The following is a 63,332-nucleotide window of genomic DNA, read 5'->3' on the forward strand; positions in this document are numbered from 1 at the left end:
ATAAGATTGGACACCGCTGGTGTAGAGTAACTTTGCAGGTTCTTCTTGTGTCCGTGTTGGTGTCTTACTGATTCCGCAGTCTATCATGATGGACAGTGATCTGGTCTTTCTATATCACCACTAGACCTAGAACGACTGTGTGCTTTCCATCCAGGCTATTTTCCCACCTCACACCCAGGATTCCTGCTTCACGACCACCAGCACTGTGACCACAATAAAGCAGTCAGTGGAAAATAGATGAATGAATAGAGTGCAATTTCTTTCTTCGTTACAAATAACTGTCATTAAATAAGTAAATAAATAACTGATTATTATTATCACAGTCTGCGTTATCACAGTCTGCGTATGGGATGCAAGAACGGCAGTGGCGTTGCACCGGAGACAGGGGGCGCGTGGAGCCGAACGACTGGCAGAGCGCACGCGCCTAGGTGATAAAGTGACTCACCGGGAGGGAGACAGAGGGACGCACCGGCGCGAGCGTCCGTGTTCTCGGTGGAACGACAACAAAAATAATATTTAAACACGTTTATCTTTCTCATTAGACTATTGTGCATTGATTTGTTTGGAAGCAGCTTTGCGCCTCGCTGGTCGTGTAGCTTTGTCCTTCATGGTGATTAATGTTGATATGCTGACGGTGTCCATGCGGATGATGCTGCTGAAGGTGAGAAAACGGATGAGATCAAACGCCATCGACGGAACCGTAACGCTATCTGCAATAACGACAGCACGTCACGACGCTTTATTCAGCCCGTTTGTCCTCAATGATTCGGTGCAACCAGCTGGACCCGTGACCGTAACGTGTCCCAACGCCTGCAGACTAAATATGATGAACTAAGCGTTATTTCTCGCGCTCTTTGTTCGGTAACGGCGTGAATATCATCACAGCAATTGTAATAATTCTTACTCGTCACCGTCAGTTGAAAAAAAACCCCAAAAGAAGAAAAGAGTCGCGTTAAATCCGAGCCATGTGTGTGTTGTGATCAGAGCAACAGCTCGGAGAATGGAGCCGTTCCTGCAGCTCGCGCCGCACTCGCTGGCCATCGTGCTGTCACGGCGCGCGCCTGCGGATACGCGCGGAGTGACGGAGAGCGCAGAGCCGCCGCGCCACCACACTGGCTACGAGGTGTTCGCCGAGTTCAAGGCGCTCAACACCGAGCACTTCTGGAACAAGATGGTAGCTGACGCCATCGCGGAGACATTTTTTCTCGGCTGGTTGGACGAGCACGTGCTGCTCATCCAGGGTAAAGAGGAGCACCTGGAGGCGCTGCGCGAGGCCTGGACACGGAGGTCCCTCAAAGCGCCGCGCGGCTTCGACATCAAATACCTCGGTAATCAATAATAAACGTCCCGCGCACCGACAGACATGCAACGCGTTTTTATGACACGTTGCCGGGAAATAACATGACTGTGGTGTGTGTGTGTGTGTGTGTGTGGAGAGAGAGATTTAGAGAGAGAGAACATTAGGCCGCATCGTGCAGCCTTTAGAGTCGTATTCTGTCAACCATTTTGTTTATTGTGTAACGCAGCAATTTCTAAGTGTTTCTCAAAGCCACAAATCCGTTTCCGACAAAATTCAGTTGTTGCAAGGGGGCGTGGTCATTAAGCGTGCTGTTGCTAAGGGGCGTGGTCATTAAGCGTGCTGTTGTCGGGGGCGTGGTCATGCTGGTGTAGGGAGCGTGGGTATTAAGGATGCTGGTTTGTAGGGGGCGTGGTTATTAAGGATGCTGTTCTCGGGGGCGTGGTCATGCTGGTGTCAGGGGGCGTGGCCCGCAGTTAGCAGCGATTACATCCCCTTGTTTAATTAACTATAGCTCCTTAATGAGATATAGATAAGGATTAGATTGATAAGGAGGAGATTTAATTTGAAGGCTGAACAGTAACAGCTAAGATGGTCATTATTTTCCAGATCCGTAATGCACCAGGGGGGCACGGTGGCTTAGTGGTTAGCACATTCGCCTCACACCTCCAGGGTTGGGGTTCGATTCCCACCTCCGCCTTGTGTGTGTGGAGTTTGCATGTTCTCCCCGTGCCTCGGGGGTTTCCTCCGGGTACTCCGGTTTCCTCCCCCGGTCCAAAGACATGCATGGTAGGTTGATTGGCATCTCTGGAAAATTGTCCGTAGTGTGTGATTGTGTGAGTGAATGAGTGTGTGTGTGTGTGCCCTGTGATGGGTTGGCACTCCGTCCAGGGTGTATCCTGCCTTGATGCCCAATAACGCCTGAGATAGGCACAGGCTCCCCGTGACCAAACCCTGTGGTTTCTGAGTTTCTTTGACTTCCCCTTGTGTGTGTTTAGGTTTTTTTAGGTTCTCGGGTTTCCTCCAACATTTAGAATGCCTTTTAAATTGAAACCACCACTGAGATTAAAGGAGTGTATGAATGTGTGTGTGTGAGACCCTGTAATGTAACAGACCATCCACAGCACCTTAGTGCAAATACACAAAGATTTAGAGTATTTCTGCACACCGTAATTGTGATTGTACAAGCAGAGGATTTGCTCAACAGTTTTAAAATGCCAGGGGCCTTCTGAGCTGATAGCATTGTCAGTAAACCCAGAGAGTCTTTTAATGATGTATTGTCATTTTTAAGCCAGTTTGTATGCCTCAGCTTTACAGTCACAGACTCAAACACACACAGCAAACTTTTTTATATCACAGGGTATTTAATTACCATTGTTTCTGAATAATAGACGAACAGCGATTTGATTTAGGTTGAGTCTGTTTAAGTTGGGCTTAGGTCCAGATGCTTATCTTTTTAATAACGATTCTTGGACACTTCTCGTGAAAGATCGAGATACGATTGAGGCAGCTGAAACCCTTATGAAGTGGTTTACCTTTCCAGACTCTGTGAATCCTGAGCACTCTTTTACTAAGTGCACTTTAAATAATGCTGTTCTTTTCATCAACACATCGATATGCTAGTTACGTCTGTGAGCAACACAAGTAAAACAGCATTTCATTGCAGACTGACTGTAAATAGAATATAGACTATCTGTCTATCTATCTCTGTCTGTCTGTCTCTATCTATCTATCTATCTATCTATCTATCTATCTATCTATCTATCCAACATGACCCGTGTGTGTGTGTGTGTGTGTGTGCATGTATATGTATGTGTATATATATATATATATATATATATATATATATATATATATATATATGTATGTATGTATATATATGTATGTATGTGTATATATATGTATGTATATATATATATATATATATATATATATATATATATATATATATATATATATATATATATATATATATATATATATATTTGACTATCTATCTATTTATCTATATCTAATTCCTGGATGTTTGCATTTTAAGTCATTTAGTTGTTTTCTGAACATAAGGACATTTTTGCTATGATTCTAGAAAAGGAAATCGGAAATAATTGATTCATTTCCCCAAATCATGTTTCCCCAATCGACCATTTTAAAGAACATGTATATTAATCCAATTCTTATATTTAATGCTGTAGAAGAGCATAAAAGTTTTGTGTATTTATCAACTGTTTCTGAATGATTGCCGTATCTTGATTTACTGCTTTATTTCACATTTGTACTGAAATGAAAAGAAACCCATGACATTAACAGCTGGTTAAATAATTAGTCACGGCAGTGTTATTGGTGAGAGCGACTCCAGACAAAAAAAAATAAAAAATCAGTCTTGTTGAAGTATGTGTAATGCGTGACTGGCACGCTTTGATGGGAACGGCGTGTTCAGCCGTGTCTCGCTCGTCTCATACGTTTAGTCAGTGTTTGTTTAGTGATTTAATATTCAGGGCCAAATACTAGACATTTGTTTAGGATCGGTTACACTGGATAGTTCTCACTAAAAGCAAGCATTTGTTGACAATTTAAAGCTTCTTTCTCATGTCGTCACCAATCGTTTCACCACGCATGTAGTCTATACTCAATGGCCATAATGAATAAGAGTGAATAGTGGTGCTGTTTTATCCTCAACCGTGTTTTTGAATCCAGTTGCAATCAAAAAAGAATCACTTTTTTGTGTGTGTGTGTAGCCCTACTTCTTCCTCAGGATGTCAGACATTAAAAATAAATAAATAAATAAATAAATAAATAAGCCTTCATCCTTTCTCCTTAGTAGTCTGTGATTGCAGTTGGACAGTTTTATAGTTTTATTACATTATTATTACATAAATGCACTTATAATGGTGTACCTAATAAAGCCACTTATTTATTTCAGTTTCATTTTATTATTATTATGGTGCTTTAAAAAAGTGGACATTTTCAGTTTTATCCCTAATGAGCACAACTGAGGTGACGGCGGGAAGGGAAAAACTCCCCCAGCCTCAGAAGTCACCCGATGAATCAACAAAATTGGTTTGAAAGCATGTGTAACAGAAAACAAGAGCATGCTGGGAGTTATTTTCCACTTCAATACAAACTTTTACACAGCGAAGGTGCTTTTAAAACCAAGCAGTTGTGCTACACCGTGTCTTCGGCTATATTACTGAGCAAAATCTGATGTTGGTCTCGTATTACAGATCGTTTTGTGGACGTGACTCGACGTTTTTGTTTTAAAGTGCTAGCCTAACATCCTAGCTTTTATTCTTAGCAGTGATCCTTTCATCCTTTATCCACACCAATCAGAGCAGAAATCTGGTATATGTGTGTTGTACAGTTTATAGCCTGATGGTCTTAAGCTCCATGCATTGTCTCAGATCAGCCATTACATTAGCACAAGCTGCTAGTGGACACGATGCTACAGCAGAAGCATTACTGGGACATTTGTTAAAATCTTAGCAGGTTTCGGTATGTGCTGTTACTAAAGGCTGTTTTCTTTCTCGTCTCGTCTTTCCTTTCCATCTCTGACATTCTGAAGCAGGAGGGAAAGCCATATCAGTGTCTTTGTGTTTGTCTTGTCTTGCGGAACGAGAGCGGCCCATTTTGCCGCGAGGACGTCTCCCAGAGCTTCCTCCCTTCCTCCCTCCCTCCCTCGCTTCATCCGTCTCTCCCTTAATGGACGGGACCATTCACTGCGTGTTTGTTTTTCTTACCGTGAAATTCCTCATTTTACACAATTAACGTCGGCTCGTTATAAGGCTGCAAAGTGAGACGTTTCCTGGTCCATTGTGTCCTCGTCAAATGATAAACCTGTTCCTGGCGTAGTGACTGTCGAGGCCTCAAATCCGACACTGATGGATCTTTAGAGACGGAAAGACTGAGAGGGATTTAGTATTTTGAGGTAACAAAAAAAAAAAAAAAGTCAAAACTTCATCAAAAAATGTTGAGGCGTTTTAAAGAGGATTAAGAGGATTGATTGAAAGCTGGGCCTTTTTTTTCTTTTTCTAAAAGATGTTCTCTAACATTAAAAAGTGTAACAAGCTGCAAAGTATTTTTAGCCAAGTGAGGATTAGGCCAGTATAAATAGGCCATTATTCTGGTCTACATGCCTCTGCAACACAAGATACCATAGAGAGTGTGTGTGTGTGTGTGTGTGTGGAGACAGACCTATTTGTACCCTGAGGTGTGTGTCATCATCTCTTGCATATTTGCAGGAGGGCTGTGTTTCAGGTGTGTGTGTGTGTGTCTGTACAGGTCAAAGCAGAAGAAAAGTGAAATGCTTCACGGAGCTCTGCACATAAATCTTCCTCTCGTTACACATTTTTTTCCACTGATCCCACACAAACTCTACAAAACAGATCACAGATTAAAAAAACAAAACAAAAAACTGAATTTTTCTAAACCAAAAATGACGAGACGTTTAGCCTGCGCGCTAAACCGACTTTAACTCGACACCTGCACTTAAGGGCATGTCCCTTCCTGACTTACCACTTCCTCCCTGTTCTCGCTCCATCCCTCATCACGCAGAGGCATCTGTGGTATGATGTAATTGCAATCGTAAAAGCCTCATCAGTTACTGCTTCATAGCGTTGCTTTTTGTTAATGGTGAAGTGCTTACAGGTGTGTTTCAGACACAGATGCTGTTATCCATGTTGGGCAGATGGCTTCTTGTTAGTCAGTGGTGAATCATATTTAATGAGAAACTTGAAAACGTCTTTGTTTTTGATGCCATGCTGATGTCTGGGCTTACTTACTATTATCCCTTCCTATCATCATTCAGACTTCTGCTCCAGAACTATAACTGCTCATTCATTTTGCTCTTGCCGTGTCATGTGACCGAAACCAAAGCATGAATAATGTTCTTTTTTCATCTTGCTCTGTACTTTTACAGTTCACATACTGCCTCGTCTCTAGTGATACCTCAGGCTGACTTGCGGCACATAAAACATCAGCGCAGTAAGGGAGTTAGAGAAAATATAAATCACATCAGACCTTACCGCACTGGCTCATTCCTGAACTTCTCATTTACTATGTAGAACCAATCCAGACTAGCCCACTCACTACAACTAAGCCTAACAATCTCAAGGCTGCATCCCAATCCAAAGGTTGTGGGTTCGAGTCTCGGGCCGGCCGCGACTGAGGTGCCTTTGAGCAAGGCACCGAACCCCCCCAACTGCTCCCTGGGCGCCGCAGCATAAATGGCTGCCCACTGTTTCGGGTGTGTGTTCACGGTGTGTGTGTTCACTGCTGTGTGTGTGCACTTTGGATGGGTTAAACGCAGAGAACAAATTCTGAGTATGGGTCACAAACCTAGCCGTATATCATGTCACTTTCACTTTTTTTCAAATGACTACACTATATACACTTGCACCATGTACTCTAGAGTCTAATGTATAAATGTTAGCAGGGTTATTTATTATCTCAAACAAAACCTTTTTTTTATGGCGATTGAGAATGATGTTGATGAAAGATGTGTTGCTGTGGATTTTTTTCCCCAAAAGGTCCTGCACTGAAACATTTGATTTAAAATGTTGTGTCTCTGGGAGCCAGAGATTCTGTAGCCTTTATGATTCTGAAGCAAAGTGTGTGAAGAATATTGGTCTTTATTTGGAAAGTTTTCTTTCTTTGCTTGGTTTACTTTTCGGAACGCATCTGAAGATGGCACCAGCGTGTGGTGGTGTAAAGAAAGAGCTCTCGCTACTGGTGTAGACCTGTAGTTACTCAGTCAGGTCTGATTTGGTGCTCTTTAACTCTAATGATGACACTGATGGGCTCTGTGTTTGTATCTTAAGGTTATTTTCACTAGGATTTGTTTTATTTTTAAGAAACAATTCTAGCAATATTAAAATCCCAATTCAAATGACAAAATTAAGGTAATTCAACATAAATAAAATTATTTATTTATTGCCAAGTTTACCTAATGGGCTGGTGATTTTATATATTTATTTGATTATATAGTTGATTTTTCTTGTATTATTTAATCATAATATAAAATCACTCGATTTTATATCTATTTTTATATGTACATTAGGGATGTATTTATTTATTTTAGTTAGTTATTTTTTGTTACTGTAGAATTTAGCATTTAAAGAGATTAAGACTATTTTAAGTAATAAACACTTGACTTAATGTTCTTTTGTTTAAAAAGACAGATCGTGCAGTGGCTTTGGATTTAAAATGATCTTGTCATTAAATCTATTTCTATTTTTGGCTGTTATGGATATTCATGGCGTCGATGCCAGGCAAAAGATCTGTGATTAATGTTTGTTTTAGCCGTTCTCATGCAGTCGTTGATCGCTAATGCTGAGGTGTTTTGTAGCAGGGAAAAACATCTATAATGGAGACTGTAGACTTACATTTTTTGCCAAGATGGGGTTATAGTACTAACAGACTAACCCCTTGATATGCAGTGGTGTATTCAGGTGTTTGCTGCTCATCTCTTTTTCCTCCACTAGAGTGCAGAGTTGCACAGGAGTGAAGGATTGTGTTTTTTTTTTTGTTGTTTTTTTTTTTTTTTTTGTGGTCCATTCAGACCACGTGCAGTTCCTCGACTCTTAAGTCATCTTGCCTTAAAGATGTAAAAAATTGTATTGTCAAGCATTAATCTTAAATTCTTCTCAAGATTATTAATGCAGCTAAACCATAACATTCACATATTGTAGCTCTTATAATGTCAAACAAGAAAATCTGTTAAATTTCCCTGTCTTGCATGAAGTGCATGCTTTTGTACTGATGTCCAGATACATGGCGTATTTTATGTGGTATGTTATTTACATTAGTGTTTTTAATAACTGCAATATTTAAACTGACATTTGCGTCTGCAGTGTTATTTTCTGTGCAGACAAGCAGCAAAATTAAATTCATGTTAAGTTCTTTTGCTTGATATTTATATCAGGATTATATCATATATGTCCAGCCAATTGAAAACAAAAATATCAATCTTCTCATTTTAAACCAAAGTTAATCAGCAAGACTGAAAAGAGACAACAATAAAGCAAGACTGGGTATCTTTTTCATTCGTTCATCTTCTACCGCTTATCCGAACTACCTCGGGTCACAGGGAGCCTGTGCCTGTCTCAGGCGTCATTGGGCATCAAGGCAGGATACACCCGGGACGGAGTGCCAACCCACTGCAGGGCACACACACTCATTCACACACTAGGGACAATTTTCCAGAGATGCCAATCAACCTACCATGCATGTCTTTGGACCGGGGGAGGAAACCGGAGTACCCGGAGGAAACCCCCGAGGCACGGGGAGAACATGCAAACTCCACACACACAAGGTGGAGGCGGGAATCGAACCCCGACCCTGGAGGTGTGAGTCGAGCGTGCTAACCACTAAGCCACCGTGCCCCCGGGTATCTTTCAACAATCTCAAAACATCAGATTTAATGAAACAGGCATAAAACTGTCAACTAGCTCAGATTGTTTAATTAACCAAGATGGGCTCATGAACACACTCCGTCGTGCAGCACTACAGGAATGTTAATTCGGCCAGGTTTTATGTTTATTAAGCTTGTCAAGTGGTGATGTTGAGTTAATAACACTAAAGGAGCTCCCTTAGGGGAATAGATCTGTTGTGATGGGATAACTGTCGCTGGGCATGTGGAGGCAAAATAGATTTCATTAAGATGTCAGTTGTGTTCTAGTGGTTTTTGAAATTGAATGCTTTCCTCTGTTTTCCACTTTAAAACCTGAGATGCTCATTATCTTCATAAGGTGGATGTCTTAAGTGTGAATTTCATCATTATTATCAGTTATCACCTGTCACTTTTCTCCATCCTTTAGACAAGCACTGTCCTGTTTTGTGGTTCAATGTAACCGTGACATTTTATATTCCAAGCTGAGCAACTTGTACACGGGAGACCGGGGACAAGTGACCATGGAATATGCCCCAGAAAATGAGTGTTATAGGAAAGGATTTAAATATGTGAAGAATATTCCTTTTCATTGTGCAACCATCAAGCACTGCTTTTTTTCAGCGTTTTAAGTTTTACAAACAGCTGCTTAGAAAAAAAAAACATGTCAGGAATCTTGAAATGCTGGATCTGTAATGGATATCTTTCTAAACCGTGTTGGTGTTTTCTAGTTGTTGGATGTGTTTATGCTAGATATCTGAACTGAAAAGAAGGTAGGAGTGGGTTTTATGTTTGAATTTTATTTTTTATCCTGCAAAGCTTGTTGCTACCCGGCTAAGTAGGCTAGCTAGTAGAACTTCTGAGTATTCGTTAAAAACATTAGCTACTTAGAATTTCTGCAAACTAGCTAAATAACTGCTTCACAGGATGTGTTATGACATGGCTTGTAAAATGTAATTGATTATTATAATTTTTTTTTTTTTTGGTCTGGAAATTCCTTACAGATCAGGATCGGTGTGCGATTTAGGTGTTGAAGAGAGGGGTATTCGGTATCAGCGACCGAAAACAAATGTAAAATAAATCTACTGCTGTATTTTACCGGGTAACTATTAATGTAAAACAATTTTAAAACAAAACGGTTTTTGTCATTTGACAAATGATCACAGAATCCCATTATGGCGATTGTGGTCCTAAAAAAACCTTTTGATCTACTGTAGTACGATATCCAGAACATTTAGCAAAGTACCAGTAGCTACTGGTCCACCTAGCAGACTTTCACATTTTCCTCAGAGTGTAATCCTCTCAGCACTAGTGAATAATCTCTTGTCTGTTAAATGCCATAAAAACTAATTTAACAGCGAGTATGACCCAATTCTCAGGTGATGTTATAACCATGAATCTTCCTGATGCTGAGTCACTCTTTGTTCTGATTATATGAATACGTATATACTGTATATGTAATTTCTATATATACACAGAATGAATTCTGGTTAAACACAGAAGCATGGCTGTTGGGGTAAGTGTAATTTGATGATAGTTTCTGTGGCCACATGTCATGTGAGGGCCCCAAATGATCGTTGTATAGGGTCAGATACTGGTCAATCCATGTCCCTGTCCTCGTCTACTGTCCCAATCTTATGGAAGTGATTGAAAGAAAAACCCCCCAAAAAACGGTGGCAGAAATGAGGCTCCTTATACTAAAAGTAAAAGAGTAGTAACAGGGAGAGCCTTGAATTAGGCCTACTGTTTCTCCTATTTAATGAAAGTGGTGAAAAATTATACTCCCTGGTCAATTCTTCTAGAGCTGGAACCCAGAATGTCTCACTGGACAGAGAGCAACTGGAAAGATAATAGCTTACAGTTGGTTTTGCAGCATCTGGGGATCCCCAGGAGGACCTGCGACATGGAGCTTTAGATAGACAAGCCTGGGTTGACCTTCCCAGCCTGTTGCCACCAAAGCCCCACCAGAAATAGTGGAGCACACAACAGCTCCAGAGAAATTGGACAGTTTGGCTAAAAGTTCTTCAATAACTGTAGCTTGATTGTTGATGTAAAGTGGTCATTTTCCTATTGTTATGTATTTTCTAGCTTAAGAGAATGGTATTCTTGGCAGCAGTTTAACGCAGCATGTAATTCTATTTCATGGTATGTTACGGTGGAAGGTTGAGCACTGAGAAGTCATGAAGAATACCTTGTGATCTGACAAAATGGGATGGAATAGTTCAAACAGTGTGAAGCGTGGCCAGTGACTGTTTTCTATAAAAACTCTGTGGCTGGACGTAACCATGTGGTGTAAAAGTAGGAAAGTTATTCTGATTGTTTTTATAATGCTCTGTAAACAGACTGCTTTAGGCTCTCTAGACAGCTAGTGAGAATACCGAGATGCTGGGTGTTTTGCTCTTGGTCCATGAACCTGTGTTCAGGGTTTGTCTGAATTTAGGTTACTGAGCATTTTGACTTATTTAGATTAAATAATAATAATTTCTTGCTGATGCCCTGCGATGGGTTGGCACTCCGTCCAGGGTGTATCCTGCCTTGATGCCCGATGACGCCTGAGATAGGCACAGGCTCCCCGTGACCCGAGGTAGTTCGGATAAGCGGTAGAAAATGAGTGAATGAGAATTTCTTGCTGACTGAGGCCTAACAAGAAAGCTTTCTGGTGGATGAAAGAGACATCAATCATTAAGGGAACATCAGTAAGTGGATGAAGAAGTGAGGGACCGAGAGAACTGTGAGTCTGCTGCTTGATGCTTCACGAAGGCTTGTTGGTACACCATGTTTATGGACATAGTGTCAGATTGAATAAAGAAATTGTATACAATTTCAAACCAAAACCCTGTGAAGGATTGGAAAACTCTATGACTACTACAGGAACAGCTGAGTTTACTAAGTGACATCATGCTCTGCGGTTACACAGTGTATGTCAGTGGTTGTGCTTGTTTAGTATCAGCAATCAAGGCCTTGTTACAGAAAGTAAAGTATAAGGAATACAAGAAGATTGTGCTCTCTTTGTATTCTTACCTTCTGAAGCTGGAGTCCAGATTGGTCTTGTATTGAAATGGCAAGTAACAGTAATATTTTTAAATTCACTTTTGACAGAAATTAAGATTTGCAGGTGGACCGCAAAAAAAAAAAGAATGCGAGTACTTCATAGAAGGTGGTACATTGGGTGGTCTTACTCCCTCACAGTTCCAGAGTCAGCTTTTCAATCCTGAGGTCTGATATTTACTGATTGTGTGGAGTTTATCCTCATGTTCTCACCTCCCAAAAACAAACCAGGAACTAGTTTTAAGCAAAGAAGACCTAGCATTGAGCAAACCAAGAACAAGCACTAACTGATCCAAGAACTAGCACTAAACAAACCGAGACCTAACACTAAGGTCAGAAATCAAAACTAGTGCTAAGCAAAGCAAAAACCAAAAATGTTATATTTGAAATTGTTCCAGGTTTGAATGTGTTCACACGCTTCCTGGTGTAGTTCCAATTCAGGCCCAGTGTTCAAGGCTTAGACTTTGGATGCATTAGAATGTTGGTTCAGATTACCAAAGAGAATAAACTGAATGAATAATATTCAACCCTCTTCCAAGTTTCTGGGAATACTACTCTAGTGCTTGAATCTCATATGTGGCTGTTCATTAAAAGTGTTTTCCTCCACCACCTAATAATAAACACCAAACACTCTGTTTAATAATCTCCAACATTTAATCAATTTTAAGACTAATTTAGTCACCGAAAACCTGGTTCATGCCTTCACACCCTCACTTATGTTATGCTTTCATTGACATATATGCTAAAGAGGCTTCTTCTGCATTAGGATGAAAATAATTCCATTCTAACTGGAATTTAATAAACGATGTGATCTCAGTGACTGAAGTCCTGCTAAGTGACTTTAAAACGATGACAAAACGATGACAAGAAACTCAAAGTTTCCTGAGCTTTTAGGATACCCACTGGAGTGTGAAGAAACTTGGGGTTGCCTATTAAAGTGTATTAGTACACTATGCTTATGAACAAGACAAAAGATAGAGACTCTACAGGAACAGCTCCACGTTTACGAACTGAGGTCATGGTACATTCACTGTATTTGTTAGTAAATGGGGTTGATGAGTATTTTTGTTATTTGAAAGCATCTGTTGCAATTGAATCCAGCTGAGAGGATAAACATTGCTGCCTGGAGCTCACTGGGTTGCAAAGGCTCACTGTGGAACTTTAAAACAGCATTCGTTTGCCGTCTTGACACATTTAACCCTGAGAATTTCATAGTGGCTGTTAAAAAAGATCTATATGTATGACCTATTTTCATTACTGATCTAGCTCAGAGTTTTTGCTCTGTCAATCTGTGGCATGAGATATAAGGAATACATAAAGGAGTTGTGCAGAGTAAAAGGTCCTTCTCAAGAGTCCAGCAATGTCCCCGTTTCAGTTTTGCAGAGATTTGATTGCAGCCTGGGGGGCACGGTGGCTTAGTGGTTAGCACGTTCGCCTCACACCTCCAGGGTTGGGGGTTCGATTCCCGTCTCCGCTTTGTGTGTGTGGAGTTTGCATGTTCTCCCCGTGCCTCGGGGGTTTCCTCCGGGTACTCCGGTTTCCTCCCCCGGTCCAAAGACATGCATGGTAGGTTGATTGGCATCTCTGGAAAATTGTCTGTAGTGTGTGATTGCGTGAGTGAATGAGAGTGTGTGTGTGTGCCCTGCGATGGGTTGGCACTCCGTCCAGGGTGTATCCTGCTTTGATGCGGATAAGCGGTAGAAAATGAGTGAGTGAGAGTGATTGCAGTCTTGTGGTCGTTAGTAAAATCGTAACTACTGCGCCACTACTGCTTGAGCCTGGTGCTTTCTGCTTAGAATGGCTTAATCCAATCCCAAAGGCATTCATTCATTCATTTTCTACCGCTTATCCGAACTACCTCGGGTCACGGGGAGCCTGTGCTCTCAGGTGTCATTGAGCATCAAGGCAGGATACACCCTGGACGGAGTGCCAACCCATCACAGGGCACACACACACACACTCTCATTCACTCACGCAATCACACACTACGGACAATTTTCCAGAGATGCCAATCAACCTACCATGCATGTCTTTGGACCGGGGGAGGAAACCGGAGTACCCGGAGGAAACCCCCGAGGCACGGGGAGAACATGCAAACTCCACACACACAAGGCGGAGGCGGGAATCGAACCCCCAACCCTGGAGGTGTGAGGCGAACGTGCTAACCACTAAGCCACCGTGCCCCCCATCCCAAAGGCATATCGAATTATAATCTAGAAGAGCTAAGAAACTAAATGCAGCTGGTCTATAAAAATGTAAAGTTTCAGGAATCTTTGGGGATTTGCATTCAGTCAATTTGTGGCCATCAGGATTATATCTGGTTGGAGATATAATACACATAAAATGAAAAGTCTGATAGCTGTTTACATGCAAATCAGTTCCATAAATGTGTTCCAGTATTGTCCAGAATTTTTGTTACTCTAAGTAAGACGATCGCTGCATCACCTTCTGGAAAGGATTTGGTCATTAAAGAACACCATGGGAGTTGGAAGTGATACATTTAATTTGCATTGATTAGTGCATGTGTAAATTCATGTGGATCAATCAAAGTATATCAGATGTATTAAATATGGTTATTGTTGCCTTTTGTGAAAGTCTGTTGGACCAAAATGTTGATGAATTTGACAGAAGTCTACGAGTGATTTAAATTAGACAGCGTGATGGTCTGTTTGGAGAAAACTTAAAAAATCCCTTTTTTAGGAAAATGGAAAACACATACAGCCTCTATAGGAACAACTCCAAGTTTACAAACTTGAGGTTCATACTGATTCATACTGACTCTGCGTTCTTCTCTCAAAATGTGTATATGCTAGTGGTTGGAGTTGTTTAGTAGTATTGTTGGCCAAAAGCATCTGCTGCCTGGAGCTATAAATCAGCTAAGAAGCATTTCATTTGGGAGGTTTTCATATTAGCACACACAGTCAAGCTGGTCATGTGGAAAATCCATTTTTGACCTACTTCCCTTATTGATCGTGATTGATTCACGTGCCCATTCGATCAGTGGCATGCAAACTGTGATTTGTTACACCGCTGCACACACCGGAAAACATCAAGTTTACAGCATGAAGCATAAAACCTAAAGTAATTCAATGCATTTGACAAGGCTCTACCAGGAATCTGTCTGGATTTATTTACAGTGAGAACAAATTAATTCATGAGGTTTTAATGAAATCAATGTGTCTCCGGGGAAACGGAACTTAGCATAACATTCCCATGCCAGCGTTCTTGGCTTAATGTATATTTTGGCAGTCATGGAGCCGAACTTGGTGATAGGGTTGCGTCTTGTGGGTGGGCTTCTACAAATACAGTCAACATATTCTGCTGGAGTAAGAAATTACATGTAAAGCTAAAAAATTAGGTCTGAAACTTGAAGCTTGGACTAACACACGAAAATGGTCACAGTGGCTTCATTGCCAAAGGCCAGCAACACCTTGGGATATGATGTGTGGTCTCAGCTCACTGGACCAAAAATGGTTTTCAGTATAATGTATAGTGCTTAATATAATGTGAAAGTCTTTGGCCTTTTTGTACTGTTAATGCTCTCATTTCTTTCTCAGTCAGCGCCTGAATTTGGCTCTAGTTAAACAAGTTTTTTTAATACATTTTTTTAAATAAATTATTTAAGGTTAATTTTTTTTTAATACTCTGTGTGACTCGACTCTCGGGTCCTTGCTGTACTCTGCTGTATAGACACACAGCTTTTCACGTCATGGGGTGTTGGTAAAATACTAGTTATGAATACATACAATGTGGTATTAACCTCTTAGAATGAAAGTGAGCAGACCATATATAAGTGAAGATCATTTTGCAATGGGAAGAAAACTTTTAGAAAAATTATGCATATTGACAACAAATCAGTAAATGACCAGTTTACATTTACTTATTTTGCTGCTGTTTTTATTCACAGCAAAGGTTTCACAGCTCCTTAAAATGTATTTTTGTGGTGTGGAAATCATGGCTAGTATTCTATAGAGTGCAACTGTAAGTTAGTTAATTGCAATGTCCGTAAGAGGCCTCGGATGGAAATTGGTTGGTTCAGTAAATTTATGTTCAACTGTATGACAGACCAAGTGATGGGCTAAGCAAATCAAAACCTAGCATTGAGCAAACCAAGAAGTACCACTGAACAGACCAATAACTAGAACTGAGCAAACCAAGATCTATTGTAGAGCAAACCAAAAGCTAGTTGTTAAGCAAGCAAATGTTAAGCAAGCCAAGAACAAACTCAAATTGAACAAAAAACTTAGCAAAGACCTAGCTCTCTGCAAAACAAAAACTAACATTAAAAACAAGCCAAGAACTAGCTCTGAGCAAACCAAAAACTTACTATAATCAATTAAAAAACTAGATCTTTTTTCCTTCTCTACCGCTTATCCGAACTACCTCGGGTCACGGGGAGCCTGTGCCTATCTCAGGCGTCATCGGGCATCAAGGCAGGATACACCCTGGACGGAGTGTCAAGCCATCACAGGGCACACACACACACACTCTCATTCACTCACAGACTACGGACAATTTTTCCAGAGATGCCAATCAACCTACCATGCATGTCTTTGGACCGGGGGAGGAAACCGGAGTACCCGGAGGAAACCCCCGAGGCACAGGGAGAACATGCAAACTCCACACACACAAGGCGGAGGCCGGAATTAAACCCCCAACCCTGGAGGTGTGAGGCGAACGTGCTAACCACTAAGCCACCGTGCCCCCAAAAACTAGATCTAAGCAAACCAAAAATGAGATATAAGCAAAGAAAGGCATAGTAATGTTAGTAATAGTAATTAGTTACTAGTAATGATAGTAATTCTGTCACTTTCCTAATGAAGACCTGAGTTTCTCTGCATGATATTTCCCAGATCACTGGTCACTTCAAAGGAAAGTTTTAAAATGAGTTGCTGAATCCTGAGAATTTGCACATGTGTATAGCACATTTTTGTGATGAGGGGAAAATAAAGCAGGAATGTGTTGTTTTAAATTGGTAGTGACTGAGTTTTGTTTTCTTTTAAAGTCACACCGTTCAGTCACAGTAATGTGTTTCCAAATTACAAACAGCTGAGCGGAGAGTGCCCACTTCCAATCTGTCCGCACCTGACTTACAGCAGAGTGGGGACTCTTAAATCTGCCCACGGTGGGAGCACAGCTACGCAGGCCGGGGATAAATTACTCACGTATTATATTGCTCAAATCGTGACATGTTTCCTTTCCCGGGAAGCATGCCAGTACCCATGGCTCAGCTCTGAGGGAAGGGAAGGACTCTATGAAGACACTAGAGATAGCAAGCTAGCCACAACCCTAGCTGAGGAAGCCTTTTTTATGCATCATTACATGCTGTGTGGGCTGATGGGATGAATTTGAATGCACTAGATAGATGTTTTGATTAATGCCGTGCTTTTATAATATTGTGACCCACAATGCTGTCAGTGCCATGTTCATTTCAAAATCATTATCAGCAAATAAAGCTCTCAAAGAGTCTTAACACACTTTTTACCACCAGCTAAGCACTGTATTTGCAGCACACTGGGTTGTTTTGCAGTTCGGGCCAAGACCACAAATTCAAAGCCAGAGTCTTATAGTGATTGCAGGAGCAAAGCTTGACAAAGATACAGCCACCATTCCTCAGGCATGAGTAATAGATATACTGCTTTATAGTCGTTCCTCGGTGTCTTTGAGGAACAGAGGGGTGTCCTGCCTAATTGCTTGGGTTTCAGTCCTCTCCATATGATGGATTAGGTTTGAAATGCTTGCGCAGAGCTCTCTAATGAAGCGTTGGAGAGCACGGCTCCGTCGTGAGCAGCAGGCGACTGCAAGTGAAACTTGTCTCTCTGGTACACACGACCTAGTTGCATAAATTCAGCTGAAGAGTTCGAAGAGAGTTCAGCAACATGCCAGCCATTGATCTCTTAATGTCACTTTTTTTTTAAGTTTTCAGGTGAAATATGTCTGTGCAGTTTAGATGTGATGAAATCGACAAGACATGCAGCCAAACAGACATACGTTTATACACGGGCAAGGAACAGAGGGACCTTTGTGAAAATGGCCTCATTGTAACCTTCGATTGAGTTTGATGTTATTCTCTGCGGTCATTTTTTTTTTTGTAGTAATGAACAGTTGTTGGAAATGTTGTTTATTTTGTGATCCATTGGGTACGTTATTAGATCTGTTTTTATCATTTGACTTTTCAAGCACCTACTTACACCTTGCACTGTTTTAAGGCAAGACCCTACAGGTCTATTTTACAATCACTCCTCGCCTGTTGATTACTTATATTCTTATGAAGAATTTGAATGTGACAAATGGCATGTTGTTTAATATTATTATATTGCAATGTTGTATATTAAATACACAAAACAAATCTGTATTTTGTCTTGTTTGCCACTCTTTTTTACACTAAATTTATTTAAAGTTTTTTTTACATTTTTTTAATTTCTTAAATACCACCACGTTATTTCCAAACTTCAACTGTCCAGTTCAGCTCTATCTTCAGATTCCTGTTTTGGCTGATGAATGAGATGTATAGTTCTGCCTTAGGTTTCCACACTTTGTGCGTTCTGAGATGCTTTTCAGCTCACCATGGTTGGTTATTTGTGTTACTGTAGGCTTCCTTCTGCCAGACCCAGTCTGCATATATATTTTTACTGCATATATATTATTTTATCCATCAAAACCCCCACAATTCTGTGTAAAATCTAGGGATGAGCGAGTACAGCATTATCTGTATCTGTATCCGTATCTGCTAACCATATGAATTATCTGTATCTGTATCCGTACTCGGAGTGGGTGGGGCCTAACCCGGAATTAGGCGGGGCTGTTGTCTTGAAAGGGGCGGGGGTTTAACCGGTAATAATTAATTTGTAATATTTATAACACTAGCTTACTACCTTTATGTTTTTATGTAATACATCAAAAACGTGTCAGACACTCAGTGTCTGATTACTGGTTAGAGACAGCTGAAGGTTTTAAAAAAGAAAAAAAATCTCCGACAGGCAGAGACGCAAAGCGAGTCGCATTCTACCAACCAAGCACCACGTCTGAACGAACCCACGTTTACCAGAACTCTACTGGTTAGTAAGTACGTATTATTAACGTTACCACCCGAAGTAAAAAGCTGAAGAAACCTTAAACATTAACGGAAAAGACCCGCGAACCCGAGTGACTGAGGGAGAGACAGAGAGCTGTTCTGTGTGTGACTGTGAGTGAGCAGAGCGAGACACAGCAACACAATACATCTGTATGTGTGTAGGGGAGGGGCGCTGTGACTAGCCTATCACTGTAGGGGAGGGGCGCTGTGACTAGCCTATCACTGTAGGGGAGGGGCGCTGTGACTAGCCTATCACTGTAGGGGAGGGGCGCTGTGACTAGCCTATCACTGTAGGGGAGGGGCGCTGTGACTAGCCTATCACTGTAGGGGAGGGGCGCTGTGACTAGCCTATCACTGTAGGGGAGGGGCGCTGTGACTAGCCTATCACTGTAGGGGAGGGGCGCTGTGACTAGCCTATCACAGAACGCTAACACAATCAGCTACCCAATGATGATTTTCATTCAATCCGTGCACAGATATTGACTCGTATTACTCGTATTATACTCGCACTCGGCAGAAGTCCTTTATCCGTACTGGATACTCGTTTCAGCCGAGTATCCGGCTCATCTCTAGTAAACTCTACCAAGCCCTTGTACCACCAATAACCGTACCACAGTTGTGATACTTTTGTAGTAAATGTAGGGTTATAAGGTTTAGAAAGGAAATTGATATGTATGTCATAATGACATGTAGCTTCAGGAACACTACAGATTGATCATTTTCATTTTATAACTACATTGTAAGACATGTGGAAAACCTGTTTAAGGGGTAAGAGAAAAGCAAAAGCTGTTGTCATTTCCCCCAAGATGACTGCATTTGGGGAAATGGCATCGAGCCAGATGCAGACCGTTCAGTCGATTCCTGCATTCCATTATCCAAGGAGGATTTGAACTTTATGCCTCGAGAATGAAAACAACAGTGTTGTAATGTCTAAGTGGTGGGTCTACACCTTGACTTAGTGTATCAAGTGTATCATATGGAAATTAGATTAAAGATAATGTGTGGGGTTTTTTTTTGTTTTGCGTGGTTGTGATGGGGTTGAATTGCATGCATGGTATTGTTATAAGCTGATTTGTTTCAGAAACAATGGACTGTACCATGCACTTTGCTGAAACCACCAGATTAGAAGCATTGTTATTTACCATGAACATTCTGTATATATTTTCTGCCTTAACTCACTGCTCCATTTGCGAAGTACGACAAATTGTAATTATTTCCCTTTTTACTAATGACTAATTCCGTTAAGATTTTTTTAACGTAATAATACATTGTGTGTCTTCTATACATGTTTATTGCATGAATGTTCAAAACCATCTGACACACCATTAATCTGTTGGCTCTTCAGACTTGTGAAATGAGTTGTAACTGTTAAACCCTGGAGTTCATGCAGGTATGAGATCAAGTCATGCATGGCTCTTAGGCATGGTTTAGGCTTTGACTGAGGCTTTGGTTGTGATGTGTGTTTGTTTGCTTAAGAACTATTACTGTGTGCTGTTTGCAGAAAGTGGGCTACAGCAGAAAGAGGCTAGATATCTGACCTCATTGGCAATGTTAATTGGCATATTATTAAACACAGTGGGCATGTGGTGTCTTACATACAATATACTGTACCTTCTTTCCTATCCATTCTAGAGCTGAAATGACATGTTTGGATTTGGTACTTTAACAAATCATTTTGTTTCCACACTCAGCCATAAAGTTCATTTTTAAAGCCTGTACATTAAAGCAGAAGAAAGAAGTTTGTAAATTTTTTTATATATAATTTTACAGTTATAACAATTTGCTTTGCTTGTATAATTAGTTTATTTGCTTCCAGGGACAAAAACGATAGAGTAACAACAATTCTGAAACCTGCTTGTTGAACCTTTTGAGTTCTGTGAGCAATCACTAAAAATATGACTCCATGTAGAGCTTTAAAGATTCCTTTGTTTTGTCTCTTTGGGCAAGTTTCTAACATTTTTATGTTATAGAACTGTACGAAAACACTATTTTCCCAAAAATAGTTTCCAAATACAACCCCATAAAAATCATTCAACGTTATTCCTATTACTATGGTTTCACCAAGACCTTTGTTCAGACTCTAAATACAGTTATATAGGCTGAAAATCTAGAGACCCTAAAGGGTTTGCGTGTTTGTCGCTTTGGAGGAGTGTCTTATGTAGAACCCAGAAGCTGGTTGATTCTCTTTAAGGAGCCAGGATCTGTTGAGGAACCCATTGTTTCTAAGGGTGTATGTTTAAATGATGGCTACGGAATTCTTCATAAATCATCATGGGTTTTGTACATGATGCATGGCCTATAAGGATATTCAGAACTCATCATTGAAGAATCATTTTGAGGTGATTGGATCCTTTTCAAGCAGCAGAGAAATGTATTTTTATTATTATAGATGTTTGGGGTTTTTTCAAGAACCTTTGAGGAACCTCTTTTTCATGGCAGGTTTGATTTAAACACGAATATTACTTATTGATTATTGATTGATATTCAATTATTAATGAATATTAATATTGATTTCTAATGAATTTGTTCCACAACCATATCGCAGGAGTTTCTGTTACTTGTTCACATGCAGGCATTTTTACAAAATTTTCCGCTAAAAGGTTTTTAAGTTAGCTTCGATTTAAAGAAAAAACAAAAAAAGAAGAAGCTCTGTTCTCTCTCAGGTTTGACAGGCTAATTCCTAGACTAACACTGACAATGAGGTCATATATTGGTTCATTCAGTAACAAAGTTTGATTCTTGTTTTCGAGAGATTTTGGAGAGTTTCTCAGGGAGTTCTGGAGGTTCTGGGATACAGTAGGCCATATAAGTTTGATGCATTTTTTTGGCATGTGCAGCTCAATAGCATTAATGAGTTGTGGGGGATGAAGGGGGGGAGTGTGGTCTAAAGTACAGCATGCTGTGGTGAGAGTAAGGTTGGACTGGGTGATTGTGGTGATAGAGAGATGGAAAATGGGGGAAGGGTTGATAATTCAGAACACGTTTTCTTACAGCCTGGAGGAGGTCTGGGGTCTACATAGGATGTGTGTTATGAGTTTCCCTGATTGAGGAGAAGAAAAAAAACAGTCTGCAAATGTGTAGTTTAATCCAAGAGAGTGACCAGGCCCTGTCTAAACATGGAGGGCTTAAGATTCATGAGACGTTTGAGTGGTGGAATGAACAAGTCTTCAAAACATATAAGATACAATGGCTAGATGAAAATGACCTGCATGTCAAACATACTTTCCCTTTGCGCAAAACACAGAAGATGATTCTATTTTATTGAAGTTCTGTGTGTAGTAGTAGTACAATCAGTTGATCAGTGGGCATAAGAAGTTCAGAGAGGTCTTGACCAGCTTTCAAGAGGTGTGACTAACTGCAGTCCAACTAAAATGACCTTACAACTAACCCAACACTAATGCGGTTCCCTTACAACAACATCTGACATGAAACACTTGCATTCTTGGGTCTAATGTCCTATCAGTGTTAGGTTGCCACCCACTGTTGTCAATGTACACTGGCTTGCATGTCCCTTTTCTGCATTCCTTACATCGCTTTGGGCCCTGACATTACCCACACAGAAACATGAGGCATAACAAGGGGATGTTCCTGAATAGGAGCATAAAAGAAATACATAGTGCAGCATTTCTGGGGATTCCCATTCCCATGCAATACAAGCCAGGAATAAGAGAAATGTGCCTTTTGAGCACATGGAATATAAACTTCTGCTGGTTGCAAGGCATGAAATGTCAGAAGGGATATTGAAGGATGTTCTAGTCATGCTATTGAACTGACAAACATCACCATTCCAGCCAAAACCTTTATAGGTCATAGAAGATGAACCACCTAATGGGCATAGTGAGAGCTGTGGCCATAGCTATATTGCCAGGGTACAATCAAGAACAGAATGATAAATTATACTCAGAAGTTAATTACCATGTTTACACATTCTTGTTTAATTTCATTTTTTAATTAGTCAATTTTTGAAAAAAAAAAAAAAAAAGAAAGCCAGTTCAGGTTTGGGTTCCACTGGTCAAGACTCAACACAGCACAGAAGTGCCAGGGAAGCTTAAGGTGAGTGGCATTGAGCTAGTGCAGGTTTTTCTCTTCCAGGGTTGTGTATGGATCAATTACAAGGCACCGTAATGCAACACCTACCATCTGGGAAGCTTCAGATCTTACACTTCACTAAACTCATATGCAGGACCAATTCTTGGTCAACATTAATTTGGATGGCTAATTTGCAGCAGCTTTCTAGTTTTTTCTTCACATCTTTATTTTTTCAGAGATAGACAAGATATCTGTAGTGTTAATTTGCGAGGAAAGTGTCACTTTAAATTCTGGAGACAGTCCGTGTCCTATGACTGTATGTGGTCTGTTGCCTTTTTGAGGTTGCTTTTGATATGGCGCTAAAGACCATTCTAGATACTGCTGGATTGCGACTGCCGATTGGACCGAAGATCGCGAGGCTGTAGAAGGTGTGGTTTAATATAGAATAATGACCTTTGACACATGGCTTACTGGAAAACCTTTAGTTCATTTAGACCCAGCCAATTGCTCAGAATAAGCAAAGTACTCCACATGATTAATGGAAAGCTGCAGGAAGAGAGAGGGAAAGTTTCTGGTCCAGTAGAGTTACTTAATAACCACAGATTTATATAGCAGTCCATTTTAGAAAACCTCACACAGACTTCTTATGAAAAATACAACCATAAAATAGTAATTCATCACAAAATACTGCCATTTTCAATCCGCTGCATACAGTCCATGTTTCTCATTTATCTCAATCTAAACTTTACATTTGTTTATGGCTCATCAGGATATGTCTGTCCTCTGGAAAAGATGGGATATTCTCAGGAGAATTACCAGGTTAACCGTAGCTTTTGTGTAACCAAATAAATATCGTCTTCTACAGATCTTTTTTTTCCTGCCAGTGTGTTCTGATATCTTGGTGAATTCTTGACTAAATAATTCAGTGTGGGTTTGGATGTGTGTGGCTGAAGAGGGGAGAGCAGTATTTTCCCCTTCCCCCCTCTTGCTCTCCGTCTCTCTCTAAGCCGATAGGCTGCTGTCAGAGAGTGATTGGCTGTGAGGGCTCCAGCAGCTGCGCGAATGCGCTCCACTCTGGAGAGACTAGGAGGGAGGGAGCGAAAAAAAGCCAAAGAGAGAGAAAGCAAGCGTCCTATATGCTGTGCTCTTTACTCTCTGCACCCAGTACCGCCATTCCCTCTTTCATTTTGAGTTTGGATCTCTTTAATTACATTCCAGAGGATTTCGGTGTGCAGCAGCTGGCTTTTGGACCAAAGGAAGCTGCCAGGAATTGTGGACAAGCCCTTAAAAAGGATACACAGAATCAGAAGAAAAGAACAAAAGGGGAACCTAGCAGTGGATGGCACGGAATCTTGATTTGTTCTCTTTTTTTTTTTCATAGCATCAGAGAACGTTTATTTTCTTCATGCTCTCCTCCCTGTTTTTGAAACTGTCAAGCTGTCAGTAGCTGCACACTGACAGACCATGTGTGCGTAAATAAAGCTCTGTGCTCTTATAGGCTGGGCATCAAGCCAGCAGTGGGACCCTGAAGGTGCAGCACTTTGAGAAGCACTGCCTGACTAGATCAACAAGTCTGACATGAGGCAGCTCATCTGAAAGGCATCCCACATAAAAAGCTACAAAACAAAACAGTGGTGCGTGTGCTGGAGATATTTGGAATGAGTGTGGCACCGAAACAGATGAGACGGCCTGGAGAACGAGAAGACAGGAGAGCATGTGTGGTCGTATGTACTGCGTTCGAATTGTTTTCTCCCGGCTGTGCCTCCAACTTCGTCCATGTTTTGAAAGCCGCACGTGCACGTTACCGTGTTTATCTTTGTGTCTTCTGGTGTAGCCTTTCCTGCAGGAATGTAACATATCAGATCGATCTAAAGTGTAACTGAAGAGATTCAGCGTTCCTCTCGGACCGCAAGAAGACATCATGCCGACACTTTGCTAAATTTTGATGTGATGACTGTGATTGGTTATAATGGCTGAAGGAACATTATTGTTGAAATGAAAGCTGCTGCTACTTGCCTCCGCAGAAGCACCTTGGTTTTTTTTTTAAGTCTAATTTAGTGGAATCCTTTGTGTTGGTCGTCCTCCGCTACTGGAGCATAACTTTGCTGAATTAAGCTATTGTTTAAACTGAGAGTTCTGTCCTGCTGCAGACATTCAGCTCCTTCTGCACCCCCTGCAACCCCAAAACCAAGCAAGACCACCCCCTCCATCCCTCCCTCTCTTCCTCCCTGGTCCCTTCATCTCTCCCTACTTATCCTCCTAGACACCACCTCTTTTATCCTTATGGTCGTGAAGCTGAAGTGTGTGTATGTGTCTGTAAATCTGTGCATGCCTCTCCAAGCATGTGAAGCTGTATCTCTAAGCCTGGATTAGAAATCTAGAGGGTAGCGAGCAGCTGGTTATGTCTTTTCCGAATTAATGCCTGACCAGGACAATTTGTTCTTGAGCATCGTTCAGATTTTCAGCAGTTTGCTTGAACCACTCTGTATGTGGCACCCGAGGGAAAGGAGAGATCTTAAGCACCACTTCTTTTGAGACTAGCCATGTTGGGAGTGTGAGGCTCGGGAGTCAGGAGGAGGGGGTGAGCGGTCATGAAGAAAACACGCAGCACCACTCTACGCAGGGCCTGGCCTAGTTCAGACTTCTCTGACAGGGCCTCGGAACGCACCCGGTCCCGCAGCGAGAAGGACTACCGACTCTATAAGCACTACCCTAAGCCCTTCATTACCCACTTAGTTTCCCATTCGCCCCGGATATACATGCCTACAGGTGGGTCTGCTTATCATCTTATACGATGCACATTGCTTCCTCTTCCAGGGAATGAATCAACCCTCATGATGTTCAAGATACAGTATGTATCAGGCTGAGGCATTGCTGACTTAATCCAAATAATATATATGTTCCTCATACTGTCTTTCTTTGAATTCTTTCATAAACCATGGATCAGTAACTACTACAACACTAGAACTGTTCTTATGTGTAGAGTGTTATCTGTTGATTTGGTATTTTTAGATTTAGATTTTTGCCTTTCAAGGCCATATGAGATACAGGTCACCTACTTTAGGAGTGTGTATTCCTTCTGTCAGTTGCAACATCTGCTGGTAAGGTGTTGTAATTGATGAAAGCTATTTAAATGTTTGCTGTATGACACAAAGCAAACAATGTTCGTAAATTGATCCAAGTTATCACTTGCTCATAAGTTTTAATGGTGTTCAATCTGCACTAGATATACGATGATGCAACGTGTTGTCAGGAGGTTTTCTGTTGGACATTAGGACATAAAGGGTAGTTCATTTAAACGCAGTTCCTTTGGTGAACAGGTTTTCTAAATAAAAGATGACTGCTGCAATTAAGAACCATTCAGTTTAAATGGACTGCTCTCTGGTTGAACCTTGTGGCCTTGTCTTAACCAGAAAACCTTTCTTATTTCCAATACCTGCTGGCCTTAATTTAACCCCCTCAGACACAACCCTGATCTTTGTACTGTTGTTTTATGCACAAGCCAGATGAGCAGTCTGGAAATAAAAAAAAAAAAAGGTTCTGGCAGGTGGAGAACTGAATATTATTTGATGTCTTTGTCTGTTAATAAGAACTTTAGGAAAGGATGAGGGTTAAAATTGAGTCTGTGCTTGATTTGCATGATGCAGGGGGTATCAATGAAGTTGACAACCCACCGCTTGGGCCAACTTGAAGCTAAAACTTGGAGCCCAGAATATCCTGTGGTGTCCGCTCTCCAATGTACCACACGCTGACGCCCGGAAATTCATTTGTTTCTTCCAACTTGTGCTCAGTGTCAGCAGCAAGTGCATTGTGGCTCAGTATTTGGCAACCAGAGTGCTAGATGTCCAGCTCAAATATATGCATGGCAACATGAGAGCTGCTAGAGATCAGTTTGTTTAAGCATAGGGAAGGAGTGCTGAAGGGTTTTCAGCATCAGAGAGCACATTCAGTACAGAGAAAACTACTGAATGAATGCACAACCAGAGCTGCCAAGTTCACATTGTTTCAACAACTCTTCGTGTTTCCTAGCAACATTGAGGGTGAAAGGTTAAATTATGTGGCTATTATGGAAAATGAGTATGATTTGGTTTACAAAAGCCTAGCATGAGAGTAAATGACGGGGAAAACAGACCTGGTCCTGTTCCTGATGGACTGTTAATTTATAACGCTGTATACTTGCTTAACAACCCATAACTTCCTTACGAGCATTCAAAGTGAAAGGCTTGTGACTTGAAGCCAGTTTTGTTCTAGGACAAGTATTTATAAATGCATAAATACATGATGTTTTCATATAACTTCTAAACGAGATGAAATATTAGTGGCCAACTCAAGGAGAAACAAAGTTGTTATTCTTATATAGCTATTCAAATAAAACCATGCAAACATTTAATTCTTGCTCATGGCATGACTTCAGCATATTAAATCTGTCAGAATTTGTTCACATGGTTCTGTGGTGATGTTGCTGGTTTGGTAAGCATATGGATTGTGATTTTTGCTTTGCTTCATGCCAAGAGGTTTCTGGCTCTAGTTGTATTAAGCAGTGACCACACAATCAGCAGCATTGTTGCGAGATCAGTAGTGCAAGCTCTGGGGTAGCACACAAGCTGTGACTAGGCTAAGCTCCATCATGTTCTTTGCCTTATCACTGTAATTATTCCATGTTTTTTTTTCACAGCTTTTTCTTTTTATGTTTTCTCCTTGTGCAGACAAGTGTCTAAGAAAAAGTGATTTTGGATGATAGGATCCCCAAACGGCACGGTGGCTTAGTGGTTAGCACGTTCGCCTCACACCTCCAGGGTTGGGGGTTCGATTCCCGCCTCCGCCTTGTGTGTGTGGAGTTTGCATGTTGTCCCCGTGCCTCGGGGGTTTCCTCCGGGTACTCTGGTTTCCTCCCCTGGTCCAAAGACATGCATGGTAGGTTGATTGGCATCTCTGGAAAATCGTCCGTAGTGTGTGATTGCGTAAGTGAATGAGAGTGTGTGTGCCCTGCGATGGGTTGGCACTCCGTCCAGGGTGTATCCTGCCTTGATGCCCGATGACGCCTGAGAGGCACAGGCTCCCCGTGACCCGAGGTAGTTCGGATAAGCGGTAGAAAATGAGTGAGCGTGAGTGAGGATCCCTAAATGGGTTTGACAATCTACCCTGACAGGTTTCTTCTTCATGTCATCTTTGGGAATTTTTTCTTGCCTTTGTGGTAGTGTTAATTTCGTCAGACGAGACGAGACGAAATATGTTCGTCAACAACCTTTTTTTTTCATGACTAAGACGAGACGATGACAAGACTGCACCACTGTCCAAAAACGCTGACTAAGACTAAATGAACATGCATTGTTGTTGACAAAAAAAGACGAGACGAAAATGTTTTGTATAAAATAAAAACTAAGATAAAATCTCTCTTCATTTTCGTCTACAATTGTCTACAACGAGTTTGCGGCTTCGCGCTGTTTAGTGTGTGTGTAGAAACAATTTGTCCACACGCCGCTCAAAAAAAATAAAAAATAAAATAAATCCTGAGCCCAAGTCCACCCCTGGTCTAGTCAGGCTTTTTGTGTTAAATTATATTTCCTGTCGCTGCGCAGGCTCTTTTATTGTACATGACAGCTTATGTCCCGATGACCGGTCTTTGCATTACGATTAAAAGCAGTATCAATAAAGTAAAAAATGTGATGTGCAGTCAAGTTCGAGTGAAACATATGTGAAACACTTTTTTTACTGAAATGTTTATCAGTAATAATCTCAGTAATAATGTGTTATTTTAAAAAAGACTACAATTTTTTTGACTAAAACTAGACTAAAATTAAAACGTTCAGTCGACTAAAACTTGACTAAGATACCTTGAGTTGTCTTTTGACTAAAACTCGACTGAAACTTGACTAACAAAAAAAGATATGTGAATAACTAAATATGACTAAAACTAACAAGGACATTTGGCACAAGACTAAGACTAAGACTAAATTAAAAACAGGTGACGAAATTAACACTACTTTGTGGCTTACTCATCAGGGATCTAAATCTCTATACTGATTTCTGTAAACCTGTTTTGTGTCAGTGTCTATTGTTCAAACTATTCAAATTGAATTTCAGGAGTTTACTTTTGCAGAACTTGAGTCTCCTCAGAAGTCTTTCAGAGGAGATTTTAGAGCTGCAAATCTTTTGGATCTTGAGCTTGGAATTAAACGTTGCCGGATGGCAGGTTTGTGTGATCAGAGCTAAGTTAAGATCTCTCAAAAATAGTCTGGGTTTTGACAACAGTATTCAAAGTAATGTTAATCTACAGTGATCTTCATGCTAGGATGGTTTTAGCAAAGCAGGCCTCAGCCAGTTAGGAAGTGCTGGATTCCAGATTAATGCGAAGAGTATTTGGGTTTCCATCCTAGTTGATATCTTGCAGCTTGATGAAATACAGCTTTAGAATCTCTGTGTAATTATTTTGACTAACTTCTTTTGGCTCCGGCTCTTAGCGATGTTGTGGTGTACATTTCAACATTCACAAGCCTGAGTCTCCACTGTGCTATTCTAGCGAACAAAGAGTGTTCCAGTCTGAATGTATAACAGTTTCACTTGTTTTCATTTTCTGGTCATCGAGTTTTTGAGCTTGGGTTATCTTACCTGGCTATCACTCAAGCTAAAATTTATACAAAGAGGCATTTTTGGAGAAGGTCCCACATCCATTAGGAAGATTGACTGTGTCTGTGTGAGTGAGAGAATGAGAGAGAATGTATAAGTTGAGAACGCATTATTAATTCATGGCAGTAAGGAGGATGTCTGTGGTTGTGGTTGTGCAGACAGCCAGAGAAAGGTTCGTGAAGAAGGCCAGAGAAAGTTGAAGAAGGCCTGGTATGATCACAGCCATTTCAGGAAAATTTCTTTCGGTCTGAAACTTTTGAGAGTCTTTTAAAAGTCTTTTAAGCATAACCCTATAAGGAGATCCCATGTTTTCAAGGATGTGAGGAGTCGCATGCACAAATCAGGTCTCTCTCTGACACAGAAGCCGGACATCTTCATAAAATGCTTGATTTGAACAGTAATATATGGGCCATTCATTTATTTTGTGAATATATAATTGTTGTTAGTGTTTGTCTTTTTTTTTTTTTTTTACTTATCATTAATCATGTATTAAAGAGACTCATCCTTCATCTTTGCGGTTTCAGTAATGCACAGTAGAAGTGCTTTGTGAATTGAAGGGCAATCCCGAGCATTAGTAGCAGCCTGTCTGGGCCTGAAGTATTGGAGCATTTGGCTTTTCCCAGGCATTACAAAAAAAAACGTTCTTTATCTGTCCACGCACCTGTGCAAATAATCGTATATGACTGAAAGCATCAGGTGAGCGGAATGTGTTCATTCATGTGCTCAGGGGAAAAAAATAATCATGAAAGCTTTGCATATTCCAGATCTATCAAAACATTTTTACATTTTAGGACAAGACGATACACAAGACTGACAGCTTGTGTCGATTTTTTTACCCCATTACTGTCTGCTCCATGTCAAACAAGCTTAAGACTGCATCTGACAGTCATAACAATGTTCTGAATGGTGAAAAGGTCTGTTTCTCTGGTTTCAGTCATCAGTGTTTCGTCTGCTGATGACAGTGTGTTAGCTTAGCACGCAGTAAAATCATCAGTGCTGAATTGAACCCTTATAGAGTTACGCTTGAAGTAATTTAACCTCATGGTGGTGATGCTGTGTAGAGAGCTTGGCGTCAACCGCTAAACACGTTTTCACAGCTGAATCCTCACAGCGAGGATTTGGCTGGAATTCAGGGGAACCCGTCTTCGAACCTGTCTGATTGGTTGGCCTTGACTGAACCCTTGACTCATCATTTGTGATGTTTAAATGTCCATTTGAATTTTGGATCACATACGACATTTTTCTGGGTCTTGTTCTTTTTCTTGTCACATTTTTTTCTAATTTCTTTTTCTCTCACCAGGTATAAATAAATAGAAAAGGAATTTTAGACCATTTTTATGATAACCACTGATAACATTTAGCTAGATCACAGCAACCACACATTAATTTAGTACTACTCATTCCAAACAGGATTTTAGCCATGAAAATTTTGTTTTATGGGATAGAGCAATCGTCTGAAAATACATTAAAGGTTTTATCAGTGTAAACAGGACACTTTTAAAGGTCGGATATGTTTTTCCAAGGGAAATCTATTCTGTTTCTTTTCATTAAACTCTAGATTGACCTTCCAAACAAATTCCCTCATGGCATAAATTCATAGTACAATAATGTGATCACCATCTGTGACAGAATATCTGGTTAAAAGCTGCTGGAAACCCATGACTTGTGTTCATTTAGAGTCTAAATATCTTGAGTTTATTCTATTTTGATACAGGCACCTGAAAAATATAACAAAAATCTTCCACATGTTCAAAGCTGGAGAAAGATGTCTTGTCTAAAAAGATGTATTTTGAGACTTTTGAGATGTATTATGAGCTGAGGGAAGCATACTTTCACTGACAGGTCCAGGGTTAAATCCTAAATGAACTGTTGATTACTGACTGTTTGGAGTTTCCCCAGATGGGTTTCATCCAGGTTTTTAGGTTTCCCACTTTTTAAAGACATATCAGTAGGTTGATTGAACAAGATAAATTTAGATTTAAGATGATGAAGGGGGCATATATGGGGAAGTGTTAGCTCAAAGGTATACGTGTTGGACTACTGATCAGAAGGTCATGAGTTTGAATCGCAGGGCCATCAGGTTGCCACTCCTGGAGTCCCCGATCAAGGCCCTTAACCCAGCTGCTCAGCTGGTAATTGTCGTAAATGTAAATGTCACACATGCAAAAGTGTGGTTAGAGGCGCTTGTGTCTACAGCCAACTCAAAGAACTTCTGATATTCAGAATAACTGCACTCTTGCTCGAGAGATATTAGTTTAATACAACAGAAGAAGAAATTACTACAGGCATGTAGCATTTTGTAAATGAGAAACGTTCTAGTTATTTTTGCTCCGCTATCAAAAATGGATCCCAAAAAAGCCACACCCACTTTTTAGCACAGCAGATAGCACGCTAGCTAGCTCACAGTATTTTGTATATTTCTGTTGAGGGGGCTTCTATTGTTGATGGTGTTTCTTCTGACAAGCTATCATACGTTAAGTCAGAAAATAATATTTGCCAATTTTGTCAGTTTATGTCACTAATGCAACTGGAGTAAATGTTTCAGATTGTGACATTTTATTTGTCCTGGCAATACAGATGCAGATGTGTGATGCACACATTAAAACGTACCTTTTACAATTACAAGAAATATAGGCACTCTTGGAACACAGCACATGCAATTACTATGCGTACTATAGTGGACCGGAACTGTTGTATATTATTAAGTTTTGTGATTTTTAAATCCCTGGACTTCCAGAGAGCCGCTATTCACCCCTTGAGTAAACATCCTTAACCTCATCTGTATGCTTACATTGTATCGAGCGTCTCATCTATAAATCTCTTCAGATAAAAGCTTCTGCCAAACGAATAAATGTAAACGTACCCTTCAGGATTGTAAACCACCAGAATGAGTCTCCCTACCATGACCCGTCTTCACGTCCTCCTATCGACCGTAAATCATAATAAAAATGTATTGTATTGCTGTCAACATTTTACGACCCTCCTTCAATCTGCCATACTTCTCTCGGTCTTCCAGAATCCCTCTATAAACACTGATGCGTTCAGTGACAGCTTCACGGCCTGTCTTAGCCATACGCCTTCTGGCGCTCGCTTTGTCTCTGAGGTGAAACTCGCAGGCATAGTTTTACTTCTGTGGCCGTTCTTCTTTTAAGCACAACTTGGCTCATAAACATCTAATCTTTAGGGATAGGAATAGTGCCATAAAAAAGCTTTTTAATGCAGTCATGATTGTAATCACCTTTTTTTTTAATTATTTTTTTTTATATGGATTGTTCGTCGCTTTCCCCGCATTGTTTACGTCTAAATTCTGATTCTTCTTTGATTCTTCTCTGGTGTTCTAGCACATTGTGAATGTGTTTAATAACTTTATATGTATATTTGGCATGATTAATGGCAGGGCTATTTTCATATACCAGTGATTCATGAGTGCCTGCAGTTCGTCATTCCACTTCTTTATAAAATGCTGCATTACAGGTTACGGTCCTCTAGCGATGGGAAACTTCTGTGAACTGGTACAGCTTGAGATTTACATAATGACTCATTTGCAAGCCTCTTAATCATTTTCGGTATCTGAATATTTGTTGTAGTTGGCTTTGAACTTTTTGCAGGATGAAAAATTGTATGCAGATTTGCAGAGAAGCCTGAAAGACTCAGCAGAGTCTCTTTGTGCTATCCAGGATAATTATGTTTTGGCTCAGATCCCACCATGCTTTTGGAGGAATATCAAAGTGTAGCGACTGCACATGCATGAAATATTCTCATGCTTAAATGAAATTAGGTTTCTCTTTATTTGCTGTTTTGCCTCAAGCTTGGCACAAACAGGCAAGGTGCACAAACCTCTTGCTGTTCAGTTTGCTTTAACATCGTTATTGACATTAAAGTGTTTCTTACATTTTACTTATTGTTAGGAATTCAGACCTTAACAAGTAGATGATGCCACATCATACTATATGACCTCACTCTACTTTAATACAGACACGTGTATCCCTGATTATCCATCCAGTTATTTAGTCAGTTAATGTTCATATAAAACCTTTAAGTATACTAAAACTGCACTCTTGTCTACTTTGACTGTGACGTGGTTGTCATCAGAAATGGGATAAAACAACAAAAAACCTCTAAATTATTTCAAAACTTCCAGTGCAATGTATAAAACTTATAAGTAAAAATATGCCATCATAAAATATATATATAATAAAAAATCCTCAATTTCCCTCCTATGTTTTCCTCTTTGAATCTCTTACAACAAGAAACAACAATGATATAGGCAGGAATATTTTTTTGTTCAGGAAAGTCATACATTATTTTAAATAAAAATGTATTTTTCATTTAAATAGTCAGAATTTTAGGAGAAAAATAAGTATTTTGTATATAGCACGTTCTATGTAGGATTTATCTAGGAAAAAAAAGAATACTACTGGGTTTGTACAAGACACCTTATGGATATTGGTGATTTGATTATTATTTGAAGGACACTGTGATCAGAATAATCGATCAAGAGATCCCTTGGTCTTTGTCGAGGATGCTGAATTTTATAAGCTAATAGAGTATATATTGTTCTTACAGTGTCTAGTAGATGCTAATGTCCAACATGGTTGCAGCTTATGTTCAGGTTCAGGAGCTCCTGGCTATAGATATTTCAACCTCCACATGATCACTACAAAAAAATATTATTTTTAGTATTGAATTATAAGAATCAGTATTGAAAATTTCCAGTGAACATTGTATAAAGCTTCTGCATTAGCATTGTTTAGCTTTCCATGCTTACTGTTGGGCTGCTTAGCCAGTTTCATTTTATTATGAATTTCATAAAGATATTTGTTATCTGTTTAAAAGACTTTGATATGTTTTGGTTGGTTGGAGGTGTGTCTGTGGACAGAAGTGTTCATCCTAGTTTTTCTTTTCAACATGTGATTAAAAAACTAAAACATAGATGCTAGTAAGCTGGAGCATGCTAACACTGATTTAAAAAAAATTACTGGATGCTTTAATTTTAGGTTAATTATAGTAAAAATGACACACAATAAGCAAGCACATGAGAATTAGACTTTGTTCCGTCATTATTCAGCTCTTTGTAAAATCGCAAGTAATACCTTTAAAGTTTCAATTTAGCAATTCTCATTGTTTAACATTTTATCATAGCTAGCTGTTCATATGTGAGGTGATTTTCTATTGGCCCACATCAGACTGCCTGTCTCTAGGTTCGACTTTTTAAACAAACATCGCTGCTTATTTTTCACATCTTGCTATCCTTCTGTGCCTGTTCACTCTAAGTCCTTCCTTTTGTATCTCACGATGAATAGCACTAGCTGGGTGATGGGTACTGAAAGTGTCCTTGTGAACGCAGCCTTATTTATTTATTTAACGTTGCTTTTATTCTGTCACACACACTGTCTCGTGTCTTCTTTTGACACCGCAGCCCTCATGCGCTCAGAGCAGTGCATGCTGGGAATGAAATGAACTCGTTAACCTATGGCTGGCCCTCAGCTTCCTGATGCAACATTATTCACTGTGTAGAAACACACACACACACACACACACACACACACACACAGACACACAGACTGTGCATTACAACTCTGCTCAGATTAACCCAAAATGCCCTCTCTATTCTTTCTAGCTTTTCTTCTCAGCTCTCTGTGTCTCGCTGCAACCCTGGGAGAATATTTATGACTACAAAACAGAAGCCATGAATGTAAATTATTTTTAAGCCAGTAATTAATTTACCAGTTTAACAACATTTTTTTTCCCATGAAGACTCTCTTAGCGCACTGAGCCACACTGCACAGATGTGGGTGGTGTTTATTTGTGCTATTTTTATCCTTTAGCACCTAATAAGTGACGATGAGGACACACTGTGTCTAAGCTTAGGTTACTTTTCCATTGCTAACTCTAGTTACCATGTAAAAAAATAGAAATACTGCATGAGTGTGTGTAATGTATTTGTATTGGACAGCAGTGGTGCTATGTTATATGCCAATGATGCATATTTTTAAAAAATCTATACCATATCAATGATCATTGTTTTTTAGAAATAGAAGTAGAAATGAAATAGTAGAATAGGTCACAAAATTAACAAAATCAAGGAATCACGGTCATAATTTGCATGGTCACAATTAATAATTTGGTGATTTCACACAAATGATAATATGACAAAATGAGTAATATCAAGGAATTAGCAATACTTAGCATGATCTCACTGAAATTAGCAATATTACAATCTCAATCTCAGAGACCTAGTAATATCATAATATTAGCAATATCACACAGTTAGCAATCTCATGCAATTAATAAAGGATTAGCAATGTTGCGGAATCAGCAGTGGACAAAAGTGCAGGATTAAAATTATGTGCCACAAAATTATTGATAACTAGCAATGTTGCAGCATTAGCAAAGTCATGAGAGAGAAATGAACAATGTCAAATGACTAATGTCATAAAAGTGCTGTTTACTAAAAGTGCGAGGAAATTAAGGTAACAATTCCTGAAGTGTGAGCTATGATCAGGACTTGAACCAGCATGGCACTAGAGAAGCAATAAATATACACCCAATTTGTCTGAATAATTCTTGTTTTATTACCCACTGGAAGGAAAACAGCCTTCATTTTCAGACTAAATGTATTCCAGTTTTGAGGGGAAGCCATACCTTCTTGTCTAGCAGATCAGAGGAATGGATATACAGTGATACCTCGAGATACGAGTTTAATTCGTTCTGTGACCTTGCTCGTACCTCAAATTGCGCGTATCTCAAAGCAGTTTTCCCCATTTAAATGAATTGAAATCCCATTAATCCGTTCAAGCTCACAAAATTCCACTCCAGTTGTTTTGTTTGTGTTTTGAATATGAAAAATGTACAGTACCTGTATTTATAAATGACAAATATTGTATAAAAACATACAGTAATAAAAGAGAATGTTAAAAAAATAAACTGGTTTTACTTTACGGAAGATGCGCACGGAGGTTGAGGGAGGAGTAAACAGGAGGAGGAGTGAACAGGTGGAGGAGTAAACAGGCGGAGGAGTTAGGAGGAGTTACACTTTCACTTTCGTTCACTTACTCGCACTCTTAATGTTACTTTACACTTAAATGGAACTTAACTAAACTTCATTTAGAGCGGGAAGAGCAGCAACTAGAAAATAGAATAGACCCCCGTATAACAGAACCATTAATCATGCATAGAGTGGATAAATAAATAAATAAAATATTATTAATATAAATATGGATACAAAAATTGATAAACAAATAATTAAATAATTAGAGATAGAGAGAGAGAGAAAAATATGTGGAGATTTATGACGTAAACTGGTACAACGAACACAGGTTGGTGGAGTCGGGGTTGGAGGAGGGAGTTTAAATCGCAGCAGCAATGAATGGGAATTTAAATGGTCGGTAATATGGAGGTCGTATCCTGATTGGTGCGCGTCGTGGACAGCTGATTAACAGCTGATGCACGCTTGATGACGTGGCCTGCCAGAACTAACGCGATGCTTGATTTCTCTTAACTGAACTTAATTGCTACAATTTCTGTTTTCTTTACATTAATTTTGCTTAATTTTCTTCATCGCTTTTCTCTTCACTTGTTTTTGCCTTTTTTGTCACTCTTTCCTCACTAACATCTGCCGGTCGTTTTAATAAAAACCTGTCCAGTCGTCATATCAGATGCGGTGTAGTCGCACAAGTTCAAATTTTTTTAACGGATCCAACGCTTAAAATGGATCCGAAAATTACGGATCCGCAGATGGTCGGCACCTCACACAGCGCCTTTGCGACTCTCCATAGGAATTGAATGACTTCCTGTTTATCGGCCGTCGTTTGTCGTATGCAGTGGAAAGGCGGCTTTAACCGAGTGAGACGCGGGAAGCTGAGGCGGGGGAAACAGAGCACACGTGGTTGTTTGGGATCTTTATTTCGGCGGCGGCGGCTCGGATGCTCGTATCTCAAAAAGTGGCTCGTATCTCAAGCCAAAAATACGCTCGGATCACAGCTCGTATCTCAAAAAATTCGTATGTCAAAGCACTCGTATCTCGAGGCATCACTGTAGTGCTAATTTTCACCAGTTTTTGGAAAGTGGATAAAATCTTGTGCAAAACTGTCCAGTCAATTTAGTAATCAATCAAGTCAATCAAGTTTAGTACATTAAACAGACCTTGTAATATTTATATCGGATTATATTATCTAAATAATGCTAAAAGCCTAACTAGCTAGCAGCTAAAATGACAAGGGAGCTAAAATGACATGGGATGTTACACAGCTTATGTAGTGTTTATCTACTATATAGAATTAAGACACCTAACATGACCTAACATGTGACCGAATGGTTTTTGGCTGGTGTCCTTTTTATTTTTCAGCTTGTCAGTGGTTATGGCATTTTTATTAGAAATTTGACTACAACTTATGAAATCATTTGGATAGAAATGTCACTTGTGGGGTTACATAAACTGCTGTATCAGGAAAGATCTGAGAAACCGCTTGTTTTTCTTTTATTGAGACATATGCCAATGTTGTGCTTAGATCAAGCAAATTCAAGTGTGTTTGTGTGTGTGTACATGCGCGTGCTTGCGTGTGTGTTTGGGCACTACTGAGTTTTTGATCATGTGTTTGTGGTTGTGTATTTTAGTGCTTGTTAGTGTTGCTCTGAGAATTAGCAAGCATAACTCTCGACATTTTACAGCCCGTCCTACTTTTTATTGCCACACGGTTTTCCCTCTCACGCCCTTTTTACTTTTTCTCATGACAGATTAATCACTTCTCAGGTAGGAAGCAAATCTAGTCGGTTTCTAATGTCATTTTTTTTACGCTGCTAGATTTTAATAGTCGTGTTGTCAATTGCATTAGCGCTTGGCGTTGTGTGTTTGTGTCAGGTTTCCATAGCGTGTCTGCACAGTGAGCTGATTTGAATGATAAAGCAGAACCAGTTGAAAGTGTATATACTGAAGCCTGAGCTCAGGGTTTCACTGCAGATAATGTGATCATTTTGTAACAGTTTTGTTATCTTGCTCTATGCTGCAGAATGAAACGTAATGGGAAATATATAAGAGTTGCTGTTATGTTGGAGCTTCTGTGTAGTGACTTGAAGTGTTTTTCTTTAAAGTGCTTTTACTACGTTGACTTTAGTCTAAAATCTTGTCAAGTGGCTGAAGGAGACGCATTCTTTGTGCCTAAAAGTGTCTTCTGGTCATCTTAATATCTTAAAACCAACAGAGATGTTGTCAGTGAATGGAAGTTATAAGTGAAAGAATATCCAAGAACTGATGAATTCTCTAAATAGATCAAGGGCTTTTAGGACCAAACCTTCAGAATAGACAGACACATTGCCCCAAGTGTCAAAGTTTGATGCGGTTTTCTTAAGTAAGTATGAAACTAGTTTTCTGAAAACAACATTTGGAAACAAAACTTTAAAATATGGTCATGAACCCAAAACAAGACAATGACACATCTAAGCTTTATCAATGAGCAAAAATAGTCACTTAACGTCTCTGTGTGCACTTGGGAATAGATCATTTAGACTGAAAGTGTTTGGTTGAACTTATTATTTTATTGAGCCATTGATAGTTTTTAGCTTCTTGATCTAATATCTGCTACCTGATCCCACAAACAGTCATTAATATTTTGTCCAGGGTTCATCCATTACAAGCCTGTGTGCATTTTGTACCCATGTTAGATTAAAAGCTCTGTCCACTAGAGGGCAGGTCAGCGTCCAGATATTTCTCTCAAGCACTGCAATAGCTGAAATTTATTTGGTGACTTGCTCAACAGTGAAGATGGTAGAAGTCAAGGAGGAAATGATGTGTACGTGAAAATAGCAGCCACAACGGTTACTTCATTTGTGTTTATTTAGGTTTTCACTGATTTTTTTTACATATTTCACTGATACATTTTCGTATAAGGCATTTGGCCGACGTCCTTATCCCGAGCAACTTAGTTTTTTTTTCTTTTTGTTTCCTTTTTTAATACAACTGCGCAATTAAGGGTTAAAGGCCTTGCTCAAGGGCTCATTTTAATCTGTATGAAGTTACATATTATTTTCAATGTTATTGAAGTTCCCCTGAAGCAGTCAGTTTGTGTAATCACTTATCAGTTAAAAACAGTCACCAGCTTTTCTTTTTTTCCTCTTTCATGAACTTGAACTTGAAATCTGAAGGCTGTGCCCTTGTAGGAATTGTAAAGCAACAGATTTATATCTTTGTTGCAAACCACCGACACTGAAGACGCATTATAGTGCAAAATATTTGTATCATTAAAGGAAAACATCCCAACTAATGCATATTTATCTTTGTTAAATAACGTAGAAATAGAAGCAAATCTCTTTATTGGAATTGTATTATGTCAACTGTCCTTTATTTAAGTCCCGGTGAATGAGCTGTTTCTATAGAGACAATAATGAATTAGATCATATGCTTATATATAGACCTGGGATTTAAATTAAACTATCATTATCATAAACTTCCAGGCACTTTATATCTGATCAAATCTGAAAAATCTGCTTCCAAACCATTCATTTCCTGTAGCATTTTTCCTTCATCACAGGGGACTTGAGGCACAATGCGGGGACACCCTTGGATGCACCTGGTCACGCATACCCATTCACACACTGTGGACAATTTAGTGGACAGCCTGTAGACTAGGGGAGCTAACTGAAGTTCCTGGAGGAAGCCCCTGAAGCACAGGGAGAACATGCAAACTCCAGGCACACAGAGAAGAGGTGGGAATGCAACCCCCATACCCCAAAATAATGTATGATGATGTCTGATTAAGAAGATAATTAAAAGTGTTCTGGATCTTTATTCTCCTAAGACTTGGGATATAGTTGTTTTCTGTAATAATTCCACAAAATCCAGAGCTCTATCTGATTAAAGTAGCAAATAGTTGATCAAATACAAGACCCAAGTCTTTATATACCAGATCATTTAGACTTTCCGATTAATTTATTCTTCTTGAGAGTAATCAGTACTCAAGCTCATCCTTCTCCCACCTTGCATGCAGCTTTGAGGTTTGTTAAAGCCCAACACTCTGTTAACTCCAGAGGGAGGTTGTGATCACGCAGGCGTGCGGTGGCCCTACAGACGCTCTCGCTTGCTAGGTGATTTGTTGAAGCAGCACCTGCTCTGTGTTTTCACACATCAGGAGGTAACGACCTGAAGTGCAGAGAGTGCAGGAAGAGCGCATGCTCAGTCACGGCTGAGGGAATACGCTCAGCATGCCGAGGATTTCCCTGCTGTAACACGCTGTCAGCTATGATGGATTGGAGGCCCACCACTTGGTCCTTTTGGACCACTTGATGCCATTTAAATAGTTTGAATTTAGAAAATTGATGGTTAACCTTTTTGTCTGGATTTTAGTAAGCATGGTACGTTTTCTCAAGAAATATAGTTTAGGTTCCTTATATTTCTTTGCATTCCATACACATGTCCCGACTTCTTGTTTTAAAATTACTAATAATTTACAGCCAGCCATGTTTCTGAGGAAATTATGCAAGATTTACTCTTGATTGCGCAGTTTATAAACAGCCTTCCATATATCAACATTATCAGCATGTTTCTGTTAAAAGTCTGTGAACTCTAATCAGCCTGTTTGTGTTTGAAGTTAATTACAGTAATGAACACACAGCGGCTGTAGTATTGTCATTAAGAAACTGGCCTGTCTTGTAATTTAAGTTTCCTGATTGTTGGCTCTACTCCTTTTTTGGGGGGATCCAGGCGTGGGAGTATAAAGCCATTGTGTGTGTGTGTGTGTGTGTGTGTGTGTGTGTCTGTGTGTGTGGTGAGGCTAAGCAACATAGCCTCACAGGGCATCTGAATAAACCAGAGGACCTTTGTCACTTAGCGTCTTTTTAGATGATCTGCCCATCCCCCACTCGCATACATCACCCCCTCAGCCATCTTACTGACCACCCCCAACACACACACACACACACACACACACACACACAATCCACCTCTCACAAGCCATTGTCACCTTAACAGCTTTACTACAGTCCCTTTGCTGTCCAACTTTTTCCTTTAGTGACTATATTTGTAGTTTTTGAACAGATATTAGCGACCATGATATACGCTTCTCTTCTCTTCTCTTCTCTTCTCTTCTCTTCTCTTCTCTTCTCTTCTCTTCTCTTCTCTTCTCTTCTCTATACTCGGCTCTTCAGCAGCTAGTTACACTTGGGTCAATTCAACACAAATGTGTAAAAGCCTGACTGACAACAATAGTGATAAATAATTGATTGTTGAGGTCACAGGGTCATGCGAGTGAAAGTCAATGGCCAATTGCTGAGCACCATTGGCACTTTTTTGCTCTTCGTTTTAAACTCTCTTCTTGGTGACATTTACAAGTAACAAAAGTGAGTTACTCTATCCCTAACCATTTTTTCAAGCTTAACTCCTGTGTCATTTTGTTTGATATTTTGATGCATAAAATATGATATTTTGATGATTCTATAAAAGCTAACTCGTATCGGTTTCCATTCTGATAGACCTCTATGCTAACTCTTACTACTAAGTATCTTCAGAAAATCTTCCTACATTGTAACACATTTTTAAAAACGAAAACAATCGTGAAGATTCACTGAATTTACGATATGACGTCTGGTGACTTTCTGAGCACACGTTAGCTACTTTTAACCGCATTAAAGTGTTACCAACGCCGTTGCTAACACAGTATCCAAAAAACACACAGATGTATCTATATGTCCATTGCATTATGTGTATTTTTAGTATGTTCTATTTGGTTTAGTTTGGTTAGTAACCTGTAGACCCAAACCTGAATAAAAACCTGTTTTCATAGCTTCTTCACTCTTCACTGTCCAATATTACAACAACAGTGATTGTAGATCTTGTAAAACTGATGCTTTTAGAAAACCGGGCCTTCAATAACTGCAAAAAATTAGAAAGTAACTAGCATGAAAATGGCTTTCATTTGACATTATTAATAAGTCTGTAACTTGAGATTGCCGTTTCTTTTGTCTAAGCCATAGAAGAAGAAGAATGTCCCTTTCTTAAGCAAGAAAAATCCCAATCTCAAGAAAACAAAATCTGGATCTAATCCAAAACTTTACTATAGTTTCAGGTTTATTGTACTATAGGAGAAAGGAATGCGTTCTTAACATGGATAGTTAGGTCTTTTACATTACTGGGATCCACAGGAACATTACTAAGGCTTTGTAGCCACAAACATCCCAAATGGTCTTCTTATTTAATATCTAGGCACACAACATAATCCAGGTTTTTTTGGACTGGGGACATTTTAGGGCTTAGGTAATTGTTTACGGATTTTTTTTTTTAAAGATAGTGGCTGGTTCTGTGGATTGGACTGAGGTTGGATGTTCATTCAACCACTGAGAGACAGTCAGTTTAATTGCTGTGGAAATAGATCTCATGCTTTGCTGAGTAGCACTAACGGGCGTCAGTCGGTAAATGATCTCAAGTCAGTTCTGACGGAACCGGTTTTGAGTCACAGTACTGACAGAATCAGTATTACTCTAATAAAAGTGTGCTGTAGCCTTGTTTATCAAATGAATCTGTATTATGTCATCACATTTTCATAGTATCATGATGAGCACAGATCAGAATATATTTTACAGAAAGTGAGTGTGGTGTCTAAAATTTTCTTTTTCACCGTTTTTGCAGACTACTAAAATATAGATGGATTGATTTTAAATACATAACAAATTTGTATCTTTTTGGTTTTCTAGTTATTAAAGAGCTTTTTTTTTTTTTTTTTTTTTTTTTTTTTACTTCTGACAAAATTCTGATCTGTAAATCAGGCATACAATTAATGCACAGCTCAGAATGTGCTTATTTGTCCACTAGGGATTCTGAATTTCTCAATCCCAAAGAGATTATTAATTCTTTATCTTCGAATGGTCCTGGGGAAAACTGAGATGTGCAAAACAGGAAGTAAAGGAAGCAGCCTGAGATATGAACCAAGAGATAGAAGGAGGAAGATGTGGCTCAGTGGAAACGTTGCCATAACTACCTTCTGGTGAAGCCCTGCCCACTAGCTTGAGTGTCAGTGGGCAATTCAGCAGGAGTGAGTGATAAAGGAGGAGGAGGGGTTAAGAGGGAATGAGTTAAGTCACAATGTGATTGGTCACACCTCCTCTGCCTTTGTGTGGAGTGAAGCATGCTGGGTAAGGAGCCCTGGCCGACCAAATGCTCACTCGAGGTTGGGAAGAAGCTGGAAAGCTGTGTTTGGATTAGGAGCTGAAGCTACAGAGTAAACAGCAAGGTAGAGAAGCTTCTTTATTTTCTTTCTCTGGCTCATGGTTGTGTGTTGTAGTGCTCCAGGGCATATCCGGGAGGAGGAATCAGGAGCCGTGTCGTCAGAATCACAAAAGCAGGGGGTGGGGTTGAACCGGGAGATGTGTGGACAAAGAAGCCTGGCTGAACAGGATTGTTTACTGCCGTGTGAGCGTCTCCTCCACTTCTGCTGAATGGCGGAGACTTCCAGATCCAATTCAGTGATGGCTAAAGGACAGCTGCGAGTACTGAACAGGAAAACGTGTCTATCAAGGTCTCCTGTCTCTCTCTCTATCTCTCTCTCTCCCTCCCTCTCTCTCTCACCCTCTCTCTCTCATATTTCTTAAACTGCATTTCCTGCAGTTTATGCTTTCCATAGCAAACCCTTGTCTTTTAGCCGTATGTGTGTGTACGCAGAAGGATCCCTCATTGAAAGGTTACGATGGTCTCAGCAGAGCTTGTTGATGCAGTTGTTGTGTGAGAAGATGGGCAGGAAGAATTTATGGCATTAATGGATACGTTGTCATTAAAATGGCATTCATAACTGTTTAAACTCCCTCTGCAGCTGTTCTTCTGTCCCCTTCACCCACCCAGGAGAAAGAAGCAGGACAGAATATAAAATGTCTGATAGGCCCTCTCTCTCTCTCTCTCTCACTCTCTCTCTCTCTCTCTCTCTCTCTCTCTCTCTCTCTCTGTCTGTCTGTCTTTCCGAGACTCCATGTAATTCACTCTCTGTGCTTTCTAAGGTGTCTTTACTTACCTTGGCTCTTATTGCATCAGTATTGAGGGGTGTGTGTGTGTGTGTTTGATCTGTGAATGGTCTAGGAAGTCAGATAGGATCTAGGTTTCCCATTTGACTTGCTGTCTCAGGAACTGCTTTTTAGATTTGATTGAAAACATTAGAGAAAAATAACCCCAAACTGTGTTATTATGTCTCCAGTAAGATGTAATGCGCTAACAGGCCTAAACTCTTACAAGTCTGTTTGTGTTAGGAATCAAAAACAGAAATGATTTCTGCCCTGGTGAACCAGTGAGGTGCTTTAGGTATATAGCATGTGATGTGTAACAGGCCTGTTGTGTAAATTATTAAAATACATGTTAATCTAAAATGTCAGGTTGGATTTTTTTTTACTTAATTTTTCACGTCTTTAACCTTTATACATACAATATAAATCGAAGGAATATGTGATGATGGGCTGTTTGTTATGGGAAAAGTGTGGTGTAATGCAGAATTACCTTCACAATTTGTGAAATGATTTACAATTAAAGATCATACTTTTTATCCGTTTAGAGTTATCTTTAAAACCTTCGTGCTGTTATCACTTCTGCTGTAGCAGTGACAAACAGTTGAACCATCACCAGTCGCTCTTGAAGATAAGAAAAAACACAGCTCGTCATTTTACAGAGAAATGAGAGCGTGCAATGTGTGCAGTCTGAATACTACACAGTCGGTGAAATGTAATGTTATAAACCATAAACCTCAGAAAAGCTCATCATATCAGCAATTACTCCACTGTTTACTCAGCAATTACAGTACACACTGTTTTTGAAAAACCTCTGACCAATCAGAATTCAGCATTCTGAAGCACTGTAATATAAAATGTGTTATAAAAAAAAATCCTTCAAATTCAACATTACTTATTTTTAACACTATAACACCAAGGTAAGATTTTATTATTAGGAATCTTAACCTGCTACTTGTGATTCTTTACCTGCTATTTGCGGAGCTGTGGATGGATTGTGTCCTGGATAAGTTGTAAATCAATCTGAATAAAAGTGAACACTACCAAATGAATTTGAATTCATTTGGTTTGAATTTGTATCGAATCCTGGCAAGATACTCAACGTAGTATGATGTGCATATTCCTTAGCAGGTTTTATCTTTCTCTGTCTGTGTTTATTGTAATGCATTGAGCTGATCGTTTCCTGTCACCACCTGAGACTTTGTTGAGCCTTGACAACCTTGTATACTTTTCCACTGGCAAGGTGCAGATCCTCGTCCCTAAGGCAGTTCCTAATCCGAAAACTTTCTATATATTTTCCACTGCCAGAGAGAACCAGTGTTGCCAAGGGGATTCACAGAGATATCGTTTCCTCACCACGATACCAACCTGAGGAACTTAACGTAATGCAGGTCTGGGAAAATGTTATGGTAGTGATGAACATGTGGTCTGGGTAATAAATGAGCTTGTTACTGACAAATGAAACAAGAGGTAACTACATAGCAAAATAAAAACGTGGATCTCATGAGATATCTGTCTGGAATTTTGAAAAAAACAGCATGATTTAAAATTTTGTTTGTCACACACTGTTATATACAGTATACAACTTGCAGTGAAATAAAAAAAATCTGCACACTTTAATTACAATAAAATAAATGACAAAACCTGAGAAACTTGCATCGAAATCAATAAGTAGTAACAGAATGTGACGTGTAGTAAGTTACGTGTTTTTATGTAGTAGTTATATAACATGTAGTTAAAGTAAGTGCAGTGTGCAGGATGACAGTGTAGTAAATGAGTCTTTATAGAGTCGTAATGGAGCTGGAAGGTGGACGTGTCTGTGTTGAGGAGTCTAGACTTATGGAATGAACATCGTGTCAGTGCAAATCTGGTGGTTTACGTATACTGGTGTTCCTTTCTATTCAATACCTTTCTGATAATAAATACTGGGTAAATCCACCTGCATTGTAACCACAACAGCTAGAAGTTACGGAAAAAGATTCATAAGTTGTGCTGGCGGCGATAAATCGTAGCGCGTTGGATTAAAACAGAGCTGTTTTGATGTTTGATGTACGTTTCATGTTCTTCGTCTGTGCGTGAAAGCCGATAAAGCTCCAGGTTCTAGGCTAAATCCTTCAGTTCAGGAAATGAGAACGAAAACGATGACGCAAGAGTGCAGACGGAGAAGTTTGTCTCTTACATCACAGAGCAGTGCAATCGTGAGACGACGTATTTGTCACCATCACAGTCAAAGTTTATTTTTCTCACTAGTTTGAATAAATAACTTTTCCTCCCTTGTTATAGTTGATATCCTCCTGATTGCACGGATGTGTAAATGAAGCAAACCGGATTATTTTTTTTTCTAATTCGTTTTCATTCAACTTTAGTGACATTTCTAAAGTCACAGCACCTTCATAATGTTACATTTCCTTTTTTGTTCAGTTTTTAAGCTGGGAATAAAAGCCACCTTTTATTAAGGGGAAAGGATTATATTTCAGAACATCCAGAAACCCTGCACCAAGTAGTGTTGCCAGGGATTTTTCATTGACCTGAGCAGCTTCTGAATAGATCTTTTTCTCTGGAGGTTGGATGGATGTTGGACATTCCTTCGAGTAATTATGTCTTTTAAACCATTAAGCTTTATTTTCAGATCATTTGCTTGTACCTAATTCTCTGACATTCTACTATTTCATAAAATAAATGCTTGAATTTTTTTTAACTTGATGTTACGACACATTTGGACACCAGTAATCTAGAGTCTGTGCAAAAATAACAGATATTTATTTATGCAAGTTATACAACACTTGGGATATACTTGTATAAAAATTGTCATTGATGGTGATGAGGTTTTACTCCTCTTATACCACAACCAGCATTTCTGACATATTTTAAACCTTAAAGAATAGCCCATGATTTACATGATTTTTTTTTAAAATCCATTTTTAGTTACTTCTAATGTTGTGGCGCAACTACAAAATGAGGCTCCTGTTACCACATGTTGTAGCCTCGCTTTCTTCTATCTTGAAGGAAAAGCACAGTTTGTCACGTTACTGTGAAACCACAAGACACAAACGTCTCCGTCTTTAAGATTTTCTTGTGGCAAAAAAAACCCCATGAAAACAGAATGCTAACCCCTGAGACGCCTTCCATAAATGCTAAACAAAATCGTCTTTCTCCTAGTTTCACTGTTAGAATGATGTGCACCCTTCTAGTTTAAGTAACAATATTGTTGTTGTTTTTATTAGACCATTACCATTACAGATCACTTGGTCATAACAGGAGCTCTGTGTGTTCTCTGATAACGTGGGCTTTTCACGCTAATCGGCTTAGCTTTTCTCTTCTTTGGCCAATAGAGTGCTTAAACTTGGCAGTTCTGTTACTTCACCTGTGTGAAAAGATTCACTCGTATACTCAACACCTGAGTTAACTAACACCTCAGCTGTGTGTGCCAGGCATTATTTACCTGTTGCTATCTTAATTACCTGCATTGGAGCCCAGAATAAAGCTACTGAATGAGTGAAATGTGCAAATCTAGTTGGAGGTGTTCAGTAAGCATCTAGTAAGTGACCACTATGTGAAGCTTTTGTATTGCATTAATTGGGTTCCTTTACAGCCTATCCTAGTAATAGGAGCATTGGTAGTGCACTAACATGTACAATGACATGCTGATTAGTACATCATTGATGGGGGAAAGGTTTGAGCCGCAGAATGACCTAACTAAAAGTGTGTGGTGACACGATCACTTGGTAGAATGCACAAAACCTAGAGCAGTGTATATGTATGTGGAAGATCAGCACTTTGTTATCTTCAACAAATGGATATTTTGAACTATTTGACGATATGGACAACGAGGCTAAGAGAGCCTTTTTAAAGTTTGCACACTTAGTCATGACAATGATTCTGTGATTTTTGCCAATATGACTCATAACCCACGGTGGGAAAAAATGTTTGGTTGATAAACAGAGTCTATACACAATGTACCACTGGTGAGTTAGACAGCATGTGCAGCCATGACTCATTCACCCCTTATTCATTTTGTTCATTTAGTCATTGTTTAGTAATTGGGGATTTATTATTCAGTGCAAAACATTTGTTTAACCAGACTGGACAAGCTGTACATTTTCATCATAAGCAGCCAGCTTTCTGATGTTATTTCTCCCGTTTTTTCTTCCATGGACTCATTGCACACTTGGTCATGCGGTATTTCTGTGGTCACTGGGCACCATAGGCTTTTGAGCTGAACACAAACCGACCATAGGCGATAAATTCTTTTTTTTTTCTCATGGTGTTCAAGAATGGTGTTTAAGTTCTTCTGAATTAAATGTAAGTGCATTTGAACTTGTTCTCCTCAAAGCTGTTTATTACCGCAAAAGCCACTTTTTCCAGATTTTCTTTGTAGTGCTTCTTCTATTCATACATCCTTATGTAATCAATGCAGTGCTACCTCAGCAACCCTTAACTTAATCCTCTGCACTTTGCCTTCTTGTCCTGCAGGTGATGTGTCTCCGATCAGCATGTCTCCTATCAGTCAGTCCCAGTTCATCCCGCTGGGGGACATCCTGTGCCTGGCCATCTCGGCCATGAACTCTGCACGCAAGACCGTCACACAGGAAACCCTCATCGAGCATCTCTCTACATGCTTCCCAGGTTTTACTTTACATTACATAAAGTTCATAAACTGTAAATGACACTAATCAGAATCACTGTTAAGTACAGTTGCCTAGTCACTTTATTTGATTGGTTATATGACTGTTGTATTGGCATTGTTAATATCCCAGCGTTAGCCTGTCCACATGGGCACTAAATTAGGCTTTGTGCATTTTCCATTATCTACATAATTTACACTTTCCTAAATGGCATTTATGTATACTTGCTGTATTCGTTGCTTTCTTCACCACAATTTACTAGATTTTATTTTTGATTACAGTTAGCATGTAATCCATCAAACTAAAAAATATATATATATACTTGTCACTGTATACAGCTTTAGCCAGGATGTTCCAATGAGTTTTATGCATAATAATAATATAATATAACTGTGATTACAAACAATCAAATGAATAAGGAAGACTCTATACAGGAAGGGAAATATTTTTCAAATTATTTGTACGTAGATCTCAAAGAATAATATCTGTATTTATATATTGAAAGATTCCTTCTACAAGACTACATATAAGGTTCTGTTTCAGTTGCCAGGATCATGAAAGCTTATTTTTCTTTAGCTGCAACTCAACGATAAGGTGAGAAACGGTCAATAAGATGTGATTTCCATGCACTAGACTCCCATTATGTTCCACAACACTGCGAGTCTCTGACAGAAGAATTACAGCATTGAAACGCCACAAACCATGTGAGGCACATAACTCAGATTTATAGAGAACAGATACAAGCATTGCGCACGGTGTGCGAGAGTAAAATGAATTGTGTGGAATGTGCACTAAGTCACTGCTATCCTCTAGAGTCACTAACATAAGCATTGTCACATTATTGAGTATGCGCTGTGCTATACATTTTATATAAGCCTTTAGACATTAGCGGTAGTCTGGAGTACTTTACTGAAGATGTTGCAATTTGCTTAGTAATTCAACCAGTGTTTTGTGCTAAGTGATATATTAAGATGAATTGAGATTTATGGAAGTGTTAGCTTAGTGGTTAATGGCTCCAAAAGTACTCATCAGAAGGCCGTAGTTTAAGCCCCAGCATCAATAAGCTCCCACTGAGCAAGACCCTTAACCTTATCACCAAGTGGTCCAAACGCAGGATCATAGCTGACCCTGTGCTTTAATCCCAACACCCCAACAAGCTGTGATTATACGAATAGAAGGATTTCATTGTACTATAATGTATACGTAACACATAAAGGCTCCTTATACTGGATTTTAGAGACCTCCATAGATGGTGGAGCCTGTTAACTTCCAATTCTATTTTACCCATTTTCTTCCAATGTGGTCATTTTTCCAATTTCCATTTATTAGCCAGCTCTCTCTGTTTTATTTAATATCATCCAGGCAGACAGGGTGATGGCTAGCACTTGGAGGAACCCTAGATGGGCACACAAACACTTTGACACTAGTGTTGCAGTGATTGACAGGGGAGAGTGTATCGCCAGTTTTGCTCTTTTGGACTTCTGGCAATGGACAACTTTGGCATGGCTGCAGTCTCTTGATGATAGGGTGAATGATTTCCATTATTGCATATACACATCCATGAATTGAGTCATGGAATGGTTCGAGTCCTGTTTTACCAAGTTTGTCTGCAAGCACTGGGGCTGTCTGGGGATGTTTACACCAGTTTGTAACAAACAGATGTGGTACACCAGAAGGACTGATTTTTTTTATATCTGTCATGTCTTGTACTTTTCTACCACATGGAATTGAGGATTTTGTGGTCAAAAAAGAAATCCCCACAGTTCTTATTGGTAATATACCTTTGAAAGGTATTCAGCGAAAGGCAACTATTACAAACAGGTGCACTTTCACAAAGATTACATCAACACATGCCTTTGCATCTTTATTTGTGTACAAAAAAAGAGACACATTTTCCCGGTGTCTCCCCTCTTCAGCATGTGTACCTTTAATGCCATAATTGCCTCATGCATATTTCTGTAGTCAAAAATGTTGCATCATGCCAGACTGGCGTTAAGGGCTCAATGATGTAACAGAGGGTAAGGGCAAGGACATTATGTGCGTGAAGTGACGCTCTGAAAGGAATGAACCAGACAGCGAGGGCAGACCTGGCAGTGTTGTATCTACATAGTGTGTCAGAATCCACCCATTTATTGGAACACTAAATGAGATGGTTGTAATAATGAATGGAGATTTTTTTAATGGCATTAAAATAGATTTGATATATTCGGATAATTATGGCTTAGGATTGGCATAATGCCATTTTTCCTTTGAATTTCTCACCCATATGTATATATGCTTTAGACAAATGTCAGCAGCCTCTGATCAAATCACATAGTCAGTATATCAATTCCTTTATGCCATTTAGAGTTGTTATTCGTAATGTTATTTGTTCCTTGTGGCTATTTCGTTATTGTATTATGACTCTCAGTTCATGTCTGTGTCATTATTAGAGGTAGATCTTTTAACCTGCTTGGTATGTTTCCTCAGGAGTCCCAACTCCAAGCCTTGAGGTCCTGCGACATACCCTCAACATGCTGGTCCGGGAGCGCAAGATTTATCCAACCCCAGAGGGCTATTTCATTGTTACCCCACAGACATACTTCATAACACCCTCCCTCATTCACACCAATAGCAAGTGGTATCATCTGGATGAGAGGATACCAGGGGGTATGCAGCCATGTTCTTCTCCTCCCTCTAGCACTATGACACCCTCTGCCTCAGGTTGTGTCAGGGAACGATCACACCATAAGAACCATATTGACCCCTACAGCGATGGCTATCGGGAGGATATGCCCAATACGCACAACTCCACATTGCAGAGAAGGTCTAAGGAGCACAAGGAGCCACAACATCCAGTGTCTCCTCCTCCTCACCAGTCCTCAGAAAAGAACAAAAGTGCACTCAGCTTTGCTTTCAAGACAGAAGGTAGCAACAACAGGCAAAGGGATGGGAGTAGCAGCGGAGGTGGCAGTGAGAAGCAATCAAAGAAGTTTGGCCTGAAGCTTTTCCGGCTGAGCTTCAAGAAGGACAAGTCGAAGCATCTTGCAACATTTTCTGCCCAGTTTCCTCCTGAGGAGTGGCCTTTAAGGGATGAGGAGACACCTAGCACTGTCCCACGAGATGTAGAGATGGAGATTATTCGACGCATCAACCCAGACCTGACGGTTGAGAATCTGGCCCGGCATACAGCCGTGATGAAGAGGCTAGAGGAGGAGAAGGCTCAGAGAAGCAAAGCTAACTCATCGGCTCAACAGAGCACTCGCAGCAAACGCAGCCGCAGTCATCGCAAGGCCCAACAGGGCAAATCCTCACGATCCCACAGCAAAACACGTGCCTCTAGAGGGGAACGCTCTGAAGGCTCCAATCTGGATATATCTTATGACCGGGACTACAGGTTCTACAGCTCCTCTCTGGTGCGTTCTCCAAGAGAGACTATGATGTCCATGGAGAGGAACAGGGGAAAATACATGGTGCATAGCAACCCAAACATTGTGGAGTCACACTTCACTACAGCACCGGAGTGGGATGTATCAGGAGAGCTTGCCAAGAGAAGGACAGAGATGCCCTTTCCGGAACCATCCAGGGCACAGTCACATTCCAAAGTCCATCGCAGCCACAGCCACACCCAGGAACGGAAATCTCGGAATGAAAGGTCAGACAAGGCTAAAGAGAGGTCACGCTCCATGGACAATTCCAAGGGCCCTCTAGGAGGACCATTCTTGGGCACTGTTGATGATTTTGAGTGCAGTCCAGATGATCGTAATCGGTATTACACAGATGATGGGACTTTGAGGGCATCTGCCAAGAAGAGCCACTACTCTCGTGCTATGCACTCTGCTGCTAGGTTAAACTCTGACATTTGTGTGCCTGATGTTGGGAGGGGAGCCCCTGAGGATGCCATGCACTGTAGAACGCTGGAGAAGAGTAAAAGCAAAGACTGTTTAACGGCCTTTACTGAGCTTAAGGCCTGCTCCCTAAAAACACCCGTGGATGACTATTTCCAGCATACAGCGGTGAGTGAGGCATCCTACTCTGCTCCGTCATCTCTGGTAAAATCCAGCCATGAATTTACAGATGGCGTTTGGAAAGGGATTCCTTCTGAACGTACAGCTCCAATTCTGACCTCACCTCACCCTGTAGAGTATAATGATGATTCCACATTGGGACAGAACAGTATAGCATTATCTGCGTCAAACCAGATGCCAGAGCCTTTGCCCAATGGACGCTTGATGCACCAGCACAACAGTGACTCAGGTGACTTGGACAAAATGGCAGAGGTTTACAACCAAGAGACTTTGTTTAAACCTGTGGACTATGTGGAAAGCAGTTTCTCCAGGCCAGGTACGATGCGCAAATCTCCACACTCAAAGTCCGTGGAAGTCCTGGAGAACCAGGAACACTTCGAGGATCCTCTTCCATTGTCTGTACCATCATCCTCTGCTCAAGAGCATCAGGCATCGTGCATGGAAACTTCTTTTGACTACTACAACGTATCAGACGACGAATCTGAGGACACCAGCCATAAGAACAAAGTGGAGGAGAAAGTTCTGGAAGGTGGTGGGACGATGAAGTGGCTTCTGGATCGGGAGAAGGAGCGAGATCTCCAGCGCAAGTTTGAAAAGAACCTCACCTTTCTCAGTCCCAAAGAAGGCGAGAGCAGCAACAGCCAGAAGTCGGCCCACTCCACACGTCTGGACAGCATGGACTCCAGCAGTGTGACTGTGGACAGTGGATTTAATTCCCCACGGTAAGGCACTCAGGTCCAGTATTGGGTTTCCTACTCTTGTTTGGATGCCAGAGTAGTTCTCCTGCTTGAACTGGAGCAGTACGCTATTCTGTGAATAGACAAAGTGTCAGTGTACTTCAGCACATTTTTTACTCACCATGAACTTTTTTTTTTTAAATAGAAAAAACCTTGACATATATTCTATAAAATATTAGCATTACTCCAGGAAGTTCACATTTTTTGCTGTTTCAGTGGTAACAACCTCTGTGAATGAGATTAATACTACTGTGAAATAAATTGTCTTCACTAATGTAGCTGTGGCACAAATATGAAATAGCCACATATACAAAATATTACAGGTAAGCCAGTACAGATAGGCACATGGAGGTCATTTGAGCAGGGGTTTCTGACTGAAGAAAATCCACCATACATGTATAATGTTTGCACAAAAGCAATAATTCGTCATTGAAAAAAAACAATTCTGCACACCAGCAACTTCTCTTGTACTTTTCCAGTGTATGGCGCTGTACAGTACAGTACATTATACCACAGTGCCGTTGAATTCTCGATTATGATTGGTCGGAATGTGTTGATTAATTCTCTGTAACAAGCTCTGACAGTAACTCCAGCTACGAGGCAAATAACAGGTTCAAATTAATATGCTAGTACTTTATTGTGCTTATAGTAACAATTTTATACAGGGCCTCATATGGTGCTCCGCATTAAAGAAGTTTCGGAAGGAGTCTCCAGTGTCAAAAATTAAACAGCTGAACAGTAAAGCCTTTAAAACTTGGGAAAGTATATTTTTTTTAACGTCAATAGAAAACTTGAAGCTATTGAGGGAACAACAGAACGACATATAAAATGATAAAAAGTATGACTTGTCATTCTTCGTCATTTGCTGTGGTATTAGAGAACTTAAACACATTAGCAAGTGCTGTTATGAAACTAATGTCCAGAGTGGTAATGGTCATTACTTTATCCATGCATCCTATAACGTGATGCATGATGCAGATGCAGCTACACAATAACATATGCACACATACAAGAACACCTTGTATAAGCATACAGCTATTTCTAGATTTTCATTAATAACAGTATGGTGTCTTACCGAACTGTCCAGTGGAAAAGTACTATTTGTTGCACTTGGTACGCCACATTTCACTCACCTGGTCCAAGTGTGTATATAATTTGTATTAAGTCACAATGCTCATGAGGATGACCGACTGTGCAGCTCTATTGTCACTAGCATTTTTCTATTTAGGACACAAAATATTAAGTCAAAAGGATAGCAATGTATCCTGAGGTCATTAATGCAATGGTTGCCAAACGTCCTGTTTTTCAGCATTCCAACATTTGCTCACAAAATAACAATAAACTATAAACCTACCTAATTGTTTAGCTCACAGTTGTAATCTAATTTTATTTGATGGTTAAAATGTGACATGACTTAAATTCCCTTTGAATAGGTACTACATCTTTACCTCTACCAATTTTGTTTTGGAAGTGTTTACACTTTTTAGCTGAATAATTATTTGTCTTGCATTTCCTGTTTGTTTACGTTGTAGGTTTTTTTGTTTGTTTTTAAAGTGTGTACCGTTGATCGTTGTTATCAGGGTGTACATTGAATGTTGTTTGTATTTCTCTCAGTTTATTGTGGTTTGGTTGCATTGTGTGCTCTTACAGGCAGAAACAATATATTACAGTTCAACAATAAACACTTGCAATTTGGCGATGGACAGACATACTACTGTACCCGAGTATTTATAATCTCTAAAGTTTCATGTCCTAAAGCAGGGTTTCTCAAGTTATTGTCCTGCATAGCTGTGAGTTTTCCCTGCGCCACACAAACCTGAATTCAAGTAATGTAAAGCTTGATATTGAGTTGGATTGTATGTTTTTATGGATTTGACAACTTTGCACTAAGGTGCATGAATTCTAGCACAGTATTAATGCCTTGAGCACACATTGCAACTCTGAATTAGTCCTGAGTTTGTGTACTCGCCCCCCAGTCTTGACAGTACATCCTTTTTATTTGCGGCACTGCCTCCCCGATGTCTGAAAGCTGTCACACTACAGCCTGCATATTCCCACATTACAGTCCAATAGCTGTGTTTAGACGTGAGCAAAAAAACAAAAAACAAAAAAAAAAACAAAAAAAAAATTTGGGATGTAAAGTGTTTGAAACTAAATTTTAATAACGTGTTCTATACAGTAGGACAGGTCCGATTTACGTGCCTCTGCTGGGAAGTTAATTAATCTGTATTTTTCATCCTGTTTTATATATTAAATTGAATTTGTGAGAGAATAGCACAAGAGGTTAGTAACTTAGCACCATTGCTTTTGCTTGGGAACTCCCTGTACTCACCAAAAAAACTGTACCTTACCTTGTCTCTGGGCTAATGTTCTTAGATGTAATACCTTATTATAAGGGTACAGTGTAACTTTAAAATACTGTAATCACCTTTTTTTTGTATGTAAAGCTTTCAAATGGCCCTGAAATCAAAATCGTAACTTTAGTGTTGTGTGTATTCTTGCTTTAATGGCATCATTAATATCAACTGTGTATTAATGTTGGTTCTTGGAACACGATAACTAGTCTTGTAGCCTTCCAGTTAAAAGCTCTGTATTAAAATTCTGCTCTACAGAAGTAGCTCATTGGTTCTACATCTTGTTAGGATATCGATCTTGTTAAAGTTAAAAGGCATGGGTGAAGGCAGCAGCCTTCTATAAGCGAGTTCAATAAGGCTACTGTCAGGTTTGTTAGATTCTGTAAGGGGTGTGGTGGTCCTTAAACACACCAAGCAACACACACAATACACCATCACTCTGATGGTGTTGACTTCCTGTTTTGAAAGGAAACCCTGCATCTCAGAAAAGAACAACAGAATCACATTCGAACTTTCAAGCCATCTTTTAGGGAATTTAAAGATATGTTATATGCACCTTTCTAGGTTGAAAATTGATTATGGTACAAAAGGTGAGAGTATTACATCAGCAATAGTACAAATAGTACATTTGGAGTGCTGGCAAGAAGCTGTATAGCTTCAGAAAAGCTGGACATTTCAGACATTCACGGAAGCAAAAATGTGCCCTTTGTGTCTTTTTTTTATTTTTATTTTTTTTTTTTATTAATTATGTGAATTGTTTTTATGGATTAAACAAAGCTGTGTTTTTCACGTTGTATTCCGTTGGCTGTATTTATTTCCCTGTCGTGTGTTTGTGTGTGTTTCACCTTGTATTCATTCCCACTTGATTGTGTTGTGTTGAGATTTACCAAAACAAAAAAAAACCCAACAAAGTAGAGCTGGAAATTTAACCTAATTTTCCCATTTGTCTTATTTGGCTTGACTTCACCCAAGTGTTAGATGTGAGATCTAAATCCTGCCCAAAAAAACTACAACAAACAGTTTCCAAGAGCAGGATTTCAAACATGAAGCATTCAGTTTGTATGTGTCAGGTTCCATGTTAAGAAAATGGCTGCTCCTTCCACATCAATGTTTTTGTTTTTTTTTCGGTTTCAGTACGAACAAACAAAAACCAAACTGTAGAAAAAGTTGTTCCTTAAAATCCCGCACTCACATTATACAGAATGTGCAGTTAAAACCACTAAAGCATCCAACCTCAATTATCGAACTTTCCAACCGTTTTATGTTGTGATTTGAGGTTCTCGGTTCTCGAGCAGTGAATCAGAACATGATGTTCGTTGAGTTTTTCCATTCTCTCCTTCTGTCTTTCTTTCTGTCTTTCTTTCTTAAATAATTGGATGTGCTCAATTCAAACCACACTAATTGGTTCCAGGTGGTGTGAGGTTCGACTGAAGACACGAGTTCTCACCCTAAAGTCGACGTGTTTTTTATTATTATTTATTTTTATTGTAATTCTTTTGGTGTGGTTCTAAAACCTTGTTTTCCAGAGATCATGAAAATTATGTGGAATTAATCAGTTTGTAGAGTCCTAAATCCTGGTTGGCATTTTGGTCACAGTTTTCTTATAGGAACCAGGAGCCTTTTGGGTCGGGTCCCACATCGACGTCTATGTACGGCATAGCAGAAAAAAAATTGGGTTATTACAGGTTTATTAGGAGAAACCCTATTTACATCAAAGACGTATGTCATGTAAAAATTCAGGTCTGAATGCAGCCATTTTAGATGAAATCTACTACGAATTTTGATTTCAGTTTACTCAACAAGACCGAGTGCACATCTGGTCCTTTGATGCATCTCGATTGTGTCATGTGCCTTTAATAAGCTGGATTGAAATCAGTTCGCATACTTGACAACCACCACTCAGTGGTGTTTATTTAATTATTTATTTATTTCAGAATTTTGCTTGACAAATTCCTTTTCTGTCATTGGTTTTGGTTTGAAAGCATGCTTTTTGAGACTTTCTTTTAGCTTTAACATCCAACAGTAACAAATCTGTCATACCAAAACTCTTCTCTCACGTCTCTGACGTGGCTCGCTCCAGGTTACGTCTCTTTCTAACGCATGTGTAGATGCTTTCTGATGCACATTTTAACCAGATGTCCTACAAATGGAATTGTATTCATTTCTACTTGGGTCTTGTTTGTTCCTACAAGTCTTTACTTTGTTCTTATGCCCATGTTGAGCTGTGGAGTGTGGTAGTGTTTTTGTAGCTTCTTCTAAACATCTACCGAACAAATTGGCCACCAGACACCACCAGATGCAGAGATCTTGAGTTTCGGGATCTCGAGTTTCGCGAGATGATTTGCTGATCTATCTATTTAGCTACTTTTCTTTGCTGTAAGTTAAAATACATCTCCAAATTGATCCGTATATTTATATGAAATGCTTCAGTCTGTGCGAAGCAATTCGTTTATGAAATAGCTTTGAACAAGCGTGGTGTAAAATTTAAGATAACACATCTATATGTGTAAGATATAGATGCATGTTTTTACTCCTCACGCAATCCATATACTTCCCAAATATATAAAATACCTTTTCTGGAAAAAAGAAATAAAAATATGACCACACTGTCATGATACTGTTTTTTTTTTCCTGTCAGCTCCATTTCTGTTCATTTTCCTTTTGCTTTTCCACAGCTCCCCATTATCACTCCTTTACTATTTAACCCCAGTCATCTTTTCTCCACCGTAACACCTTTGCTTTCTCTTTCTTTCTCTTCTTCTTCTTTTTCTTCTTTCTCTTTCTCTCTCTGGGCCCCAGCACTCGCGAGAGCCTCGCTTCCAACACGTCAAGCAATGTGGACAATAATCGGCGGCACAACATGGCTCTGAGTCCCAGGCACATGGGCACCAAGAGACCTCCGCCTCCGTACCACGTCCCCTCTTTCCGGCCCGTTCCCGAGCCTCCTGCCGCTCGTCCAGAGAAACAGGCCTCTATTACCAGCGTGTAGACGAGGAACTGGAGCACGGAGGAAAAAAACGACTCATTAAATGCACTGAAGCAGTGTCCAATGAATTAAAAACACTACACACACACTCACACACATTAAAACTTTATTTTAGGTACCTTGGGATTGGTTTAAAAAACTCACATACGCTCTTCATAAGCCAGACTGATGCTGTTTGTTGTACGAAACTGCTCTCATTATTTAATTTAAATCTATTGATCTAAGGAGCTACGGGTCTCCGTAACCTTTCAGATTTGCATCTGACTACTTGTTCTCTACCGGGTTCAGTGTTGGTTCTCTACTCTCAGGTCAATCATATTTCCACATCTTGTTCTGTGCAGAGGGAGATCTTTCCAGATGTTTCTGTGCACCTGCTCTAGAGACCGGTTTTCTCAGCGCCATTCACAATCCGGATCCCTTTCCGACGCCTTGGTCAACTATTGGCTTTACAAAAACGCCTTGTGTTTATAGCTGAATTGTGATCATTTGGGGGAAAACAAAAGGAATATTTTCATACATACACATCCAGGAGAAAAAAAAAACATAAATTCATATGAATTTTGATACAACAGGTGCTATTCGTTTCTTGGCTCTGTAGCTTGGACAGGACAGAAATATAGATCCTCCCCATCAGCTGTTTTTCTGGTCAATTTTCTATTTAAATCCCGGTGCTCTGAACTACAGAACAAGACGACAGAAGAAAAATAAAAACCACACACACACACACACACACACACACACACACACACACACACACACACACAGCTACCTCCACACTTGTACAATGGCTAACAGTGACACGGTTACAACAGTGACTGAGCTATGTGCGCTTTCTGAGCCAAGACAGATGGTGAAGGTGCTAATGCTACAAGTGCTAGAAATCGAATTTACAATTGTGTGTGATCAAAGGCTTGAATGCAAAACTCCTTAATCATCTACTTTGTATAGCTACACAACTCCCTTTATCTTACATTCCTGTTTCATTTGACACAATTTCTTTTCTCCGGCTTGTACGCTTTTCCTCAGCTTACCCCAATTCATCCGTTCAGTCGAGACTTGTTTGGTGTCTTAACGCTTGCTTTTAGGTATTACACTCCAGGCTAAAGTAGCTAATGGTGTCGAGTTGTTCAGGATTTCATGTCAAACGTGGTTTCTGACACTGTATGACACACTGTCAGCTATACAAATGGACAAAAGTAGGAAAGCAAGGAGCTAAAGACAGACTCTGCAGCCATTTTCTTCCTTAGCACTTCGTCTCAGATAGTAAACTTGTACGTAAGAGGAACATCAGATGTTTGTATACGATACAAGCGAAACGAACGAGTGTGAGCGTTTGTAGTACGACTTACTCGCACAGAGTATTGCACTTAAATAGTAGGGGGGGAGGGGGGGAAACAAGTCTACACTTTTTGTGTTTAAGGACATGTTTATTGATCACTCACAGTATGTGGACTATAAATGAGTGCTTTGTATTAAAAGAAAGATTATGTAAGTCTAGATTTGTCTTGATGGACAGCGATTGTATCAACATTAAGGTTGATTATTATGGGATGGTCTGAGAAAACCGATGCTTGTGGCTTGAAAAAAAAAATTGAACTAAAATTCTTTTTTTTTTTTTCTTCAGTGTAGCTTCTATTTGCTTTGTGTGCTCTTATTGTGCCTCAAAGCTTTAGTATAAAAAACTAAAAAAAAAACAGGACACCAAACATGTTTTTACTGACTAGGGTTTTTTATGTCTTGCCTCTCTCCTCCCCCTGCTGCACTATTTCTTTCAGGGATTTCCACACAGGCCACACTGACTTCTCTGGCAGTCGTGAAATATTAACTGACACCAGACCTGACCCAGTTTCACACGTGTAGTATTAAAATATTGTTTTACTTTAATCTCGCATCAGTTCTCCAGATACCTGACCACTTCTATCATAAGCCTTTTAAAGAAGATCCAGTTTAATATAAGCCTTTTCCCTTCTCTATTCACTGTGTGTGTCGGAGAGACGAGGCCAACGCTCTGCATTCTACTTCCTAACACACACACACACACACACGCACTGAAGATGATGGTGAGGATAATGGAGAGAACGGCGATTTGATAAAGTTTGCACTAAATGCCTGAAGTTTAACAGCTGTAAACAAGACCAACGAACAGACGAGCCATCCACGACGGATGCTGTGTTTATACTGAACATGTTTCATATGAAATGTGGATAGTCCATGAGACGTCTTCCCTTATCATGATGGGTTTCTTAGCGTTCTCGAAAGACATCGTTCCTCATTGTGATGTTACGTCGAGCTGTAAGAGATGTTTATCTGTCATACTCAGCATAATAACTTCAAAGAGGGATTTTTTTGTAAAGATTGTAACATTGAAAAGTCCCTGCTTGTGTAGTCGTGGTGTTCAATGTTTAGTGTATATGATTTCCCCGCCCCTCGGGGATCGTGTAACTTTTTAAGACAATAAAATGACAAACAATCACTAACTTGGCGTGAACTGTTTATGATGAGATTGTGCTTTGAATCAGAGGGCACAACTTACCACCACCACCAACAACAACAACAACAACAACAACAACAACAATAATAATAATAATAATAATAATACTTATCTATACTGGTGATGTAATCAAGTAAATAGTTTTATTTGTTACTAAAACAATCATTTTATTATTATTATTAGTTAATTATTTTGTATTAATGTAATCATATTTTATTGTTTATTTTTTGTTTTAGCTAGATAATAATAATAATAATAATAATAATAATAATACTTATCTATATTATACTATATGTAATCAAGTAAATAGTTTTATTTGTTACTAAAACAATCATTTTATTATTATTATTAGTTCATTATTTTGTATTAATGTAATCATATTTTATTGTTTATTTTTTGTTTTAGCTAGATAATAATAATAATAATAATAATAATAATAATAATAATAATAATAATAATGGAGAGATGTAATCAATTAAATAGTATTATTGACTTACTAAAACAATCAGAATTTTCTTCTTCCTCATTAATATTATTATTATTATTATTATTATTATTTAATAACTAATTGTTGATTGCTTAATAAATCATTTTATTGTTTATTTTTAGTTAAATAATAGTAATAATAATAATAGCAGCTAAAAGCTAGCTAACATAATATTAAAATTATATATTAAAAATAATACAATTATTAATTATAATAATATTATATTTATTATTAATATTATTATTAATATTAATATTAATTCACTTTTTTACTACAAATACATCACAAAAATGTAGTGAAAAAATTTTATATTTTCAAATATATATATATATTTTATCTTTTTTTTAAGATTGTAAGTGCACTTTTGTAAATTAGGTTAATAATAGTGCATAAAAACAGAAAGAATTGTCATTCACTCATCTGCAGAAAAAGCTTTATTCTGTGTAAAGTTGCTGTGGATCTGAATGTACAGTGGGTGGGTCTACAGTTCGTTACAGGGCACAATACACACACACACCTAGGGGCAATTTACAGTCACCAATCCAAGTAGCTGCATGTTTTTGGGAGGAAACCCACACATACAGTATCCATGGCATTCTGATATATAATCTGTACCATGTCATTAAAATATAAACACATACATTAAAGTTGTACAGAATACAAAATAAAGTTCATGAATATGAATATGCAAAAACCAATGAATAAAATTTTACCACTGTAACAAATTTTATATAAAGACTGTACTTTATCATCGCCCTTTTTAATTTTTAATAGGGTTAATTGCACGACACTGACATTTATTTATTTGTGAAGGAAACTGAGAAGTGTTGTAGAATCTAGTTTATGTCTCATCATCATCTTCATCGTCTCTTCTTTCTTCATCATTAGATCACTCATTCCTTATATCATCTAATATCCTATATAATGTCTATTTATTAATCATAACTCCACCAAGCATAACTCCTGAATGAAAGCTCTAAGATCACTGAGTTCTTCTCAGTAGTTTGGTTCTAACATGTACTTGGCTTGTCATTCGCAGCTGTCAGAAAGTCAGAGGAAGTGTGTACAAAGGTCAGAGCAGGAGTTCCTGCAGTTCAGTATGCGGCCGTCAGGGGGCGCCTGAATGAACAGACTGATAAATGCAGCTTTATAACAGTCTCAATGTTTTATTTCTGAAGAGTAAAATAATGGATTAGTATCTCGACACATACATATTCA

General features: G+C 39.4%; 2 protein-coding genes across 4 annotated transcripts; both read left to right on the forward strand.

Annotated features, from left to right (window-relative positions):
* Positions 1-349: 349 nt before the first annotated feature.
* LOC132857098 (storkhead-box protein 1-like) lies at positions 350-1,417 on the forward strand. The gene has a single exon (XM_060887079.1). The coding sequence runs from the start codon at positions 1,001-1,003 to the stop codon at positions 1,337-1,339; it is 339 nt and encodes a 112-aa protein (XP_060743062.1). The 5' UTR covers positions 350-1,000; the 3' UTR covers positions 1,340-1,417.
* A 23,237-nt stretch (positions 1,418-24,654) lies between these two features.
* On the forward strand, positions 24,655-60,423 carry stox2b (storkhead box 2b). Of its 3 annotated transcripts, none has more exons than XM_060887076.1 (4): positions 24,655-25,599; positions 48,901-49,053; positions 51,522-53,781; positions 58,950-60,423. In XM_060887076.1, exons 1-4 carry the CDS (start codon positions 25,422-25,424, stop codon positions 59,137-59,139), a joined length of 2,781 nt encoding a protein of 926 aa, XP_060743059.1. In that variant the 5' UTR covers positions 24,655-25,421; the 3' UTR covers positions 59,140-60,423. The 3 variants fall into 3 exon arrangements, with proteins under 3 accessions (XP_060743059.1, XP_060743060.1, XP_060743061.1); XM_060887077.1 differs by lacking the exon at positions 24,655-25,599 and adding an exon at positions 43,481-43,673; XM_060887078.1 differs by lacking the exon at positions 24,655-25,599 and adding an exon at positions 43,797-43,958.
* The last annotated feature ends 2,909 nt before the right edge of the window (positions 60,424-63,332 follow it).

The sequence above is a fragment of the Tachysurus vachellii genome, chromosome 14 (genome assembly GCF_030014155.1).
Source record: "Tachysurus vachellii isolate PV-2020 chromosome 14, HZAU_Pvac_v1, whole genome shotgun sequence".
Classification (NCBI taxonomy): Eukaryota; Metazoa; Chordata; class Actinopteri; order Siluriformes; family Bagridae; genus Tachysurus; species Tachysurus vachellii.

Bases quoted from the DNA above. Each gene is read 5' to 3' on its own strand.
- LOC132857098 (XM_060887079.1), top strand. From the start codon at position 1,001: ATGGAGCCGTTCCTGCAGCTCGCGCCGCACTCGCTGGCCATCGTGCTG.
- stox2b (XM_060887076.1), top strand. From the start codon at position 25,422: ATGAAGAAAACACGCAGCACCACTCTACGCAGGGCCTGGCCTAGTTCA. The intron at 49,054-51,521 runs GTTTTACTTTAC...ATGTTTCCTCAG, and splicing joins TCTCTCTACATGCTTCCCAG to GAGTCCCAACTCCAAGCCTT. The intron at 53,782-58,949 runs GTAAGGCACTCA...TCTGGGCCCCAG, and splicing joins AGTGGATTTAATTCCCCACG to CACTCGCGAGAGCCTCGCTT.